The sequence below is a fragment of the Humulus lupulus genome, chromosome 2, assembly GCF_963169125.1.
Source record: "Humulus lupulus chromosome 2, drHumLupu1.1, whole genome shotgun sequence".
In the NCBI taxonomy this organism is placed as follows: domain Eukaryota; kingdom Viridiplantae; phylum Streptophyta; class Magnoliopsida; order Rosales; family Cannabaceae; genus Humulus; species Humulus lupulus.
The window spans coordinates 141,087,531-141,159,619 of NC_084794.1; the positions used below are offsets into that span (position 1 = coordinate 141,087,531).

The 72,089-nt window shown below is 41.2% G+C and overlaps 1 non-coding gene across 1 annotated transcript; it reads left to right on the top strand.

Moving 5' to 3' along the window:
• The first annotated feature begins 22,531 nt into the window (after positions 1–22,531).
• Positions 22,532–22,638, top strand: LOC133820807 (small nucleolar RNA R71). Its single transcript, XR_009887206.1, has one exon. It is a non-coding gene; the product is annotated as a small nucleolar RNA R71 (small nucleolar RNA).
• The last annotated feature ends 49,451 nt before the right edge of the window (positions 22,639–72,089 follow it).

Genomic DNA, 72,089 nt, shown 5'->3' on the forward strand with positions numbered 1-72,089 from the left:
TATCCCGCAGAAACTTAGTCAGCTCCGCCTTCCTCTTGCTACAGAGGTTTTTCTAGAGCTTGACCATACGTGATGGATTTTGCGGATCAATGTTCACTTCCTCGAGCTCCTCAATCGCCTGGAGCTCGGATCTGTCCTCGCCTATTCGGGGGTCAATATCCTCACTTAAGACGACATTTTCCACTTCGGCGCTTTGAGGTTTTTCAATCTCAGGATCAGCTAAGGGTTCCTGAGATTCCTCTTCACCATCTTGAATAGCCATTGCCAGCTGCCCGGGTTTAGATTTTCCCTTCATAGAAATGCTGTAGCATTCCCTGGCAGCGAGCTGATCGCCACGAACAGTGCATATTCCCGTGGAAGTAGGGAATTTCATCGCGAGGTGGCAAATGGAAGTGACGACCTCAAACGCCATGAGCGTAGGTCGTCCCAAGATCACGTTGTATACAGCGGAGCAGTCGATGACCACGAAGTCGAGGAGCTTGGAGACTGTCCGAGATCCTTCCCCTAGGGTGATCACCAGCTCGATCGTCCCTATTGCTGCTGATCCCTCTCCCGAAAAACCATACAACATCATGGAGGTTGCCTTTAGCTCGGCGACGGTCAAACCCATCTTCTCCAACGTGGATCAGAACAGGAGGTTCACCGAGCTCCCATTGTCGATCAGCACCCTCCTCACCCTCCGATTGGCGAGATGAACTGCCACGACCAAAGGGTCATTGTGAGGGAACTGGACATGGCCCGCATCTTCCTCCATAAAAATGATCGGTTGCCTCTCCAATTGCTGCTGCTTTGACTGACGCTACTCCAGGACGAACTCTACTCCGTTATGAGCCTTTAGTTCATTCACGTATCTCTTCTGGGCGCCTCTGCTCGTGCCGGCAATATGCGGACCTCCAGAGATGGTGGATATCTCTCCTCCAACTACGGGAGGAGGGACGTCCTGATCTACCCGAGGCCCGGGCTGATTGGCCGGGACTTCTGGAGCAGGTTGACTTGCTGGAACCCTGTTCCGCACGTACTGAGCCAAGGGGTCGGCTCGAATGAGAGTCTCGATCTCGTTTTTTAAATGCCTACAATCGTCGGTATTGTGGCCAACATCGTTATGAAAACGGCAAAACTTGGAGGTGTCTCTCTTCCCCTTGTGGTGCTTTAATGGCTCCGGCCTCTTCCAGGGGACTCGAGTAGAGTTAGCTAGGAAGATATTCTCCCTAGACTGGGTGAGCTTTGTATAAGCCGCGAAGACGGGCTTGACTTTGTCTACGGACTTATTCTTCTTTTGGCCGTGCTGACTGTTTTCGCCATTTCCCTTTCTTTTGCCTCCACCGGGCTGGTTGTTCTATGTGACGCTTTGGGTCGCTGCCACGACCTCCGTCCCCACTCCAGCGGGCTGTTCGGGGACCTGGCTGGTTCCCGCAGCTGAGGCTTCGACTTCCTCCAAGTTAATCCATTCTTGGGCTCTGTTAAGGAATTCGTTAACCGAGCTGACTCCCTTCCTTTGTATATCCTTCCAGAGATCTCCTCCGATGAGGATTCCAGTTCTCATGGCCATGAGCTTGGAGCTATCATCCGCGTCTCTGGCTCGAGCAGCGACGTTCGCAAATCTGCTCAGGTAGGCCTTCAGAGTCTCACTGGGCTGCTACCTCACGTTAGCCAGGGAGTCGGCCTGAACATGGGCGGCCTGGGAGGCTCGGAATGCCCTTTTGAAGTCTGCCGAGAAAGTCTTCCAGGAGCTGATTGATTGTCTTTTACTTTGCTTGAACCACTGCCTGGCAGGTCCAGTCAGTGTGGAAGGGAAGATTAAACATCTCAGCTCGGGGCCAATATTGTGGGCCATCATTAGGGTGTTGAACATCCCTAGATGGTCCGATGGGTCTCCTTCCCCATTGAACTTTGACAGGTGTGACATACAGAAACCAGATGGGTACGCCGTTGCTGCTATGCTGGGGGCGAAGAGCTCCATCTCGTCCCCTGAATCATATTCATCTTTTTCTTTTTCTGACAGGAGCTTCCTCATCAGCTCCTCCATCTGAGTCAGGCGCTCAAGGGTTTGGTCTTGATGTCCTTGGTTATTCCGAGGTTGTTCAACAGCTCCGGACCCATTGTACATATTTGGTGGGTTATTGCCCTTCCTATCTTGAGATAGGTTATTTGGGACATTCCCTCCATTACGTACTTCGGACAGGGCCCCCCCCTGAGCGAGCGTGGCCATATCCTCCTGCTGGTTCCCCCCTATGAGAGTTAAGGCGATCTCCCAGGTCGCCTCCCTGGGTGGTTTGATGACTTTGTGCCGAACTCAGACGCTGACGCAGGTTTCCCCCAGAGAGATCACTCCGGCGACTGCCGGTCCAGTGGCTCCTGCTAGTAGGCTTGGATTCCGCCTTTGGTGGTGAGGATCTGGGCTTTCCCTTGGCGCCCTGCTACGCCGGGAAGGTCCAGCTGATGGCGGGTTTCTCCTACTACTCCCATAGGCTGGGATATCTCGGACGGGCCGAGGAGGAGACGGATATCTAATTGGAGACGGAGGATGCCTGACTGGGGAGGCGATCCTAGTTCCGTCAGGACGGATCAAGTTTGGTGGGGGCCTTTCGGCCTTGCCAACCTGCTGGTCCCGCGCTTGGCGATTTGGACGAGGCGCAGGATGGTTGTTGGGGACGGGCTGATGCTGCGAGCCCTCCCCGGATCTCCTTCGGGAATTTCCTCGAGCTCCCCTTGGCGCTTTCAAGGATGGCTGGGAGCTAGGAGTTGACGTTCTGACCAAACGGCTGTACTTCTGTTGCCTGGCTTCAGGCATTTCTTCGAAGTTTGCCTCTCGGTGGTGTGATGAAGGAGTGGAGTTGGCTGTCAGAAGTCTATCCGAGTGGCTATGCCTGGACCGGTTACCCCGGCAATACTTAGGAGCCTCGCCTTCCCTCTCTCCGACGTTAGCGTCGGTTGTGAGAGGGGGTAGTCGGGCCAACACATCCTTGATCTGCTGGTTAGCTATTGCTAGCTGGCTCCTCAGCTGAGCGTTCTCCATCTCCACCACCGTGTAATAACACGGGTTTGGATTAGGTGGCCGGGGGGCCGAACTTCCGGTGTCATCTTGACCCACCGGCTGCTTTCCTGGCCGCTGCTGGGCCTCAGGAACTTGTTCACCAGGGGTGGCAGTATGAGGAGCCTCTTGCCCATCATACTGTTCTGTCTCGTTACCGTGCCTGGATCGAGTAGTCACCATAGTTGGGTGTTTGCGACAACACTAATCGAACTTGCTCTCAATGAAAGCACCAAACGGTTGACGCGGTTCTTCGCCAACAAATAATTAAGAAAAGAAGAGAAAGGGATTAGTGCTAATGTTGAACCGAAACAGATATATGATCTTAGAAATGAAAAGGTGACCAAAGATACATTTTTTAAGTGGTTCAAAGGTTAAAATCCTTCTACTCCACTAGTCAGTATTATTGCTATATACTGGGTATTTGATCACAGGGTATTCCTTACAAGAGATAATCCAACCCCTACCAACTCCCAGGGTCTCCATATTTATAGGAGAAGGCACCTGGGAGTTGGTAAGAAGGTCATCCCGTGACCTTCTTACCTATCGTATCAACTCTGTGACATTCATGATTAATTCCTAAACCTGACACATAAGTGTGGTCAAATCAATAGGTAAGGAGATAATGGGCCGCACGGCCCAACCCAGTCGTGGATGTCTGAATACGCACGTTCCTGCTGCGTGTCCGAGAAGTCAGGGGCATATCAGACACGTGATGTCTGGTATATGCACGTTTACCTTGCGTGTGTTGACTTTACAAAGAGTCATAGCCTCCAAATCTAGCTCGTTCCACGAGCTGGATACCTGACTCGACCTTCGGCCTTCAGAGTCCGGACTCAAGTCTTAGGCAATCTTGGCGAACCCTTGGGTTACCTCGAGCTAAGGAGGTACGACCTTTGATGGCAGCTCCGGTTTTGGGGATGTCCATGAGATAATCATGATTAGGCCGCAGCTCAGCTCGCTAATCAGCCCGTGGGAAAATCAGGGCGTACATTTTGACAGAAAGAAAATAGTTTTCTCTATCCTAGAAAACTGCTCAGACCTAATATTATAAGATTTCATCTGTTAAGAATAGCTTATGAATCAGAATTTTTTCCTTCCATTACTCGATGTGCCCACACATGTCTTGAGGTATAGAGATACATCTTGGAAGATCTTGGTCTGAGTATTTTGAAGAATTGCTTTGGATTGGATGTTCTTTTGAGATACGAAAAGATAGCGAGGATTCTTGATAGTTCTTCAACTGGTAAATCCTCTTCTTTTATTTCTCTATGATTAATGTATTGCATGTTAATGGATCCAATTATTTAAAGTTTGTTTAAATATTTTTTTTTTGGAAATCTCTGAGCCCAACACCCCATGCTTTCCACTGCGCACATGGTAAACCAGTTACCAACAGTGGCAAATTAGGCTAAAACATCAACATTTGAATTCTGCTCGCGGGGTACCTGCTCCATGGAGCAGAACTCAAACCCAGACAACTCATCTTTAACATTAGCTAGATAACCCACCATTTTGATACCTCGAGCTTGACACTCCCCCAACATCTGATTAATCACGAGCTAGGAATCACTGTAACATTGAATTACTTGTGCTTGCAGTTCTTTTGCCACTCGCATTCCCGCTAATACAACCTCGTAATCTGCTTCATTTTTGGATGCTTCGAAACCGAACCTCAAGACTGTATGGAGTCGATGTGCCTCAGGAGAGATCAGAATTAGCCCAGCTCCAGATCCATTCTCGTTAGATGATCCATCAATGAAGAGTTTCCACAATTCTTGCACTGGTTCTTTCATTGGCTCATCCTGGAAACCTGTGCCTTCTACCACAAAATCAGCGAGCGGTTGACTCTTGATTTTTTTTCGTGGCTTATATAATATCTCAATCTGACTGAGCTCAATGGCCTACTTAAGCAATCATCATGATGTTTCAGTTTTTTGACAAACATGCCTTAAATGTTGATCGGATAAGATGTGGGCAGTGTGGGACTGGAAATACGACCTGAGTTTTCTCGAGGCCAAGATCAAGCAGGTTGCGAGTTTTTCTATTAAAGGATATCTGAATTCAGCTCCTCAAAAGTCTTTTACTCACGTAGTACACCAGTTTCTGCACTCGATTTTCTTTTTGAACTAATACGACACTGACCGCATTTTCTGTCATAGCTAGGTATAAGAACAATTCTCCAACTACTAGTTTTGATAATATGGGGGGTTCAGCCAAGTGATTTTTTAGATGGTGAAATGTTTGCTCACATTTTTTCAGTCCACTCAAATTTTTTGTTTCCCTTGAGCAAGTTGTAGAACCGAAGACACTTGTTAGTAGATTTTGAAACAAAGTGGTTTAGGACTACCACTTTTCCAGTTAAGCGCTATACTTCTTTACGCGACCTAGGTGAAGGCATTTCAAGTAACGACCTGATCTTCTCTAGGTTCGCCTCTATCCCTCTTATGTTGACTATGAAGCCCAAAAATTTCCCTGAGGAAACCCCAAAGGTGCACTTCTTGGGATTTAACTTCATGTCATATTTCCTTAGCACACCAAAACATTCTTCCAGGTCTGATACATGGTTGCTGGCAGTATTTGATTTAACGAGCATATCATCGACATACACTTCCATGTTTTTCCCGATCTGGTTAACGAAGATTTTGTTGACCAGCCGTTGGTACGTTGCACCAGCATTCTTCAGCCCGAATGGCATAACCTTGTAGCAGTATACGTTTGCTCTGTCATGAAGCTAGTGTGCTCTTGGTGTGCATAGTTCATCATGATATGGTTATATTGAGAATATGCGTCCATAAAAGACACGAGCTCGTGACCGACTGTTGCATCTACAAACTGGTCGATTCAAGGTATTGGAAAACAATCCTTATAATAGACCTTATTGAGGTCGGAGAAGTCAATGCAAGTCCACCACTTTCCATTGGGCTTTGGGACCAAAACAGGGTTAGCAATCCAGGTCATATATTTTGCTTTCCTTATGAATCCACACATAAGTAACCGAGATACTTCTTCTTCTAAAGCTACTGATCATTCCTTCACCAAATGCCTTCATTTCTACACCTTTGCAGGCACATTCCTGTCCAGATTTAGAGTACGAATCATAACATTTGGATTGATTCCCACTATATCTTCATATGACCAAGCGAAGACGTCCGAGTTAATTCTCAAAAACACCACCAGCTTCTTCTTCCTTTCAGTTCAAAGATTCTTTCCAACCTTTACAACCCTTGAAGTTACCTCAGGTTTGATACTAGTTTCCTCGAGCTACTCAAATGCTCGGAGCTCAGACATATCTTCGGCTAATCTCGAATCAATGTCATCCTGTTGGGCGACCTCGTTATTGTTGCGAATTGTTCCTTTAAAGCAATTATAGTTGACAATGGTTTTAATGAAATGAATAAATGAATTGAATTGTTGTGTATATGTAGCTTGTGTACTATATTATTATTAATATTAAGTAAATATCAGAAAATTCTCAAGTTCATCTATGTGGTCTCAATGTCATATTGGTATGAGCGGATCAAGATTAAGATAATGGACCTAAATATTTTGTAGTAAAATAAAGTTGTGAAATCTTTATATTAATTACTGCTAGTAAGGGCCACTAGTATTATGAATACATGTGACCTAGATCGGGGTTACTAGTGTAGTAGGACACTTTAGTGGAGGTACTTTGCATATTGAGGGTATGTAGAACTAGACCAAATGTGATTTGATTATACTTGTTTAAATACTGTTTTGTAGTATTATAAAACACATCAATTGATGATCATATACAAACTGATCTTAATCCTGAAGTTACTATGAACTCCTATATATGTCATTTGATCCTTTGATTCATGCGTTACGATTTGTCAAAATGATCAGGTTAATAACTATTGTTTTGGGGACTCAATGATGTATATGGCTGGGGACATAGCTTAACAGATATGGAATCTATACCTTCTTATAGATTGAATGATGGTTCCCTATTGGGTTGGTTTTTGGAACTGAAAAAGTTATTGACGTCAAATTCATAACCAGATTATGAATTAACCTTCACTAGTAAAGTCAATGGTACACTAGGAATCAAAATATAATTAAAAAGGTAAAACAGTAATTTTATTCCCACTTAATTATGAATCATCAACAGAGGATTAATTTGTATGTAATGATTATATCAATGGACACTTTATGGTTTCAATAAAGTACTTAGTAAATATATGTCTTTAATTCTCAAGACTGCAGTCTCATATTTATAGAGGAGTAATCATGAGATTAATAAATATGATTATTGAATCAAAGAGTTTTGGTTAATAATCTTTTATTTATTGGAACTTGAAATTATTGGTCCATAGGTCCCCGGGGCGGCTCTTTCAACACTATTCAAGGTAAGAGTTGATACAATGGTCAAACTATGAATGAGCTATTTGAGAGAATATTTATTCTTCGGGATAAATATACAATTATGTGATGATTGAAGTTGCACAATTTAATATTACATTAATGCACTTTTCGAAATTGTGTAGAAATAAAAAAAAATTGATTTTAATCGATTATTTTATTGGGATATTAGCGCCAATAATACCCATTTCTTTTTCAAAAGTTGCACTTTAATACCCAAATTTTTTTTTTGGCGGTAATAAGAACTAAATCTATAATTTTGGTGCATTCGTTAGTACTCATCGTTAACTGTCCGTTAAATATCCACGTGGCACATTTTTATTAGTCTAATTGGTGGCGATAATACCAAAATCTTTTCAAAAGTTACACTTTAATACCCAATTTTTTTTTTATTGCGGTAATACATAAACCTACAATTTTGGTGTAACCGTTAGTACTCATCATTAACTGCCTGTTAAGTATCCATGTGGCACATATGAATTTTGGGATGATTTTAGACTAAATTATTTAAATTCTTTAAATATTATAAAAATTATTTTAAATTTTTAAAAAACCTAAAAGATTATTAAAAACTAATTAATTATATGGATTTTGGTATGATTTTGAGTTTCAATTTTAATTTGGGTTGTTTTGAATTTGTAAATTTTAGTTTTATTAATTAGTTTTTAATAATCTTTTAGAGTTTTTAAAATTTAAAATGATTTTGATAGTATTTAAAGAATTTAGGGATATTAGCGGCGAAAATACCCAAATCATTTATAAAGTTACACTTTAATACCTAAATTTACGAGTATAAAAATGTGTCACGTGGTACTTAACGGGCAAGTTAATAGTGAATATTAACGGTTGCACTAGAATTGTAGATTTAAGTATTATTACAGCCAAAAAAAATATTTGGGAATTAAAGTGCAACTTTTGAAATTTTTTTGGGTATTATTGCCGCAAATATCCCTATTTTATTTAAGTGACAAATGATGAATATGGATAGTCAAAATTTGTTTTGAATATTATATTTATTTAATTAATAATAAGCTGATAATGAAAATTCAAATTTTGAATTTTGAAATTCAAGTTGTTATGTTTTCTTTAAAAATATGATACCTTATTTGAATTTCTAATTATTAATTAATTTAAACAAATATGTATGAAAAATTAAGTCCTCCTTTAGGGAAGTGTTACACGAGCTTCCTACACTGCCCTATGCATGTACAACTACTAATAATGATCAGTTATTGGTTTTTTCATTTATTTAATTAATTAATAAAATATTTTGAAAAGGGTTTTAAAATGGACTGTAAGACTTTGTCTTTGATTAGAATTTATTTTATTATTATTAAGATGATCAATTTTATTTGATTATTATTATTAATACTACCTATGATAGAAAATTGGAGAACAAAAGTTTGTTGAAGAAGGGTTAGTAAAAGTGATTATTTTTTTTTCACAAAAGAACAACCTTTCTCTCTAGCCTATAATCAAGAGTCTCATGTGTTGAGAACACTTTTGATTCACAAATGTAATTCTTGTTTTCTATGTGCACACCCACATCTTGAGGTGTAGAGAACGTCTTGGAAGATCTTTTTGTGAGTACGCAAGCGAGGTTAGGAAAATCGAAATATATAAAAAAAGATACAAGGATTCTTGATAGGCTACAAGAGGTAAATCATTTCGTATTATTTTTACATATACATATTTTAGTAGATTAACATATTGCATATTAAATGATCCTCATATAAAGTTGTTTATATGAAATTTTTTGTTGTATACAATACTACCATTACCGCAATTTCCGCTGCGCAATAGGAACAATTCCTAACAATTGGTATCAGAGTCATCTTTAATCCATGCATATGTTAATTAATGTGTGGGTATCATATATATATTATGTGTAATATATGAATGGATGGATGTTTATGCATGAATTGTTTATGTTCTTAAGGGTTGGTTTTCATGGTTTGGGTTAGTAAAAGTTCTTAAATTTTCTAGATATACAAAAAATTGTAAGCCAATATGAGGCATTAGAATTTTGTAATTTATTTTTTTAAAATTTCAAGATAACATTCTCTTATGGCCCGAGCCACGAGCATGAACACCGAGGCCCAAGCCACCGCCCCTACGCCTAAGCCGTGCTCGCCCTTGCGCCTATGCCATGTGCGCCCCTGCGCCCAGGTCGTGCAAGCCCGTGCCAGCCGCCGTCCGTGTGCGCTAGCCACCACCCACGGCCGTGCCCTCCTCCACCATCATCCTCCCTAGCCGCCGCCCACCATGAAACACCCATTAGGGTTCGTATCATGCAAACCCTAATGGATGTGTAATTATCTATTTGGGCCATTTTGAGCCCAATATAATTAAAAGTGTTTTAATTATAATTTTTGAATTAATTATGGTGAGTCAAAATTCCAATTGGGCCTCAATAACTTGTTGGGTATTAAAACCCAAAGTTTGATTATCTTAAAATTATTTAAAATAATTATAATGTTATTTAATTCATAATGGATAATTAAAATGGTAATGGCCCAAAGACAAAAAGAGAAGGTCCAAAGATCAATGGAGTTGCTCTTCATTAGGCCTTAGTTAGTATAATTATTTTTCTGTATTTTTTGCAAGTGTTGTAATTTTCTAGAAATACCCAAAGCATCCAACCCACAGATATCATAGGTACACGGGGTCCATGCACAGTGCCAAAAAATACAAAAGGATCCTCACCTTCAAGCTCAAAGGATACCATTTTCCTTCTGCAATCTATGGTTGCCCCATACTTCCTTAACTAGTCAAAACCCAAAATCATGTCAAAGTCGGTCATAACCAACTCTATCAAATCAACTAACAATTCTCTGCCCTCAACTATCACTGGTAATGATCTAACCCATCTCCTAGATACTACTAACTCCCCAGTCGACAATAAGGTCTCGAACCCCACAACATAATAATCATATGGTCTACACAGTCTATCAATAATTCTACTAGCAACAAAAGAATGTGTAACACCGTAATCAATTAAAACAATATAAGGGGTTCCAACACTAAAAAGTTGACCTGTGACTACTGAGGGACAAGCCTCAGCTTCTACCTGTGTCAATGCGAACACTCGAGAGTTGTCCACCTTTCTTGGTTCTTCCTTTCTTGCCTTCGGGCAATCTTTCTTTAGGTGTCCAACTATCCTGCATAAAAAGTAGGCCTTTGCTCGACACTCTTTTATATGGTGCCTCTTGCATCTGGCGCACTCTGGAAAAGTCCTCCAACCCTTATTGATGCCTTGATGGCCTACCTGAATACCACGTGATCTCCTGTCAGGGATTGGAGCTGGAAAGGCATCAAGAGCTTTCCTTTTCTTATCACTGGGGCCCCCACCCCTACTTGAACTCTAAATGGAGGTCCCACCCTCTTAGTATCTCTCATGGCTGCGTTCTCGTTCCAGATCTTATTTTTTGCGCTTTCAGTTGTGAGCCCCTTCTCAACAACCTGTGCATATGTATTCACCCGTGGCACAGTGGTAATGCGAACATCCCTGGCTATCATAGGTTGTTACCCTTGGAAAAAACTCTCCCTTCTGGTCCCATCAGTGGGCACCAGTTCCCCAACAAACTTTGCTTATCTATCACACTTCATGGCATATTCAGTCACTGATGTGTTGCCTTGAAGTAACCTGCTGAACTCTTCAGCTTTTCCAGCCCTGATGGTATCATTATAACACTTTTCATTAAACAGAGTTCGAAACTCTTCCTAATCCAGGGCATTATCATTTCTAGTATGGGATATCACTTCCCACCAAATTCGAGCATCCTCTCGAAACATATATGTGGCACATGCCACCCTCTCATTACCAACCACCCTCATAAAGTACAAAATGGTGGTTACCATGCTCATCAACTGTTCGACCTTAGCCGGATCTACAGTACCCAAAAAAACTGGAGGGTGTTGTTTCACAAACCTTCCATAAAGAGGTTCCCATTTATTCTTAGCCTCTGGCAGCTGCTCAACTGTTGGCACCATCATAGGTGGTGCATCATAACCATATAACAATGTTCATAAACATTTCTTGACATACATGTATCTATGACAGTGCTAATGAGCGTGTCCTAACCTACATGTCCATATAACAATGCTAATAAGCATTTCTTTTGCATTCACAAACAATATCAGTGCTAATAAGCACCTCATTTTATATCATACAGCAGTCAAGGGCCAGGCCCTATGAGAATATCTCATGCTACCTAATAAGGAAGGGATATACGACATTTGTATCCTATTTAAGCAGTTAAACACATAACCATATAAATAGTTGCCAAACCCTAAGTCGAGCTTGTCTTTAGCGGCGAGTGTACATGCCTAGCCTGTCTTCAGGAACCCTTAACCTTGGCACGCTCTGATACCAAGTTGTAACGCCCTGGTTAGCCAAGACCATTACACTATGTATTTTAAATATTGCTTAACTCGCTAAACAAGTCATTAGGCCATAAACGTGCATCTAAATGTGATTAACGGTCCATGATTAAAAATTTTGGTAAAAAGGAATGGATATTTCATTAAAACGTTAAGTTGTACATGGGATCGCATAATAAATGTTTACAAAGTTGTTTACAGTTCTAAAAGGTAATTATAACATCAAAAGTTACAACCTACCGACCTAAGTGGAAAAAATAGGGTTTAACCCTAGTTCCTCTGAGAAACCTTGGCCGTGGTGGTCAAGCGACCGCATATGTACACATCGCCACCTGAGCTCTCCAACTCATGGCTGGTCCAACTTTCCTTTTCCCTTACCTGCACCACATAGCACCCGTGAGCCAAGACCCAACAAGAAAACTTAAACATGCTCATAAGCAGTTAATAATACATTACGAAATCATAATAAGCATGCCTAGTAGTAATAACCCTACTCGTGCATGAATACCATTCAAATAAATGACTACTACATCATATGGGGCCAATCGCCCTAAATAAATGATTAACTGAATCATATCGAGGCCCATTGTCCAAGTACATGATTAATAAATCACACTGGCGCTCAACGCCCTAGGATTTGGGACTAATAAGTCACCCCGAGGCCCATTGCCCTATCCTCTGTATAACCAGCCTTGGAACTGGCCCAACGTACCTCGCGCTTTAGTTTTCCATGACCATTGGGCCAGACAAGTGTATAATGTACTCCTGGTTAGATCTAACCATATCGACCAACACTCTATGCGCTATTGTCGTCCTTGACTGATAAGTCAATGCTTTTCGACCAGCGGTCAGCGCTATTGTCGTCCTTGACTGATAAGTTAATGCTTTTCGATCATCGCTCAGTGCTATTGCTATCCTTGACTCATAAGTCAAGCCTTTCTCAATTTTATAATGCTAACATGCATTTATCATATAACAAGTATCCATATATATAGAGCACTCAACATGCTTAATCAATAATCACATGCATAATCATAATCATGCACATTTACAAGGGTATAAGCCCTAATCAAATCTATATTCAACATTTGGGCCAAGCCCTAATCATGTACATCATATATTGGGTGCAGTTTTCTTACCTTTGGTCCAAGCATAAGTTATATATAAATGACCCGTTAGCATGATCCTATCTCGAGCCCTAGCGATAACCTAGTCACAACCATAAATAATAATCTCATAAGATTCAATCCTTAAAAACAAACTCCGAGACCACTCCCGTGCTCTCGGGACTTCCAATCCACCCAACGGGGTGATGGAACCATCCCCTAAGCCCCCAAGTCCTCCAAAGCCCTAAAAATGGGCTTTGCTGAAACTGGACAAGCGCTGGAGCACCAAGGACAGTGCTGGGGCGCCATCCAAGTCAGAGAACCACCAGTTGGCTTCCCTTGCCTAGCGCTAGGGCACCAGCCCTATAGCCCAGAATTCTTTGGTTTTCCCCTGAGTTCAAGTCATCAAAACCTCATCTAAACACCATCCAAACTCACAATTTAACCTCATAACCTCATCAATACACCAACCTCAACTAAACCCAAGTTAACACTTGATCAAAAACCCATCAACACACAAAAATCCATACTTGAGCTTTGAAGCTCAAGAACAACCTAAGAACACCCTCAAACTCAAAAAAAAAAGAAAAAAAAGAATCAAAGCAGGGTTAAAGCTTACCTTAGTGATGGATAACTTCCTCCTACTTTAATTCCTAGCTTGAATCTTATATTCCCTAGCCTTTTCCTCAAAAATCAAGATCAACCTCCAAGACTTTGAGAGAGAGAAGAGAGCTGATTTGTTGATAAACTCTGTTTTATGAGGTTTCCTTCACCCAAGGGAAAGTGTGACCAAGTCTCTACTTTTGACACCAAAAGACCTAATTTTCCCTAGGCTAAATCAATCTCTCAAAGCCCTACAAGGGAAAAAATTTCATTAGCCACATACCCCGTCAATCCTAATTAATGCCTTATAATTCCCATTGCTTCAAATATCCTCAAATAATTACCAAATAATTTCCCCATTACCCGATCTCGGTAATGTACTAAATTACCAAATTACCCCTAGGTTCGCCCCGAGTAAGGTATTTGACCTTGTTAAGACTAAATCGTTACTTTGCTCGCTAGGATCGTCTCGTGCCGAATAATCCAGATATATCCACATAATAATGTGGTCTCAATCCATATACACACAAATATACAAATATAGCTTAAACGACCAAAATTACAAAAATGTCATTCTAATAAGAAACAGGCCCACATGCATGCAAATACAACCATATAATAATAAAACTCACATAATCATGCATATTATTACATAATATTGCAATCAACCAATTATTGTCCTTCTGGCCCTTTAATCAAGACCCTAAGTCATATTAGGGAATTTGAGACGTTATAATATTCTACTCATTGGGAATGACATAGAAACATTATCAAAAGTAAAGAAATGGTTAGCTAAGCAATTCCAAATGAAGGATTTGGGAGAAGCCAAATATGTTTTAGGAATTCAGATCTGTAGAGATTGAAAGAACAAAATTTTGGCACTGTCTCAAGCAACTTATATTGATAAAGTGCTAGAACTCTTTGGCATGCAAAACTCCAAGAAAGGCACTATACCTACCTAGTCAGGAGTTAAATTGTCTAAAGAACAATGTCCACAAACATCTCAGGAAGAGGAGGACATGAGAAAATATCCCTATGCCTCTGTGGTAGGCACTCTAATGCATGCAATGTTGTGCACTAGACCTGACATCTTTTATGCAGTAGGGATAGTTAGTCGTTATCAATCCAATCCTCGGTTGAGTCATTGGACAACAGTAAAGAATATTCTCAAGTATCTCAGACATACTAGAGATTACATGCTTATGTATTTAGGTGGAGACCTGAACCCCACTGGATATACTGATTCTGATTTTCAATCATACAAAGATAGTCGAAAGTCGACATCCGGATCAATTTTCACATTTGGAGGAGGTGTTGTAGTTTGGAGAAGTATTAAAAAATCAAGTATTGTAGACTCCACCATGGAAGTCGAATACATAGCAGCTTGTGAAGCATCTAAAGAGGTTGTGTGGCTCAGGAAGTTCTATATTGATTTGGAAGTCGTTTCAGGCATGGATAAGTGTAATGAACCAAATTTCCTAATAAGGTTTATGACCTTGATTAGGAGACCAGGAAGGCCATAATTAATTTATTATGTCATTAAATGATTATATGCATGATTATGTGAATTATATTATTGTATGATGATAAATGCATGCATACGGATCCACTTTTCATTATAAGGGCATTTTGGTAATTTGGCTCGTTGAGGGCATATTTGTATATTTTCATGCATGTTGGTGAATTATGAATAAGACCACATTATAATGTGAATTTGTTCGAGCTATTCGGCATGAGAGGATCTTTGAATGCAAGTTATCAGTTTGGTCATAACGGGGTTAATTTCGGGGCTCGGGGTGAGTCTCGGAGTAATTTGATGATTAGTACATTATCGGGAATTAAAGGGTAATGGGATGTGATTTATTAGTATTTGAGAATATTGGGAATAACGAATATTGGAGGGCGTTAATTATGATTAACGGGATTAGAGGAGAAAGGACGGTTTTACCTTTGATAGCCTTAAGAGGACTTTAAATGACCTAGGGGCATTTTGGTCTTTTGACCTAAGGTTATATATCACTAGAAAGCTGTAGAAAGCTTAAGGAAACAGAGCATCTCCTTCTTTTTCTCCCGTTCATCTTTTCTTCCTCTTTTTCCATTGAATTTTTGAAGCTCCTTTTGAGGATTCAAGCTAAGGGCCCAAGCCTTGAGGGTTTAGGTTTGTGTTCAGCCATTGAAGAGGGTGTAATTCTAAGCTTGAGGTAAGTTTTTAACCATGGAAAAACTCTGGTTTTACTTTGTTTTATTATTGAGTTTCAGTTGGAATTTTGAAGTTGAAAGTTGAGAATTGATGGAAGTTTTTGGCAAAGGTTGATTGGGTTATGGTGCCTAGGACTTGTATGTTGGGTATTTGGGTTCATTTGTAAGTTTGGTTGAGGTTTGGAATCAGTTTGTGAAGCTTGGAAATGGAGAATTCGAAGGAGGAAAAACCAGGTTGAATCAGCCTGGCTCTAGCGCTACGACGCCCAAGGGAGGGTGCTACAGCGCTGTCCAGGGCCATTCATCCCTGTTTTTAGCGCTATGGCGCTAGGGGGGCAGCACTACCCTATTTTTCTAGGGTCCTATATTGGGCACTTTTCAGGGTTTTTGGCCTGGGGTTTCAATTCCTAAGGCTCGGGATCGAATCTACTAACCGTTTGAGTACGATTCGAGGTCCCTGGAGTGAGGTTTAGGTCAAGAACCTTTTATTGTTGATTTCATTAATTGGATTCCATATTTGGTTATGACTAGGTGACTGCTAAGGGATCAAAGGATTGATTGTTCTCAAGGGTTGTTCATTTGTTATTTCTCGCTCGAACCAGAGGTAAGAAAACTGCACCCTATATGTGACATGCATGGTTATTAATGAGGCATGCTGAGTGTTTAAATGTGGACTTTGATTGCATATTAAATGCTTAGAAATCTTGCTTATTTGTGAATGGCACTGACCTATGAGTCAGGAATCGGCAATGGTGTCAATATTGACTGTGAAGCTGTGACTTATTAGTCAAGTTCGACAGTAGTACTGAGCACTGGTCGTATGGTATTTGGTTATGAGTCAAGAATGGTAGTAGCGTGTTTAATGCAAGCCAAAAAGATTAGATCTAATCAACATAAGCATTGAATGAATCATCATGAACATTAATGCTTGACCGACCTTAAGTTCGATGAAATCAAAAGCCCTTGTCTAGTCTAAAGGCTAGTTACTTAGAGCCAGGGCCAGAAGGCCCAGGTGACTGCATCGTCACATGGCTAAGAGTGCGGAGCCCAAGTTCGTGACTTACTCATAAGTCACCCATCTGATTAGGGTGTAAAACCCAAGTTTGTGACTCCATAGTCACTCATCTGATTAGGGTGTGAAACCCAAGTTTGTAACACCATAGTCACTCATCTGATTAGGGTGTAAACCCCAAGTTTGTGACCCCATAGTGACTCATCTGAGTAGGGCGGAAACCCTAAGTTTGTGAATCCATAGTCACTCATCTGATTAGGGTATAAATCCCAAGTTTGTGACTCCATAGTCACTCATCTGATTAAGGTGCAAAGCCCAAGTTTGTGACTCCATAGTCACTCATCTGATTAGGGTGCGGAGCCCAAAGTGTGACTCACTCATCTGATTTGGGCTATAAGCCCCAGTATGATTACCAAAATCATAAAGCGATATTCACTCATCTGATTAGGGTACGGACGCTCGGTGCGTGATTTAATTGTCACTTATTTTAGATGGACATATTGGCCATCTATTTTCATTATGACTTGATAGTCATCAATACAAAAGGGCACGGCCCATAAACCATCTATACAAAGGGCAGGGCCCATAAGTCATTTATACAAAGGGTAGGGCCCATAACCATTATTTGGACTTAATTGCATGCATGAATAGGGCTATTATTGTTAGGCATGCCAATTATGACTTAGTAACATGTTATTAATGTTCATGAGCATATTGACTTTTCTTGCTGAGCTTCGGCTCGCGGGTGCTATGTGGTGCAGGTAAAGGCAAAAGAAAGCTGGACCATCCTTGAGTTGGAGAGCTTAGGTGACGATGTGTACATATGCGGCTGCTCGACTGCCACAGCTGAGGGTTTAAAGCAGAACTAGGGATAAACCCTATTTTTCCGCTTAGGTTAGTTGGTTGTAAATCTTTTGTTGTAATTAACCTTTAAATTATATTTTTTGGATCCCAGTGTATACAGTAAACGTTTTAGTGAAACGTTGTGTCTTAACCAAATTTTTTTATCCTAAATCGTTAAACATACTTAGTTACACAATTATGGCCAAATGACTCAATTAGTGAGTTTAGCACTCGATTATTATATTTATTTAATTAATAATAAGATGATAATAATAATTCAAATTTTGAATTTTGAATTTTGAAATTCAAGTTGTTATCTTTTCCTTAAAAAGATGATACCTTATTTGAATTTCTAATTATTAATTAATTAAAATAAATATGTATGAAAAATAAAATCCCCCTATTTTAGGGAAGTGTTACACGGATAGGGCTTCCTGGACTGCCCTATGTGTGTACCACTACTGATAATGATCAGTTATTGGTTTTTTCAATTATCTAATTAATTAATAAAACAATTTTAAAATGGTTTTAATATGGAATGTAAGACTATGTCTTTGATTATCATTTATTTTATTATTATTAAGATGATCAATTTTATTTGATTATTATTATTATTATTAATACCTATATATTCTATATGATAGAAAATAGGAGAACATAAGTTTTTTGAAGAAGGATTAGTAAAAGTGATTATTTTTTTCTCACAAAAGAAAAATCGGTCTCTTCAGCCTATAATCAAGAGTCTCATGTGTTGAGGACACTTTTGATTCAAAAATTTGATTCTTGCTCTCTATGTGCCTCTTTATGTGCCCACCCACATCTTGAAGTGTAGAGAACGTCTTGGAAGATCTTGGTGTGAGTACTCTAGCGAGGATAGGAAGATCGAAATATATACGAAAAGATTCAAGGATTCTTGATAGGCTACAAGAGGTAAATCATTTCATATTATTTTTACATATACATATTTTAGTTCATTAACATATTACATATAAAAGGATCCTCATATAAAGTTGTTTCTATGAAATTTTTTGTTGTATACAATACTACCATTACAATAATTTTTGTTGCGCACTAAGAACAGTTCCTAACAATTGGTATCGTAGCCATCTTTAATCCATGCATATGTTAATTACTGTATGGGTATCATACGCATTTTTTATATTATGTGTAATATATGAACGGATGGATGTTTATGTATGAATTCTTTATGTTTTTAAGGGTTTGTTTTCATGGTGCTTTTGGGTTAGTAAAAGTTCTTAAATTTTCTAGATATACAAAAACATTTAAGTCATTATGGGGCATAAGAATTTTGTAATTTTTTTTTAAAATTTCAAGATAACATTCTATTATGTCCCGAGCCACGAGCAGGAACCCCGAGGCCCAAGCCGCCGCCCCTACGCCCAAGTCGTGCTCGCCCCTACGCCTATGCCGTGCACGCCACTGAGCCCAGGCCGTGCGAGCCCCTGCCAGCCACAGTCTGTGTGCGTCGACCATCACCTACGGCTGTGCCCTCCTCCACTGTCGGCCTCCCTAGCCGCCGCCCACCATGACACTCCCATCAGGGTTTGTATCATGCAAACCCTAATGAATGTGTAATTATCTATTTGGGCCATTTTGAGCCCAATATAATTAAAAGAGTTTTAATTATAATTTTTGAATTAATTATGGTGAGTCCAAATTCTGATTGGGCCTCAATAACTTGTTGGGTATTAAAACCTAAAGTTTGATTATTTTAAATTTTTTTAAAATAGTTAAAAGGTTATTTAATTCATAATAGATAATTAAAGTGGTAATGACCCAAAGACTAAAAGAGAAGGTCCAAAGATTAAAGGAGTTACTCTTCATTAGTCCTTAATTAGTTTAATTATTTTTGTTTATTTTTTGCAAGTGTTGTAATTTTCTAGAAATACCCAAAGCAACCAACCCACATTTATTTATTTGCTTGAACATGATTAAATTGATTAATACTTTATCATGAATTATAACATGCCATACATATTACCCACACAATACATATATTACCCACACAATACATATTAAGCATGTATTTTTTTTAGAATCATGCTTATGATTGATTATATATTTTTATTTGATAATTCATATAATTAATTTATTCTTATTTAGTTAAGATGGCAAAAATAATTTAAAAGTTATTTATTTTCTTATTTAATAATTTTTTTATTAAATTAAATGGTATTCTACTTAAGAAGTAAAATAAAATCAATCTAGGGCACGATTATTTATTTTGCATAATCGGATTGGTATTTATTAGAATATCATTTGGTAAAAATTAATTTAATTATTTTTACAACCGAATTGAAAAATAATGATTTTGAGAAAAACACATTCTTTTAAAATAGTGAGTTGGAGAGGGAATTATGACAATAAGTCTCAAGGTCTCCATTATTGGTTGAACACCGAGAGACATAGGAAGGGCCTTGTGTCCCCTTCGTTTGCGACCTCCTTAAGGAAATGCCAAAGGGACAAGTGAAAGTGGTCTTATCTTGATCCTCTAATGCAATCTCAATTTAATAATAGCCAGAATAGCCATCAAGAAAGCAATAGAATGGATGGCCAGCTACACGTTCAAGGATTTGATCAATGAATGGGAGTGGAAAATGATCTTTACAGGAGGCGACATTTAATTTTCTATAATCAATGCACACGCGCCACCCTGTAACAATTTTTGTGGGGACAAGGACCCCTTTTTCATTTTGGATCACAATGACACCAGGTTTCTTGGGCACGACTTGAGTTGGACTGACTCATTTGCTATCAGCTATTGGGTAAATAATACTAGTGTCTAGCAATTTTAAAACTTCATTTTTTTACAACTTCTTTCATTGTGGGGTTCAGTCGCCTGTGAGGGTCTCTTCGAGGGATAGCCTCGTCCTCCAGATTGATTTGATGAGAGCAAATTAAAGGGCTAATACCTTTGATATCGGTAAGCGTCCAACCTATCACAGATTTATGCGTTCGCAGTAGCTTGAGTAACTGCAATTCTTGAGAATTTTGAAGGTTGGACGAGATGATAACTGGAAAGGTTTCATCGTCTCCAAAGAAGCATGTTTCAAACCCTCAGGAAGTTGGGTCAATTGAACAATTGGAACCTCTTCGGCTGAAGTTTTTGGCTGTGCCCTCTCACGAGGTAGCTCTTCAAAGCGAGGTTGCGAAAACTGAGGCGTTCTATTGTGTGAGTCTATGTGATCTGATATTGCAAGAGTAGACTGAATAGAACTGGGACTTTCGTTGTCACACAGACGGAGGAGTTCATCAAGATTATCAAAGTTGCTTCGCAATTGAACCTCCTTGGAAATTAAAGAGTCACTCATGAATGTTTGATAGCATTCATCATCTTTTTAGGGTTGTTTCCCAATGTGGAAGATATTGAATTCAAGAGTCATGTTTCCAAACGATATCTTCATTAGATCATTTCGACAATTGATCAAAGCATTTGCAGTAGCAAGGAATGGTCTTCCGAGGATAATAGGAATTTTAGACTCCATGTTTACCACAAGATTGGGTATCAAGAGTAAGAAAATCCACGGGGTAATAGAATTTTTCAATTTGAACAAAAACATCCTCAACAATACCCCTAGGTTTTTTGGTGGAGCAGTCAGCAAGTTGTAGCACAACAGATGTTGGCTTCATTTCTCCAAGACTTAGTTGCGAGTATACAGAGTAAGGCATGAGATTTACACTCACGCCAAGATCAAGTAAGGCTTGGCTGACTTCATGGGTCCCAATTTGGCAAGAAATGGTGGGACAACCAGGATCATTGTATTTCAGCGGTGTCTTTTGTTCAATCACCGCACTCTCTTGCTCAGTCAAGAAAGCAGTCTTCTTGACATGGTGCTTCCTTTTTGCAGTGCATTAGTTCCTTGATGATTTTGGCATAAGCGGGCACTTGTTTTATGATGTGAAGCAAAGGAAGATTAATCTTCTCTTGTGTCAAGTGCTCAAGGATTTCAGCTCGGTTATCAGGATGTTTCCCAATGGGTTTCAAAGCCTAGGGAAATGGTACTTTTGGAGAGGCATTGAGTGGTGGATTTTCATAAATGACTTTTGGAGTACTAGGAGAGTTGAATTTTATGGGTGGGTCTTGCAAAGTTTTACTGCTTCCAGTCGTGATGGCATTTAATTCCTTAACATTTTAATCATTAGAGTTTGAAGATTGGGCCATGTGTTGGCCTTGCACATTGAATTTTGGTTGGGAAGGTAGTTTTCCTTTTTCCGGAGTGGCCAAAGATTCAGTAAATTTTGAGAATTGAAATTTCATTTCCTTGATTTCTTCCATCATTTGGCGATTTAGTTTGGATTGTTTCTCTATGAATGCATGAAGAGTATTCTCGAGAGAATTTCATTGTGGATGAGCATTGTATTGAGGTGTAGAATATGCCTTTGATGGTTGAACTTGTTGCTCATTTCTCCATTGGCCTCCAGACGATTGAGCTTGGTTGGAATCTCTCCAACTGAAATTTGGGTGGTTTCTCCAACCAGGGTTGTACGTATGGGAGAATGGCTTGTTATATGCCCATAAGGCATTGCATTGCTCCTCATAAACCTCCCCCCCCCCCCCCCATTTCATTAAAAGTTAAGCAGTCCTTAGCTAAATGCTCCATCCTTCCACAAACAAAGCAAGGTTCTTGCGATTCTGCTTGAGCAATCATGTGCGGTTTCTTGCCATTTTTCGTCATTAAGATATCAAACTGCTTTTTCAAAGCTTCGAGTTGGGCCTTAACACTATCCTCTTCTCGAAGTTGATAGATCCCAGATGGTTTGTGCTGGTTGGTGCTATCAGTAGCACTTGGACCAGTCCAGGTGTGAGATTTTTTTGCGATTTCTTCGAGATATTCAATAGCATCGTCTGGCTATTTTTCATGGAATTCACCATTGCATAGCATTTCCACAGACTGGAGCTCACGACTCGTGAGGCCTTCATAGAAGTAACTGACCAAATGCCAATTCTCATAGCCATGGTGTGGGCACTGATTCAACAGATCTTTGAGTCTTTCCCAGACTTGATAGAACGTTTCATTGTCCTTTTGGGAAAATGTGGAAATCTTTCATTTTAGACTGTTGGTCTTATGGTTGGGGAAGTGTTTCAGAAAGAAGGATTTGGTCATTTCCTCCCATGTTCCAATAGACCAAGGTCTCAAAGAGTATAACCATCTTTTGGCTTTGTCCTTGAAGAAGAAAGGGAAGAATTTTAGTCGCACAGAATCAGCATTTGTAGCTCGGTTACAGAACGTGGCTACTTCTTCCTCGAATTCCCTAATATGCCCGTATGGGATTTCATTTTCCATTCCATGAAATGTGGGCAAGAGTTGAATCATGCCAGGTTTAAAGTCTAATGTCGGCATATTAGGAGAGAAGATAATGCATGAAGGCGTGGAGGTGCGAGTAGGATGGAGATAGTAATTGAGAGTTCTTGGTTGGATTTCATCATTGTGAGCCATTGCGAATGGATTATTATCAGCTAAAGTTTGTGGAGAAGCGGGATCGGTGGAAGGAGTTCCAAAAGGAGTGACAGATGAATTGGAAGAAGTGTCACTGGAAGTTTCGTGATAATTCATCCACTCTCGGAAATCAGAATTAGATTTATTTTATGTTTTTATTTATTTATTTATTTTTATTTTTTATTGTTTTTTTATTTTTTTTGTTAAACTTGTTCTCAGGTAGATTTGGAGGTTTTGGGGTGATCTCCAACGCCTTACTAGAACTCCTCGAGGTTACTGAGTAAGTATGGTGGATCACAAGTTAAACCTTTTCGACCAAGCAACCTTTAAGCAGAGTGAAATTGCTTATTTTGACAGAACAAGCTTGGTTTTCTTATAGTAATATGTTCAACAATGTAATAGTGCAAATTTATATGCTCAAAATGTTCCTAGGCTGATTGGGAATGTTGCGAAGGTACCGCTTTAGACCCACACTTGCCCAGAGAGAACTCCATGAGGTTCCCAAGTCAATTTGGAGGGTATTACTATCACAAACCTTATTTAACAACCAATCTTTCTAGACAAAACAATATCAGTTTCTACCATTTGTAATATTACACAATTGTTCCCAATACTAAGCGTTTTATGATTGAAATTTTATAAATAATTTTATGCAATTTTATGTTTTTTTTTTTGGAAAACCTAAATTCTAAGGAAAACTAAGGCAAAGAAAAAGAAAAGCCTAAACTAAGGAACCTAAAGCAATAAAATAATCAACACAAAAATAAAATAAAGAAAAGAGAATTGAAGTGAAGATAAAATAGCAAGCTTAATTCTATTTTTTTTTAAATATTTATTAAACAAAAAAATAAAAATAAAATTAAGAAAGATAAATGGAACAAAAATTAACTAAAAAGAAAAAAAATTATATATATTTATATGATTTTTTTTGTAACCAAAAGAAAGGAAAAGAAAAAATAAATAAATATTGTTGACCCTTGATTTGGCCGACGACACGGAGTCAAATATATGACAGAAAATGAGACGACAATTAAGAGTTTAATCTAATGGTAAAGAAGAAAATACCAACGATTTATAGTGGTTCGGCCCCAAAGAATGGTAATGACCTACGTCCACTTAGTGCTATTATTAATATTGAATCTCAAAGCCGTGATCAAAGAACTAGGGTTCTTGAGTTTCACAAACCTTGGGAGAATTACAATAAAACGATGGATAATCACACTATAGCTCTCTCTAAAAATATTCAGGAAAAAGATTAGAGATCAAAAAGTCCCTTCCTTGAGCTATTTCATGCATATTTATAGGCTCAAGGGGGGTACATGGGCCATTGGGCCTTAACCTTCCTTAATAACCACGTATCAAGGTAATAAAGAGGAAATATTCAATGTAATTATTATAGGATTACAATCTTATAAGGAAATAAACAGAATCATACGACCAGCCTGGTCGTACCTAAAAGTCAGCCTTGATGAAGCAATGTGCAGTTGGTCGATAACAGAACGGTACCGCCTCATTTCAATTCTGCCACGTGTCATCCATGTGTGAAAAAATACCTGCCACGTCATAAGTAACCGTTTTTTGGTAGACAAATATATATTTTTTTGTTTTTATGATTTTTTTGTTTTAATAATAATCAAATTAACTAAAAATTAGTAAATAAACATTAAAAAAAAACTATACTAACACAATATTCCTACCAACAAAAATACAAATAAAGTTACTAACATTTTGGTAAAAATTTCACTAAACATTTGAAAACTACCTCCTTGGCAACGACGCCAAAATTTGTTTAACGCCCAAAATGTGACTACCACTAAGTTATAGTTGTAGTAAAATCGGGTGGTCGATCCACAAGGAGGTAACCTAAAACCAAAAGATTAGTAGAAAATAACACAAAAAGTTAGTAACATGAAATAAATAAAAATGGAAATGAAAAGAGATTTGAGATTTTGGCGTTGTCTTTTTGATGAAATGATAAAATAAGATAAGTAAAATAAAAGTAAGGTGTAACCAAGAGTTTGAGAAATAGAAAGGTTTTAAGAATCGTCCATATACTTGTTTGGTTACTTAGTTACTTGATTTACAAAAATACACAAGTAAATAGTTCACATCCCAACATTTACTTGGAAAATCTAACATTAAAGTCCATATTCTTTTCTAACAAAAGTTCATTTGAGTTATAAAGTTCTTTACTTTAGGAGCACAATGTTAATCTTATGAAAAATCAAAAAATGAAAAAATACCTAAGGGCAATAATGCAAGAGAAGATGGGACATAAAATTATGTATCAATAGTACTTTTACTAATTAAAAGCACATAGAAAGAGCATGACTAATCCTATATACTATTAGTGCAAGTAAATAAAGATAACAAAATAGAGATGAGGATGAAAGAACATAAATAACTCAAATACATTATATTAAGAACATAGTAAATTAAAGTAGCAAAATAACATCACTAGCATATGGAATCATCACTAACCTTCCTAGGAAGATTAGGCCATTATGCTCATGATTCTCACAAAATTCTAAGAAGAATATATGAGAAGAAAGTGAGTAAAAATTTTGCTATATTTTCTTTACTCTAAAAATTACATACCATGTGAAAGAAAGAGTCCCTATATATAGATGGAGAAAATGACTAGAAAGAAATTAAACAACAAATGAGGGTTACACAATAAATCTGAAATATTAATAATAAAATATGATTTTGAAAAATCAAATCTTATTATTAATATTAACCTAGCTATTTTGGTGAATGTTCAATTTGCCTTTTTCTAAAACACCAAAAAAAATTGAGCTTTGAAGCTCAAAATAGAAATGTGCAAGACCTAACACCCACAAAATATGGGCTGAAGGTGGCTGGTGACAGAGGTGGGTTTGACCCAATCTGCAGCCAATGAAGAGGCGCCACGTGGGCGTTGGCTGGGAGAGGAGAAACTTGGTTGACCGGGTCAGGCAGGCGGATCGGGTTGGGGCTACATGCCGGTCACGCAGGTCAAGGCAGCTGCTGGAGAAGGCTGGGCGTGGGAAGCTCGCGGGTCGCCAGCGTGTCAAGGGGCTGGGTCGCACGCGAGTCAGAGGCAGCTGCAGCTGGGCTTGGGCGCCGCGTGGCGCACTACGATGGCGCGACCTGGCCCTGAGAGGGCTGGTGGCAGTGGTAATTGTTGGGCTTGGGCCAAATGGGCTGAGCTTCATTATTTTAGAAAAATATCATTTTCTTCACTTCTTTTTTTTTTTTCAGATTTAATTGTTTTATTTTCTCTTCATTTCGAAGTGCCAAAATACAACTTTAATTCCTACAAAATAACAATAAATTAAATCACAATAAAATATTTTCATTTATAAAATATATCATATTAATTCCATGAAAATATTAATTAAAACTTAATTTATTTTGACTATTAAAATCAATAAATGTGTATTTTTCACCACTAATCAAGGAGTAATTGGTGACAAGGCAAGTCATAAGGTTCTCGGAGTGTGACCTCTTTCAGGAAACCCAAACCGGGCAAGCCGTGTGTGTCTCCAAAAGAGGCCACGCCTCGAGGTGAGGATGTCTTCGTGTGAGGCCACGTCCCAAGCATGTCCCGATCCAATCTCTAGTTCTTGGATGTCTCTGAGCCAGGCCACGCCTCGATGTCTGTCCTCGAGGCAAGGATTTCTCCGGGTGAGGCCATGTCCCGAGCCAATCTCCGGGACATGGTTGTCTCCAAGTGAGGCCACGTCTCGAGGTCTGTTCTCGAGGCAAGGATGTCTCCGTAAGAGGCCACATTCCGAGAGGCTCTCCTCAATCGCCCATCTCCCAGGTCTAGGATTCTGGTCCTTGGACCTGGAGTGGCTGCTAGGTGTCAATCACTACGGGCATGGCCACCAGAAGATCAATTGACAACTTTTAGTGAGCCTCGATTAGTGGTGTCGAGTTCGTACACTCAACAATCAACATTTCCCACAACACCGCCTGACATGGGCAAACCTGTGCCGCACCCTGATAGTCAGAGATATGTTTCCCATAAAGGTTGTGTGCGACTTTCTACAATGGGCCCCGTGCGATCCGTCTGGGTCGTAGTCTATGTTTAGTGTAGCCCTTTTTGTATTAATTCAACATTAACACCCCAGAATGAGGGGATTGGTATTAATGACAGATGATTAAAATGAATGACCCCAACCTCTATAAATAGGGCTGGGATATCTCTTTGTGGAGGGTTGGGATTTTTAGAGAGAGAAACTCTACAACTCAATACAATATATATGCTGCCTGAGAACCACCATTGAAGCTTGCTCAAACGAGCTTCAAGCTCACTAAATATCACAGACTCGTGGACTAGGGCTCTTATATAGCCCGAACCACATAAATCCCATGTGCTATTTTATAGCTTGAACCACGTAAAACCACCCTGATGACTAGCCCTTGGCCCTTTGCTATCTGGGGGATTGACCTTATCGGGTCATTGCCCATAGGTATAGGGGGAGTGAAGTATGCAATAATGGCAGTCGACTACGTCAAGAAGTGGGTCGAGGGTGAGCCACTCGCTACAATCACTTCTAAGAAGGCCCTGGATTTTGTCATCAAGAACATCGTTTGCCGCTTCGGGCTCCCGAGAAAAATAGTCTCCGACAACGACTTGCAGTTTGACAGAGAGGTATTTACATAATTCTGTCAGTGGCACAGGGTTGTGAAGAGCTTTTCCTCTATGGCCCACCTGCAAGCAAACAGTCAGGTGGAAGCAGTCAACAAGACACTCAAAGCTTTGAAGAAAAGTCTTGAATAGGAAAAAAATGCTTGCCCCAAGGAGCTGCCTAGGGCATTGTTGAGTTACCGCACTATTGCCAGGACCTCCATTGGCACTTGCCTTTCTCTATGGCCTATGGGTATGGGGCCATGCTCCCAGTTAACAGCAATCTCCACGCATCGATGGGATACGTATGATCCGACCAAAAATCACACTTTACTTTGAGAGTCCCTAGACCTTGTGGAGGATCTCTGTGAAGCTTCTCAACTTTGAGCAGCGTCCTACTAGGAGGAAGTGGCCTGGCATTTCAACTCTAAAGTGAAGGATATAAAGTTTGGGGTTGGAGATCTGGTGTTGTGAAGAGTCTTTTTAGCCACTCGAGACCCCAGTTCGGGGAGTGCTGGGACCCAACTGGGAAGGCCCATACCGATTCGAGAGCTTTGTATGTCTGAGGTCATACAACTTAGCCCAACTGAATGAGGAATTAATACTCCACGCCTGGAATGCCAAACATCTACGCTGGCATTTCTAGTGATATGGGCAGTAAATTTATTAATTTTTGTAATCTCCTTGTAGCCTCCAGGCACAATTAATGGAAACCATGTAGACAAATATGGTAAATTTTTTCGAGAGATTCTGCTTATATTTGTTAGTTTCCTTTATTCTGTATGTACTGCTCATAGACCACCCGCTCACTGGCCTGGACAAGTGAACATAGACTAGTCTCTTATCACTTGGGGGGCATGGAGTTAGGGCGGCCTCGTAGAGTACCACGCCTCACAGAGGATGACCTAGGAAACTAAGTTTGTCAAAAGCGGAGTAAGCCTAGTGTCAATATCCCGAGAATAGAAAAACCTAGGAAACTAAAATGTCTTGAGTCCGCGGAGTAGGCTTAGCATCTAGGGACTGAAGACTAAGAATCCTAGTAGCGCGAGAATGGACTTGAGTCACCTTCCGTGGACATTGCGCCTGAGGATCACTGACCAAGTCCTTTGATCTCGAGATGCGAATGGAAGATCGAGTCATCTGTACTCGGTCCTGAGGCATGGACTTAGGTTACCTCCCATGGAAACTGAACCCGAGGAGCACTCACCAAGTGGCCGGTAGGCCGTAAGCAAATATAAAATCAGGAAGCCGATGACTTGGGAAGCTAATAAGCTAGTTGAAGAGTGAAGCGTCCCTAATGTCATGAGACCCCATAGCTAACTGGGCTGGGAGATACCCAGTGCCAAAGAGACCCAAGTAATGCGAGATTGGATCTATCATATTCTCCCGAGGATAGTACATGCCCAAGGAGTAATAACCAAATACCAATCCTCGAGATGTAACTGGAAGCCCTAGTCATCCGTACTCAGGCACGATCCTAAGTCGCTTAAGACTTAAGCAAAATACTCTACATAACCTTGCACTAATTGCCCCCAAAATAGCGCGAGAACAGACTTAGGGTTACCTCCCATGGATTCCGTGTCAGAGAAGTAATAACCAAGTCCCTCAATCTCGAGATGCGAGTTGAGGTCCGAGTCACTAGCACTCGGAGTCAGAAATCGACCAAGAGTGAAAAACCCAAGTAGCGCGAGAACAAACTTAGGTCACCTCCCGTGGACATTCTGCCTGGGGAGCAATGACCTAGTCCTATGATCTCGAAATGCGAATGGTAGCCTGAGTCATTGGAACTTGGAGTTAGACCTCGAGTGCTAAAACTTGAGTGTCACGAAAAACCTAGTCTTAGGTCTCGAGTTGTGTACTCAGGGAGATAATCAAAAGGCCCAAGTTGACCCACGAGTGACTATGTACTAGAGGGGCAGGTAGCTAAGTGTGAATGACCTCTTAGGGACCCGAGTCATTGGGAATTGGTAACATAGGAAGACATTAAAGTTACTTTCAAGGACATCGAGCTTGGAAGACGACACTAAATGTCCTAAGCGTTGGGCATTAAGGCAAAACCCTACAGTGCAAACAGACCTCCTCAAAGCTCGAGTTGTTGAAACTTGAAGAAGTAGGATAGTCAAGTGCCCTCACTTTACCCCTCATCAAAGTTACTCTTAGGACCGCGAGCCTAAGAAGAAACACTGAATGCATAAGCGTCTAGACACTAGCAGGAAGGTCATATAGCTCTAAGTACCGCATGGTGACTCCGTCTTGAGTCGTTGGAACTCGGGGATAGAGAGCCATGTCAAGTGTCACTTGACTTTGAGTTAAAGTTACTCTGAAAGACTATGAGCCTACAAAGGAACACTAACAAGCTAAAACTTGTCTAGGTACTAAGAGAAGTCGATAGAGACTCGAGTCTTCGGGACTCGAGCACAAGACCTAAGTCGACGACTTGGAACTCTCATGCGTTATGTTACAACGAGTTGAATAAAGAGAGTCCATGTTGGTGGCTTAGTGAGCTTCAATTCGATAATAATAGTATAATCATGGTAATAAAGTAGTGCAAGTTGCATATGTTTGAATGAAAAATTATTTACAGCAAGAGCTCCGGGGTTCGAGCGTTAATTGTCTATACCCTAATAAACTATGGCATGCATGCCTAAATTAGAGAGTCACACCAGGTGGCCTTCAAGGACCTCCTCCCCCAGGTCAATGTTTAGGTCAGCTTCCAAAGCCTCTTCAGCCTCGTGAGCCATAGTCTGAGCCATCTCCGTAGTTTAGTTTCACGTAGACGTTCCTCGAAGAGAAGTTTATACTTCTCGAGTTCTCCTGTGAAGTCTCTTGATTATGAAACCATGCCACGTAAAAGGCGTCCTTGTCAATTGTCTCAACTTCTTGCTTGAGCTTGTCCACCTAATGCTGAGAGGACCTGCTCATATCCATGGCTTAGATGGCCTTTCTCTCGCCAAGCTCAACTCTGTCGTTGGTTTCCTTGAGCTACTCCTGAAGTTGGGAAATCTCCAGGACTCCCCAAGCAACCTCCGCCATTGCCTTCTTTGCATCCTCCTTGGCCTTTTGCAACTCTTCGACGGTCATGAGGGCACCTTCCTCGAGCTCCCAAGAGTGTTTTTGCTTGGCTTCCAATGCGGTCTGAAGGCGAGTTAGTTCTTCTGGAGGGGCTCAGTTTTTTTCCTTGAGAACTGCTATCTTTTCATGGGCTCGTTGGAGTTCATATTGTTGGGAATTATGTCCTTAAAGAAATTGTAGTTGACAATGGTTTTAATTAAATGAATTGAATTATTGTATATATGTAGCTTATGTACTATATTATTATTAATAATATTAAGTAAATATCATAAAATTCCCAAGTTCATCTATGTGGTCTCAATCTCTTATTGGTATGAGAGGATCGAGATTGAGATAATGGACTTAAATAGTTTGTTGTAAAATAAAATTGTGGAATCTATAGATTAATTACTGCTAGTACGGTCCACTAGTATTATGAATACATGTGACCTAGATCCAGGTTACTAGTGTAGTAGGACACTTTAGTGGATGTACTTTGCCTACTAAGAGTATTGAGAATTGGACTAGATGTGATTTGATAATACTTGTTTAAATACTGTTTCATAGTGTTATCCCCGTTTCTTCCAAAATGTACAGACCCGCACTCTTAGTCCATGGGCCGCCTTCCTGGGAGTTAAGGCCCAGATCGGGCCCATTTCTTAAATCATTTCTTTTAAGCTCTCTAATCTTTTATAATTCTAGTTTCCGAAAAACTCGGTAAACATTTTGGTGCTTTCATTGAGAGCCTGAGAAAGTTTGAGTTGATCTTGAACATCTGCAACAATGGTGAACACAAGACACACCACTTTCGACCCTACTAACCAAGAACAAGGCAATGGAGAGCCACTGCCTAGCCAACCTCTTCCTCAGAGCCAACCTGAGGACACACCTCATCAGATATCCCAGCCTGACGAGTCGCAGAACTATGAAGGTGGAGCAGAGTATGAGGAAGATTACTATGAGGAAGAGGAGGGAAATGAGGGGGAATACCACGATCTTGAGGCTGAGGATCCAACAATCCCTGAAGAAGTAGACCCCAACCAAGAGGACCTGTAGGTGACCAAACTAGGACAACAAGTCCTGGACCAAGAGGCCAGGATTGCCGAACAAAAGGAAGCTACTCGACGGATGCAAGAGTCTCTCCAAGCCCTGCAAGCTTTCATAGCCACCCAAGGTTTGGCGGCTAGTCCTCCAGTTGTTCCGTCTCCAGGAACACATCTACCCCCTCCCCCGGATAGGAATAGCGCACCAGAAAATGCAAGGTCGATTCCTGCCCCGGGACAAGCTCCTGGACAGGGCCTGGTCAACCTAGCCCAAGAGAAAGGGAAGGCCAAAGCGGCCAACCCAGAGGGAAAAGCAAACCCTCAGAGGGAAGTCCCTCCCATCCAGAAAATTGGGACCTACCCCCGGCCGCTCCCTAGGAAAGAGAGGGTGCGTCCCGTCCCAAGACAGGGCCACCCAATCAATCTGCGAAGGATGCGTCCGCAGGGTACCAGGCCCCGGCCTGCCCCAGGGAAGACTGGACGGGAACGGTCTTTCCACCCAAGTGCTTCTGTGAATAAGGACCACCAGGGGTGCCAACATGATGACGAGCCAAACGCCTTTAGCTCCGGGGATGATATATCTTGGGTAGACCTGCGTGACGGGCTGAACGATCGAAAGGAACGGGCCCACAAGGAAAAGATCCTCCCCTGGGGAGGTGATTTGAGAAATAATCTCAATGACAGAAGGAATGAGAGAGTTCCCCTGGAAGATGGTACGGCCAGACAGTTCATGGAATAGCTGGCCGCCTTAAAAAAAGTCATAGACTGCCTGGTCCGCAAGCAGGAGGGTGAAGACTCTGATTTCGACGAGGAAGAAAATGAGCCCTGCGCCAAGCACATCCTGGATGTAGTGCTCCCCAAATGGTTCAAGATGCCGAATCTGCCCGCCTACACTGGGAACACCGACCCTAGAGATCATCTGTCGCGCTACAATCGGTTAATGACTGTAGCCCACGTCTGCGACAACAGCAAGTGCCTCTGCTTTTTGATTACTCTAGGCGGACCTGCAGAGGAATGGTGGAAGGGGCTCAAGCTAGGATCCATCCAATCCTGGTCTGGACTGCAGTCGGCTATCCGCAAACAGTTCGTGGCCGCCATGAGGATGGACATGCAGATCAGTGCCCTCGCCAGCATCAAGCAACTCCCCACGGAGACGTTCAGGGCCTACATCCAGCGTTTCACAGAGGAAGCCTCCAAAACCAAGGTGAACAATGGACAGTGTCTAGTGGCCCTACAATCCGGAATCCGGGCTGGGTCTCCCCTCTGGGACGACATGCAGCGCAGCAAGGCGGCCACCCTCAAGGAATTCATAAGGAGGGCCCAAGGCTTTATCAACTGGGAGGAGGCCCAAATCCAAGAATTTTAATGGAATCTGGAACCTCAGCCAAATGCCCAAACCTTTCCAGGATACTGGGTGCAGTATCCGGCCCAATAGTACCTGACTCCCCCAATAGCGCCGGGATCGGCAGCCGCGCCTGGAATAGCCTTTTTCGCGCCTACGATCTATGGCCCTGCATCTTCAGGATACACCCCGGCCAAGACTACCCCTTTGCCTGGATACGGAATCACGCCAGTCGGGTACAGTGCAGCTCCTGGCGGGGCCCAGCCGTCCCAGATGGGGGGAACTGAAGCAAGTGTGAATCCCTCCTGGGGAAAGAGATCCGGGAAGGGACAAAATTGGTCTGAACCATCTAAGAAGAGCAAGATGGGCTGCAAGCACCAGTATTCGGAGTACACCCACCTAGCGGATACTAGGGAAAACATCTACCTGGCCACAGAAAGGACGGTTCATTACCAGAAACTAGCTCCCATGTTCAAAGGAGGAAAGATCCCAAGGGATACCAGCAAAAGGTGCGCGTACCATAAGGAGGTGGGCATCACAATCGAAGAATGTCGGTAGCTAAAGGACGAGATCGAAAACTTGATTAAGATGGGACATCTCCACCAGTAGATCAGGTTGCCCGTGGAGTTTCGGGACTATTAGCAGTCCCTGGACATTCCATGATCCCGAGCACACCTGGAGCGTACCCACCTCCCCAGGGAAGATACACAAAGGGCCTGGGATCATAGGCCCCTCAGAGGGGCCTTGCTGTGCAGGCACCCGAGCCTAGAATGCCTTACCCGACCGGGGCCGCGTCCTCGCAAGTAGATGGTCAATTAGCCACCATCTCGGGGGGGCCCCATCTGGGAGGACCGTCCCATAATGATCAAAAGCGTTACCTCAGTGAACTTGATCATGACCATGAGGTATGCACCCTGGTCCAAGCACCGACTCAACGCCTGAAGTTGATGAACCTCCCCATCACCTTCACGGAAGACGATGCCCGCAACGTCCATTTCCCACATCATGACCCTCTGGTCATTGATGCCCAAATCACAAACAAGATGGTGTCTAGAGTGTTGGGGGATGATGGAAGCTTCGTCAACATCTTGTTCAAACCTGCCTTCATCACAATAGGCTTGACTGAGGCGGATCTGGCCTCGTGCCCAACCCAGATCTATGGCTTCAATGGGGATTCAATACTCCCGATGGGAAAAATCCAGTTGCTTACAACATCATTTACGGTCGACCTGCATTGGTCGACTTCGGGGCTATCACCTCTATCCGCCACCTATGCATGAAATTCCCCTGGGATAACGGAGGAGTGGGAACAGTCCGGGGAGATCAGAAGAGCGCACGGAAATGTTACCACATGTCCGCCCGACCCGTTTACATGGTCCGCGAAGATCCTCTTGAGGAAATCACCGATCCAATCCCGCCTCCTCCCCCGGCAAGACGGATTGTCCGGGAAGAGGATGAACTGGACCCGCGGATAGGGGAGGACCGCGATGGAGGAGATTGAAGAGGTGTGCATGAGTGACACTGACCCGACCAAGGTAATCCAAGTTGGGAAGAACCTGAAAGCAGAGGTTCGGGCCGCCATCATCGCCCGGGTGAAGGAGAACTAGGATATCCTAGCCTAGTCTCATTCAGATATGACCGGGATCGACCGCAATATCATCTGCCATGCCTTGAATATCGACAAGGATGTGACCCTGGTCCGACAGAAACTAGGCCCCTAGGGGCAGAAAGGGCGGAAGCCCTCAAGCTGGAAGTTGAAAAGTTATACTCGATCAACTTCATCTGAGAAGCTTTATATCCCATGTGGCTTGCCAACCCAGTGCTGGTGCCTAAGCTGAACGGGACCTGGAGAACATGCATCGACTTCATGGATCTCAACAAAGCTTGCCCTAAAGATTTCTTCCCGCTCCCTCGGATCGATCAGATGGTGGACGCTGTTAGGAGTGTGTCCTAAAAGCATGTAAAGACATTTGTTTTTTCTATGAATAAATAAATACAATGGTTTATTATTATTGTCATATTTAGATTGTTAAATTATTGTTTGAATAATTTTGTAAATATCAGAAAAATTCCATATTCATTATTGAGGATGTGATCTTGTATTAGTACGAGAGAATTAAGGTCACATGAATGAATAAAAATAGTCAACAACAACAAGTTAATGTTATGGAATTCTTTAATTGGAGTTGTAAGTACGGTTTACTGAGTATCATAATGATACAAATAATCTAGATTCGGATTATTGATGTGGAAAGACATCTCGGTAAAGGTGCTTTATATAATACAATTATATATGACATGGACCGCTATGAATTAGAGTCTTTATCGAAAAACCATTTAATAATAAAGACTTGTAATTCATATCATAACTGATGATCATTTATAGATCAACCTAAATCCTGAGTGTTCATGAACTCCTGTTCATGTTTATTAAATCTTTTGATTCATTCGTTAAGGTCTCTTCAAAGAATGAGGCTAATGACTTTTGTTTTGGAGATTTAATATCATGGATGGCTGGGAACATGTATCAACAATACAGAATCTAATCTTTCCTAACGGGTCGTATATTAGTTCCCTTAAGGGTTAATTCTGGAACTGAATGATTTTGAGTTCAAATCTATAATTAGATTATAGATTAATTATTCACTAGTGAATTAGTGGTACTTAAGGAATAAGAAGTAAATTAGAAAGGTTAAATGGTAATTCTCCCATTCTAATTTATGAACTAATTAATTAGAGGGTTGAACTATTGTAAGATGGTTATATCAATGGACGACTTAAGAAAAAGATTTCTGTAAAAGTATATCTATAACATAAAGAGTGCAATTCTGAATTTATAGTGGAATAATATCAGAATTAATAAATTAACTATTATAATTAAAGAGTTTAATTATTTAGTTTCAATTTATTGGAGCTTAATGTTATAGGTCCATGGTCCCCAAAATGGCTCAAACAATCACTGTCAAAGGCAAATACAAAAAATGGGCAAAAAGGACTTATGTGATAAGTAAAAATATTTTTCTATGTATCAAACATAATTATTGTTTAATTATGTGTAATTAATTAATTATTTGATTTATCAAAAATATAATTAATTTTGAATTAATTTATTTTTGGGATTTCTGGTATTTAAATAATAATAAAAATTGGGAAAAATCACATGCCTGCACAGGCATGTGGTACACGTGTGGCACAGTGCACAGGCACTGTGCCACACACATAAGAGATGGACTTAGTCTCTTGATTCCACAATTTTAGTTATTTAAATATTAAATAAATAATGATATATTTTAGTATGATTAAAATATTATTATTTAAACAAAAATCTGATTACTGATCAGCTATTTTGAATTTGTTTAAAATAACAAATATTTTAATATATTGGATATTATTAAATATTGGATATCAGTTTTCCCAGAAAAATATCTAGGATTCTCTCAGAGAAAAGAGAACAGTGACAAAAACAAAGGTTATTGTTCTTCCCAAAACCTAGGTCCAAACTTTATCAGATCTCATGTGTTGAGAACATCTGATAAATAGTTATTGCCTATTATTTGTATAGCGAGCCCACACTCGTTCTTTGTGTGCCTGAGAACATTTTGGAAGATCTTGGTGTGAGATCTCAAGGATTCAGCCATACGAAAAGATAGCAATAAGGAAGGACCTGAGGTAATTTTTCTATTCTTGTCCTTGATTCAATATATATATGAGTGTGAAGAAGTAGATCTAGAAATCTTATGGGATTAATTTTACAATTTGATTGTTGTTCCGCTGCGCATAATCTCTGATTTTATCAATAAAAACCAACAGACGCAACATCCGGATACGAGATCTTGAGTTTCATGGATGCCTACTCAGGCTACAATCAGATCTCTATGCATGTAGCGGACCAGGAACATACCAGCTTCCAGACCGACAAGGGGGTGTACTGCTACATCGTCATGCCCTTCGGACTCAAAAACGCCGGAGCCACCTATCAGCAGCTAGTCAACAGAATGTTCCGGGCCTAGCTGGGACGGAACATGGAGGTCTACATCGACAACATGATGGTTAAATCCAAGACCTCCAGCGAACATTCTGACGATCTGGCCGAAGCCTTCACGATCATTCGAAGGTATGGGATGAAGTTGAATCCCAAAAAATGCACCTTCGGCATAGCGTCCAAGAAGTTCCTGGGGTCATAGTAAGCTACCGGGGAATAGAGGCCAATCGGACAAAATCAAGGCACTGATTGAGATGCCCTCACCACGGAAGCACAAAGATGTTCAGAGCTTGACTGGGCGGATAGCTGCTTTGAGCCGTTTTGTCTCGAAGGTCAAGAACAAATGCATCCTTTCTTCAACATCCTTTGGGGAAGCCAAAGGTTTGAATGGTCGGCTGAATGCGAAGAGGCTTTCCAAAAGCTAAAAGAACATCTGGCCCAATCACCAATATTGGCGAAACTGGTGAAGGGAGAACCATTGTACCTCTATTTGGCCATGACTGAACACGCCGTCAACGCCGCGCTAGTATGGGAAGATGGGAAGGCCCAGCTCCCGGTCTATTTCGTGAGAAAAATGTTATTAGGTGCAGAATCACGATATCCACTTATTGAAAAGTTGACATTTTGCCTGCTAATCGCGTCTCGGAAGCTTAAGCCTTATTTCTAGGCCCATGCCATAAGAGTTCTAACCAACCATCCTTTGCAACAAGTGTTGCAAAAACCTGAGTCATCGGGAAGACTCTTGTAGTGGGCCATGGAACTGAGCCAGTTCGACATTGTGTACATCCCTAGAATATCAATCAAGGGGCAGGCCCTAGCCGACTTCATTGTGGAATGCTTCGGGATCACTGAAGAGGACGGTCACGTGGTTCCCGCAGCGCCCTTGTGGAAGGTTTTAGTAGACGGAGCCTCGAATTAAAATGGAGCAGGGGCCGGAATCATCCTAGTGTCGCCATAGGGACACCAACTACAAAACGCCCTGTGTTTCTAGTTCAAGGCTTTGAACAACGAGGCCGAGCACGAGGCCATGTTGGCCGGGTTGCGCCTAGCCTAGGAGGTAGGGGCCGCAATCCTGGAGATCTATAGCGATTTCCAGTTGGTTGTCAAAAATATCTCGGGAGAATACCAAACAAAAGGGGAAAAGATGGCAGCTTACGTGACTCAGACGTGAGAGATGCTTCAAACTTTTAAGAAGTACTTGATCCGCCAGATCCCTAGGGAGCAAAATGTGTTGGTGGACATGTTGGCAAAACTGGCCACGGATGCTGAGGCAGAGCTTTTCGGGCTAGTCCCGATCAACCATCTCCCCGTACCAAGCATTCAAACCCCTACGATCAATGCTATAGTCTACTCCACTTCCTGGACGGGACCCATCATCAAATACCTAACAATCGGGGGGGTTGCCCACGGACAGGGCAGCAGCCAGGAAGCTTCAGTAGCAGCTCCATAGATACGTCATGATGGAGGGAAAGCTCTATCGTAGAGGGTTATCCATGTCGTACCCTCGATGTGTGTCTGGGACTGAAATGAGCGTAATCATGCACGAGGTGCACGAAGGCTTCTACGGAGATCACACAGCTGGACTCAGCTTGTCCAAGAAAATCCTGCGCCAAGGATATTTCTGGCCAACCATGAAAAAATACTGTGTTGATTACGTCTGCAAATGCGAACAGTGCCAAAGGTACGCAAAGATCCCGCAAGCCCCTCCAACGGAAATAATCCAAATGACAAGTCCCTAGCCCTTCGCGGTATGGGGAATCGACCTAGTAGGATCGCTCCCGACCGGGAAAGGTGGTGTGAAGTATGCTATCATGGTCGTTGACTACTATACCAAGTGGGTCGAAGCAGAGCCTATGAACACCATCACCTTAAAGAAGGCCTTGGACTTCGTCATCAACAACATCGTGTGCCGGTACAGGCTCCCCTACAAGACTGTGTCCGACAACGGGAAGCATTTTGACAGCATCCACTTCACGAACTTCTATGAAAGACATGGTATCATCAAGAGCTTCTCTGCGATCGCCAGAGCTCAAGCGAACGGGAAAACAGAGGCCGTCAACAAAATCTTGAAGGGGACATTAAAGAAAAAGCTTTAAGCCTGCAAGAGAAAATGGCCAGAAGAGTTGCCCCGCGTACTATGGGCGTACCGGACCACCGAACGAACATCTAATGAACACACTCCTTACTCCATGGTGTATGGGTGCGAAGCCGTCATCCCAGTAGAAATAGTTGTCCCATCCCACAGGGGGGACACGTATGATCCCGCCTAGAACCACGCCTTACTCCAGGAATCCTTGGATCTTATCGAAGAGATCTGGGAAGAATTGCAAGTTTAGTTGAAGATGTATCAAGGCAACATCGCTCGACATTTTCACTCGAAAGTAAAAAGCCAAAGGTTTGGAACCGACGACCTAGTCCTAAGGAGAGTCTTCCCCGCAACCCAAGATCCAGGAGTGGGGGTTCTGGGCCTGAACTGGGAAGGGCCATACGAAATTAAACATGAAGTATGTCCGGGAATGTACCGCTTAAAGTGACTCGACGGAACTGAAGTCCCAAGGGCCTGGAACGCGAAACATCTTCGTAAGTACTATCAGTAGTCAGGAGAGCATTTTTTGGCTTTAAAGTTTCTTTATAAACAATGTATGCCCCAGGGCGATTTCTTGAATAATAAAAATGACGTGTACAAAACATCATAAAGAAATATTGTGAAACAATGAAAGTTCTCGTTCGCCTCCATAAGCGAGTGACCCAAGACCAGTCTTGGCTCACTAGAGGGGGGGGGGGGTGTATCTATTCACATGAGCAAGTCCGAGAACAAAAGCAAAACAGGACGCTAAATGCTCTTGGTTTGAACCAACTGATAGAAATGGAAGCCTAACTCCTAACGAAAGGGCACAAGGTTAACGCCTAATCCCAACCTGGAGATATGTGGTCCGGGGCTACAAACTATAGGACTTAAGGCTCAGGCCTAATCTAGGTCCGGACATACATAGTCCGGGAGGTGAAATATCCAGTAAGACATGTGGGCCAGCGCTAGTCCTAACTCGGACATGCGTGACTCGGGGATATAAAATACCTAAAAATTGGTTGACCAAGCGTGGTCCCAAATAACCAAATACCCGTCCACATCATCTCTGCAATAGCACAGGACTATTGGAGCGCGAGTCCCAGGTATAAGTTGTCTAAAATTAGTTTTATAAATGGCCCAAGCTGTGAGAACCTAACCCAGGTTTCAAAATAAGCTAATCAACTAATCTATGATGGTCTAGACCGTCAAAACTTGAACACTAGAATCGGGACTAATAGATTTAGTGATAATTATCAACTCCCTAATGGCCTAAGCCGTTTGAACATGAGCAACAGGATTAAATCGAGTTGATAAGTTAAAATCTAGAAAGATCTCGGGCAGTCCGGGCTATTGGAGCTCGTATTATAAAACCGGAATAATCTAGTCCAGGCCGTCAAGACCCAAAGACGGGTCACCAGAAGAGACATTTTCTGCAACTTTTCCCCAACGGTCCCAGCTGTTGGAACCGGGACCGAACATTCGACTGATTTACACAAGGTGGTAAAAACACTTAGTGAAAGTTTAATGAATGGAAACAGGAAAGCCTTATGCAAGAAATGAAGTAAATACGAATATAAAAATTTTCTTAGACGCATCCGCATCCATGAAAGTGTTAAAAAATTAGAAAAAAGAGAGAAAAACAAATAGAAGTCCCAGACCTAGGCTTCGCCGTGCCTTGATGCCTCCAGGTTGGCTCCATCTGCCTCTTCCTCATCTAAGGGTTCTGCGTCAGCTTTCTCCTTGGCCTCAAATTCGGCTCCTTTCGCGGTGGGGTCGGGGTAAAGCAGGAGGTTCATGTTCTTGTCCTGGAGCCAGGCCATGTAGATGGCCTCGTCAAAGGTGGCCTCCAGCAAGGCATCCGCCTGTTCCTTCTCACGACGGGTCTCATCGTGCACCTTCACCTCTTGTCGAAACAGGTCGTCCAATTCATGGACCCGAGACTCAAGACCGGTGGCCCTCTCCTGGTCCTGGATAGACTGGGCTTCGGCCGCCTCTTGCAAGGCCTTTACTCGAAGAAGCTTCACCTCCAGACTGGCCACCAGCTTGCTATTCTCGGCTTCTCTCTGGGACATGGTCTCTTCAAGTTAAAACTTAGTTCAGGCAGCCTCTTCGCGGTCTGCTTTGGCCTAAGCCACCTCCTTGGCCAGGGCTTCCTTAGCAGCTTCCTGCTATTCACGGCCGCCTCCAGCTCCAGTTGGCTCGTCTCCATTTTCATTGCAATCTCAGCCGCTAAGTCGGCATTCTGGTGAGCCAGTAGAGCATCTTGGAATGAATTTAAGTTAGAAAAATCTAAAGAACTAAAAATGCAAGAAGAAAAATAAGATGTAAATGGATAACTTACAGTAGTGGCCTGATGGTGGAGGCCCTGGGAGATGAATAGCAAGTTTTGGTTGTCTATTGTGGCGTACCGCTTCAACTGGAGGTTGGACATAGTAGCCCCCATCTGATCCAGCAATTCCGCAGCAAGCGGAGCCGTGTCTTGCCCCAGTTTGGGACGGAACCCCATCTTAGTAGCAATCTGGTCCACGATCGGCTGGGAAGCACTAAAAGCTGTTGGATGCTCTGAGAACTAGGCCTGACGACGAATCATCAAGGCCCGGTAAACCTCCTCCCTCTTCTCCCGACCATTCTCCCACGTCCGGTACACCAGTTTGGATCGTTCCTCCCACAAAACCGCCTCTCCCTCTTCGGGCAAAGCCGGATGGACGGGAAGCATTGCTGCTTCAGGAAGTTCCTGGGCGGCGAGTTGACTCTCCCTGGAGGATTCTTCTGCCAAGCCAGCGTCTTTGGTCTTGGACCTCTTCCTCCCTTTCACGGCCTCACCCGCACCCAAGTCCGCGTTTCTCTTCCCGGAACTCCGACTCACAAGCAGCTCCTGCTCCAGGTCGATTACCGAAGGATGGGCAGGGAAAGCTGGGACAGTTTCAGGGTGAACTGTTGTGATCGGGGCCGCGACTGAGGCCTCCCCAATGGAGTTAGGCTCCGACACCGAGCTCCCAAGGATCGCGTCTAGAGCTTTAGGCTTGGGCGCACCTTTGGTGGCTTTTTTGGCCGAAGCCTTAGCCTTGGCAGCCCGGACCTCAATGGCTTGCTTCATTTTATCTACGGGGTTGGACATGTCGGAGACTTCTGAAATGGATAAACAAAAAGGGAATTAGCAAAATAAACAAGTCAGGATGAGTCAGTAAAAAGAAAAATAAAGCTAAAAGAGCTCCGAGACGAACCCCTGCTTAAAACTCAGATCCGACTTAATTCTCCTAAGGTGAAGGAATGGACTCGATCTCCCATGTCATCTAGGCCAAGAAGTTCCCATATTGAAGAAACCCAGATGGGTATATGAGAGTTTCCTAATCTACAGTGATGGGAGACGAAGGTCTCTTCTCTCCAACAGCCCCGAACAAGGGGCCTCGATAAACTAGTCTATCCCTAACTAAGTCCCCAACTCGGGGAGCATAAGTCAAAAGCAAAGGTGAATTACCTCGCCCTGATACACTAGCACCGGGGGTCCTTGTGTTTTTCTGGGCCTCGTCGAAAAGGGCTTCCAGCTCCTCGGAGGTGGCACTCTCCCTATGTCGAGCCTGGTCCCTCTTCCTTTTTGCCGCATCCGCCAGAGCCGCGACTTCCACAGCCTTGATGTGCTCGAGGTCCTGCTCCTCCCTCAAGGCCGGATCTTTCTCACATTGTATCCCCCTGAGACTAGGGGCCCTGATCATTTGGTTGGCCGCCAACATCCTTACCACTCGGAGGTTTTCGGTGTTGACGTAGCCCCCTACGTCCAAATCTTCCGCGCTTAGCGTGGAGTAGGACTTCTTCCAGGCCATGATAAACTGGGTGAGGGGGGGTCTGGGCATAGGGCCCTATCATCCAAGGCAATATATTGAGAATGAGGAATAAAAAGTGAAAACATGAAAGAAACTAGGGAACGGGAAACCACTTACCCACTCGCTGGAAGTCCAACATAAGTGTGGGGTTCTTATCCAAAAGGAACCTGGATTTCATGAACCAGTAGTGTCTAACATTCGGGGGGAGCTTCCAAGAGCTGGTGGAGGCCGCATAGTTGCCATGAGGCTTTAGTCTGTAGAAGTCGTCCAGGCTCTTGTCCTTAGCATTAAGTTGCGGCTCCAACTTGTAGAAGTACAGCATCTCTGCAGGAATCGGGTCAGGGATTTGCTTCACTATGCAAAAGATGCGCCATCCCGCAAGCAATCGGTATGCTTGGGGCAAGAGATGGAATGGCACAATCCCCATGAACTTGAGGAATTGTGTGAAGTAATCATGAAGCGGGAGAGTGGCTCCTGCACTGATATGACCCGCGCTCCAGGCCCCAAATTTTCCCACGGCGGTGTGGGATTTTTCTTCCTTCCTGACCAGGCGGTTGTAAAATAGTCCGGGAGTCGACTCCACGCCCAAATGCTTCTCCAGGGTGTACAGCTTCCGATAATTTCAGAACAGGTTCTGCACCCCGTCCATCTCCCATCTGTTGCCACTGGAAGCCTTGTGTCCTAATAGAGTGAAAAGGGATGCTTGAACATGTTCTTCTGAATGGAGGGTAACGCCGGAAGTCATGGCTGATGATCTGGAAGCAAAACAGAACAAAACAAACAACCAAGCAGTCAACACCGAAACCCAAGAAGGTTGGTTAAGGCACAGGGGCTCTCCTACGAACTGCTTGGAAGAGTCCCCTCTGGATCAGGTTCGGGATCACCAAGGAACCGCGGAACCCTGATCGGGAACGAATAAGAAGGGATCTAGCTGAAGTTCTCCTAAGCCGGCATATTACTGCTTGTCCGGAAACCGCCCGAACCTGAGGAGATCTGGGACAGTCCGGACTTTTTTTTTCCTAACCCATTCTAATGCACCCAGAGCCAGCCTAAACATAGGCGAGCTCTAACAACCTAAACAGACAATTTTGACGATATGGAAAACTCAAGAAAATAAAAGCGAAAGTCAGGAAAACTTACTGGAAAAGGCTGGTCGTGAAACATGGTGTGTTTCCGACGACAGTGACGGTAAAATCGCGGCCTTGAACAGATGAAGGTGGCTCAAAATCTTGTCTATTGGACAGGGTGATGTCGTCTGCTCAGGCGAAGGTACGGAGATCAGGCGCGTCGGGAATAAGTGACGGCGAAGACAAAGTAGATGATGGAGAATGTCGTCGGCAAGCTCGGACATAAAAGGTCCTTTAAGCGTTTTTTTTCTTCTGAGAGTGTAAAGATGTCAAATGAGAATATGAGGTAATTTATAAGAACCAGAAAACTGTTTTGATCCAATGATTCGGCGCGATCCCCCCCCCCCCCCCATCGGATGGTCCTGGGTCGTGTAGGGACATTAATGGACCTACTCGAGTACTGGATCATGGTTCCTCAGAGGCATGATCTGCACCGCCCCGATCCAACAGCCCAGAAGAAGAGCGCCTCAAAGGTCGTCCCATCCAACGGTCCTCTTTGTCTCAGAGATAATGAGGACATTCATGCAGATGGGACGCTTTGTAAATTGGGATGAAATCTAACTCCCAACACAGTAACCAACAAAATGTTTGCTGACCTTTCAAAATCGAGTGCCATCAATGCGCCAGTCGCAAAGGGACACGTACGCCCTTCATGATGAAGCAGGGCAAACGAGAGGCCTCCAGACAGCCCTGAAGTAAATGAAACGGGGCTCTAGTAAACGAACCAGGTCCTGGTAAACGGACCATGCTTTTTGGATTCGGTCAGGACATTGAAATAGGCTTTCACTCCATGATCGTTCAGCAAACAGTGTTCCCCATCCACGGACCTGTCGCCTTAGAAACGAACCGGGAAGTGCTGAGATGGTCCGGGAGGGAGACAAGCCTCCACCGTGCAAGCCCAGATGAAGGCTTGGGGGGGGTAATTGTTATCCCCATTTCTTCCAAAATGTAAGGATCTGCACTCTAAGTCCATGGGCCACCTTCCTGGGAGTTAAGGCTCAGATCGGGCCCATTAGACAAAGGGAAAACGGATATTGGCAGCCTAGATCTCGGCAAGGCCCAAAGGGCATGCGGGAGTGTAAGTCGAGACCATCACCGGGGCAGGCTATATAAACCCAGGATTGCGTACTGGGATGTCCCCTGAGATACGGTAAAGGAGGTCGCGGCTCCCAAATTTGAGATTGGGCTGGGATCGCTATGGATAAACCCGGGTCCGGGTAAACGGACCAGGACCCTGGTAAATGGAGGAGGATGTTGGTAAACAGACCTGGGTAGGTTGGTCGAGTTTGGCGTGATAAAGTATCCCCGATACTGACACCGTCCCAAGAAGCGTGGAGTGTTGTCCCCGTAAGTGACCTGCAGAGGAGGCTACCTCGGGATTGTACGCCGTTGGTTCAGAACTGCACTGCCACTACTCTGACCGATCTTGTCCCCTAAATCTTCCTCGTAGCCCATAACACCCAGAGTGAAACACCAGTTTGTCGCATGTCTTATAGTAAGATCTTGTTTGGGCTGGCCCAATGGGCTTTGATTAATGTGTGTTTCATATTTCAATCCTTTGTATTGGGCTCCCATTAGAGAAGACAATGGTACTTACACCTTTATTGGGCCCGGACTAGCCTGGCCCAAGCCCAGTGTACTCGCGTGCCTATAAATACGAATAGTGGTGCATTGGGGAGGGGAACCTCGATTTCCTATTGTAAGTAATTACTCTACTCAAATTTGCAGGAAACTCCATTGTCAAAAGCTCTCTAAGCTCTAATACAATCGACTCGTGGATTAAGGCTCATTAACGCCCCAACCACGTAAAAACCTTGTTTACATTTCTTAAATCCTTTCTTTTAAGCTCTCTAATCTTTTATAATTCTAGTTTACGAAAAACTCGGTAAACACATTGTATTATAAAACACTTCAACTAATGATCATATACAAACAAATCTTAATCCTGAAGTTACTATGAACTCCTATATATGTCATTTGATCATTTGATTCATGCGTTACAATTTGTCAGAATGATCATGCTAAGAACTATTATTTTGGGGACTCAATGATGTATACAGCTGGGGACATAGCTTAAAAGATATGGAATCTATACCTTCTTATAGATTGAATGATGGTTCCCTATTGGGTTTGCTTTGGGAACTATAAAGGTTATTGACGTCAAATTCATAATCAGATTATGAATTAACCTTCACTAGTAAAGTCAATGGTACACTAAGAATCAAGATATAGTTAAAAGGGTAAAACGGTAATTTTATTCCCACTTAATTATGAATCATCAATAGATGATTAATTTGTATGTAATGATTATATCAATAGACACTTTATGGTTACAATAAAGTACTCAATAAATATATGTCTTTAATTCTTAAGAGTGCAGTCTCACATTTATAGTGGACTAATCATGAGATTAATAAATATGATTATTGAACCAAAGAGTTTTGGTTAATAATCTTTTATTTATTGGAGCTTTGAATTATTGATCCATAGGTTCCCGGGGCGGCTCTATCAACACTGTTCAAGGTAAGAGTTGATACAAGGGTCAAACTTTGAATGTACTATTTGAGAGAATATTTATTCTTCAGGATAAATATACAATTATGTGATAATTGAAGATGCACAATTTATTATTGCATTAATGCAATTTTCGAAATTGTATGGAAATAAAAGAAATTGATTTTAACCAATTATTTTATTTAAGTGAGAAATGATAAATATGGATAGTCAAAATTAGTTTTGATTATTATAATGGTTTAATTAATAATAAGATGATAATGAAAATTCAAATTTAAAATTTTGAAATTTGAAATTTAAGTTGTTATCTTTTCTTTAAAAAGATGATACCTTATTTGAATTTCTAATTATTAATTAATTAATTAAAATAAAAATGCATGAAAAATCAAATCCCCTTATATTACGGAGGTGTTACACGCATATGGCTTCCTACACTGTCCTATGCGCGTACTACTTCTGATAGTAATCAGTTATTGGTTTTTTATTTTATTTAATTAATTAATAAAATATTTTGAAAAGAGTTTTAAAATTGAATGTAAGACTTTGTCTTTAATTATCATTTATTTTATTATTATTAAGATGATCAATTTTATTTGATTATTATTATTATTATGATAATAATACATATATATTTTTTATAATATAAAATAGGAGAACATAAGTTTTTTCAAGAAGCATCAGAAAAACTGATAAACTTTCCTCACAAAAAGATAAACCTTTCTCTCTAGCCTATATTCAATAGTCTCATGTGTTGAGAATAATTTTGATTCACAAATTTTATTCTTGTTCTCTAAGTGCCCACACACATCTTGAGGTGTAGAGAATGTCTTGGAAGATCTTCGTGTGAGTACTCTAGCGAGGATAGGAAGATCGAAATACATTCGAAAAGATTCAAGGATTTTTTATAGGCTACAAGAGGTGAATCATTTCGTATTATTTTTTACATATACATATTTTTGTTGATTAGCATATTGCATATTGAAGGATCCTCATATAAAGTTGTTTATATGAAATTTTTTGTTGTATACCATTATCGCAATTTCCGCTGCGCACTAGGAACAGTTCCTATTACATATGACTTCTCCATCATGATATTTCCTAAGCATTGACAAGCCAAGGCGGACTGCATAAAATGAAAATTTTGTTCAAGAAGTGTGGTGGGTAAGCAAAATAAGTTCCTGAGAAGAGGTGACTTACTTGGACAGTGGCATACCGTCATGAAGCAACAAGAGAGGCCTTGTTGCTGTCACCCAACTGGGCAAATCTGTGGGTGGTCAGCTCACACATGGTGGAGCTTACCCCCTGGAGGAGCTCAGTCGTGAGAGGGGCAACAATTTACCTAGCTTGGCGGAGAAAAGAGTCTCCAGCTCAGCATGACCTATCGGAGGCACGATAGGTCGCTCTCTCGGAGGCTTCAGCTAGCGTAAGGCCTCCTCAGATTCATGAAGGAATCTGTTACCATCCTCCATCCTTGCGTTAAAATCTTGGAGCATTTCCTGGTACTGCAGCAGTAGGTCCTCGTCATACCACTTGAGGTATACTAGGAGTTGGGGGCGAGAATTCGACTCCTGTTGGTCCAAGCTTTGGACCACTTCACCAGCCTCTTGGGGAAAGTTTGCCGTGGGAACATCCCTGGGGGAGAGGAAACCCTCTGCCTCTTAGCTGATATTGGAGAGTTGGGATCCTCCCGAGAATGTGATGGTTCTCCGACGGCCGAAGAGGCTGGGGGCGCTCCCAGCCTTAGGGTTGATCGGGCAATATCAACTAGCCCCATGTGATCTGGAAAAACAAAGGAATTGTTAGCACAAATTCCAAAACGAAGACATAAAACAGTACTATAGGCTTCTCAGAAGCCCAGTTAGGTCTTGGTGCAAGCATTGGAGGTGTCTAGTTTTATCTCCCATCTCACAACTCAAGTTAGTGCCATATTGGCAGAACTAGTTGGAGTTAAAGGATGTCACACGGTCTATAGGTATAAATCCCCGAGGAGGTAACTGTCTCCTCAGGCAGTGAAGACAGACGTCTATCAGATATAAGTAATACTGATAATCTTCCCTAGTCCAATGTCGATTTGCAATCTGGCCACAATGGAGAAGGGCGAGAGAAGCCAGACATGCTCGGGACTTACCTTGTCCCCTACATGTGTGGCATGGTATAGAGTAAAGGCAGATTTACCTGAGGCAAGATGAGAAACCTCCATCTCTGCCTGAAGGTTCTCCTCAAGCTCCTAGTCTTCTTGGGCTTCTTGAGCTGCCTATATTCTCTAGTCGCTACTCCTGCAGCTGCTGGTTCAGCATCTCCAGGGCGCGCCCATCAATATAATTGATGTGACAGGATGCCAACTCCCGAGACTTCTTGGATTTGTGGTACTTGGTCAGCTCAAGATTGCTGATTTTTTGCCCCACGCTAAGAAGTCCCGACCAAATGAGGTTTTCCTCCATCACCAAAAACCTGAGCTCCAGGTCTTGCTCAGGGAGGGATTTCATCTCCTAAAGACCGTCCTAAAAGATTTGGACATATGGAGTCCGTCGAAAGGGACTTATTCAACAGTGACTAAGTAACGAACACGAAGTGATCAAAGAAAAAGAAAAAAGTTGATAGGGTGTAGATGGATCTCTTGATATGATTCTATTTCTATGATTAAATGCAAAATTTAATTTACTCCAGTATTGCTCTTCTGTTCTACATTGAATCATTGTTGCTATAATTGTGATTTAGATATTGTTACAATATATTATTATAATTAAGGCTATATTTAGATTGTGAAAATTATTACTCGAGAGGAAAATATTTAAACAATCCGGTAGTGGGTAGAACAACTTAGATTATGTGAGATTGAGAGATAAGCAAGGATATAGGTAGCCAAAATAGTTCTAGAATGTGAAATCGAGAGGTGAAATATTTAGAATTGTTTCTAGAGTGGAACTTAATGAAGGTAGGGATAAATTGCGTATAGAGACATAGACTAGTTGTCACTTACATATTCTTTATGTGGCACTCGAGAGAGGGTATAAAGATAAAATAACACTCTAGGTTCTTGAGAGTATTGGACTAAGTTAGGCACATTAATGATTAGAATTAGAATTGTTCGAGAGTGAAGTTGAAACCTTAACAATTGTTCTTATCTTGATTTTTTCCGTTTAATTATTCGTTTTCTGAAATTCATATTTTATTTATTTTATCATTATCTTTTGAAATTTATTGTTTAGATAAAGTTAGGATTTGGTATTCGCTATAGTTAATTAATTTAATTAATTTCAATCATTGCGGGACGATCTCAGTCTTTTGACTACTTTACTACTTGTTCGATTTGTGCACTTACAAGCATAATATTTATTTTTCGACATCGATGTATACTCGACCATGGCTAGTCGGATCCTGCGAAAAGAATGCTCAGAGTTAGTTAATGTAGAGATATTTATTAGATATTTCTTATTTTAGAAGTAAAATATATTACTTACGTGTTATTTATTATAGCTTGTTGTGCAAGTCATGTAAGGCCCACAACCCAATTATGTAAATTCCTAAGCCTATAAATAATTTGCTTAGCAAATCATTATTTTCTAAGCTATAATTCTCTAAGCTCTAGACAAAATGTTGGAAGCTATCATTTTCATTCTTTTATACATAGAGCATTGTGTCCTCTCAAGCTTACAAAATTTAGTTGATTCTAGCTCATCTGATCGTAGGTTTGAGATTTTCTACAGTAATAAAAGTCTCTATGTAGATGTAGGTCATTATCAACCTGGGTCGAACCACTATAAATTATTGGTGTCATTTATTATTTTATTCCAATTCTCATAATTTATATCATTATATTGGCTCAATGTTGTTGACCAAATCGATGGTCAACATAGGGTATTAATAAACTAGGTGTAACTTTTTATTAATTACCTTAGGTTAAATTCAGATTAAACTACTTGATGTGATAGATTTTATGGTGGGAAAATACCAATTGCCCACCCTCACTCTCACTCTCATTATCCCATTTGGTTCAACTTACTCGTTTCATTTTTTCTCTCTAAGAAAAACCAAAAAGAAAGAAAACCAAAAAAATGTTGAAGCTTTGAAACAAGGTTTCTTCTTCTTTCTTTCTTCTCTTGGCCGAACCACTAAAATCTTTTCTCTCCATTGTTATGAGTTTTAAGCTCACTTGTCTCCACTAAAATAAAAGTTTAGAGGTCCAAGGAGTTGCATGCAAGCTTGTTCAAAGGCTTCCAAGGGCGTGCATGTGATATAGAACACTCAAAGAGGTAAGCTAGCTTGAGTTTTTTTTTATTAGCTTCCTTTCCATATTTTATTGAGTCTATGAGTAATCTAACCTCTGTAATATTTGGGGGAGTGGTTTGAAGGAAATTGAGAAGCTAATAGGAGGTCCAATAAGTTAGAGAAAACCGAAATCCTAAAGCCAGAACACAAAAGGTAAAATTTTGTGATTTTGTACTTAGAAGAATGTATTACGTGTAATCTGAGTTTTTGTAATATTTTTGGTAGTTTAATCTCTTCCACATGATGTAATATTGATCATATTGGATCTGGTTGTTGCGAGCATGTTAGATAGTTTGTTGTGGTTAAGGAATTCAAAGTTCCTCTAGGGTTTGAGTGATATGCTTGCTGCCAAAGTTTTAGTCTTGACTTCCAAAGGGTCAAGAAATCCTTGAATGTGTTGTTCTCTGGAATTTGTTGTTACTATTGTATTATTTAGGAAGAGTAGATAATTTTAGACTATTAAAATGTTCAAAAAGCCTTTGTATTCAAAAAGTTATGGTCAATTTAAAAATATGGTGCAATTTAGAATTTTTTGTATTCACGATTTTAAGTCCAATTTTTGGACAGTAAGTTCACTAAGCAAAACAACTCCTTTTGACCTGAAATTTTGGAAGTACGTTCATGATATACCAAAGATTAAATTTGGAAATTTTTACAAAAATAAATAATAAAAGGTTAGAGATTTATAGCATGCCAAAGATTTTAAGAAATCTGGAGTTCAAAATTTGGTCAGTTTGACCTCTATTTTTAGAGACATTTTCACCAAGAAAAAAAAATGTTCTTTTTGACCTAAAATTTTGTGAGAACATTATTGATACATCAAAGTGGTAACCTAGAAACTTTGGTAAATAATTAACAAGTACATTTTAAAATATGAATTACCAAAATTTGGGATATAGACTAAAAATTGACGTTTTCACACTTACTAAAGATAAGATTTTTTTTGGACACTTAAGTAAGAAGTTAGACTATGTTTAGTATTAAAACTTTTTAACACTTAAAAATTAAATATTGTTATGATTAATTTGGAAATTGAAGAATTATTTTTAACTAGTGGGTTTATTTTTTTAATATTAAATAGGGTCCAAGTCCTAAAATTAAAAAAAAAAACAATTCAATCAAATTTTATTATTTTTAAACCTAATTTTTTATTTCTAGAATCAATTAACTTATAAGGATCATCTTTTTAATTATTTTCCCTATTTAAATAAAATTAACTTATTTTCTAAAAATGTTAAAATTCAAGTAATATTTTAGAATTATGAACTTAATAAACTTTTATTTTTCCACAAAAGAAAACTTATAAGATTAATTAATTTTTCTAATTTAAACAAACATTTTATAGGATAATTAATTAAATTGTTGAATTACTAATTTGTAAATAATCTCTAATTACTTAACCAAATTCCGTGCATAATCAGCTTTATTTAATCCAGTCAAAAATCCAAATATGTGAATTAAATGTACCTTGATGATCAATTTGTCATTCACCGTTAAATATGAATTATTTATGATTTTAACATTATGATGCAGTGAATTCCACTCACAACAAAACATCAAATAGTTTTCATGCAATTTTTTCCAACAACACATTACATAAATCAGTGATGGTATCGTGAATGGAAACGTTTTTAAAATACATATATATATATATATATATCACTCATTCGCTAGTTGGTCAAATTAAATTGATTCCTAAAAGCTATTGTCTTTAGCTCAGGATTTTTATATGTTTTCATTATCCAACTGTTTCGACAGTTGCTTAACAGATATCGATGACATCTGAGTTTGATGATCGACCACCCTTCAACTCACCTTTTTTTGTGAAAACTACTTTTGGCTTCTAGTTCCTTAGCAGGCGAAAAGGTTGTAACAAATTATTAATTTAACCAATAGAGTAGAGCAATCTGTTATTCTTTTCCCTCACGTTCATATATTTTCAATAGTATAAATAATGTCCCCACCTCATCTTAATTTTTAGGGATATTTACCATGAAAGTAGCTAAAGTTTTTATTGGCAGAAAATATATTTTTGTCCATGTTTCGGTATAATTTAGTATAGTTCTCTGCTTCCACTGTTAAATTCATTTGGGACATAGTGAAAATACCCAATAAAAAAATATTTGCGGTGAAAATACATAATTAAAAAGATATTTGAGGCAAAAATATTAAATTAAAGGAATATTTACAACGAAAGTATCCAAGTTATAAGTAGATTTGATGTCATATAGGTAGACTTAATGATGGAACATACGACTACACCAAAATATGGACGAAAAATACTTTCGCCATTAAAAAAATAACTTGAATACTTAAATGCTACAAACGTAATAATTTAAGTACTTTCAATGTAAATATCTATAATTTCTATTTCTTTAGTTTTTCTTCTTGACTTTTTTTTGTGAATTTTTCTTAATTAATTGGTTTTAGTTTTTATATGCGATCAATTTATTATTTTGTTGCTCAAATGTAATATAGAAATAAAATTAATATTCACTTTGTTGACTGTATTTTTCGCTATCAACTTAATAACATAACTTAAAGAAAATAAATAAGATAAACACCAAGAGTTTACGTGGTTCAGGTTATAAAAGAACCCTAGTCCACGAGTTTTTAGTATTAGTGTTCTTAAAGTATGAGATAGCAAGTGTATATATTGCTCTGAGTACAAAAGTTGTGAACTGATAACTCTAGGAATTCGAGTTATTTTTATGTTTTTAAACTTATAATTTTATCAAGAAAGAGTGGTTTATGGTGTTTTGTAGTGTCTTTATTTTAGTTTTATCAAATATTAAATATTAGTATAATAATGTTGGGAAAATCTCTAAAAAATGTTGGTTCATTATCTTGATAGGTGGTTTTTGAGTTTTGAGCAATTTGAGAAAGATTTGAAGTGTGAAGTGGAATAAGAATTTGAGGAATACTGTGGCAATGATCGCATCCTGGCAAATGCTCTACTTTGAGGGTCCACGTGTGAAGTTTTAAATTTATGGTATTTAACTTATTTTTGTTGTAATTATCTTGATTGGGCTGAAAGTAATTGATCAAAGAATATTTAGGCTTTTATTGTACCTGGTCCATTTGTGGTAAAGAAGACAAAAAAAAATAAAAAATTAAAAGATATAAAAAAAAAAGAGGCCCACATGACCCAAGGGAGGGGGAATGACCTATAGAAAGCAAGAGTCTTCTTTTTCCAAAAAGAGGATATAAAACTGGCAGAGAAGGAAATACCCAGCCGCCTGGTGCAATCAATAGACCCATTTTTGGCAGCCATTAATGTGAAGGAAAGAAGAGAGAGGAAGGAGAAAAGAAGGAAAAGCAAGAAGACAAACCACTTGAGACATCACTTGGGCTTGAATTTCTTACCATTATTTCTATTTTCTTTCAGTTTATTCTCTAAAATTTCAGATTATGGATTGTATTTATTTGTGTATTTTTGAGATTATGAGTACGAGCTAAACTCTAAATAGCAAGGATAATTAGAACCCTAATATGTGATTGTATTGACACTTTTATATTGATGTCTATGCAACTTCATGTTTATTCATTCAAATATTTATCATGTTTAATGCTTGCTATTGATTAATCACATCTAGTAGGTAATTGGGTTAATTTTTAATTCTGAAAAGGTTGAAATTAATGGACACACAATTTGAATGGTGCATGCTTGAACTCTTTGAATTCAAGATTGTAGTGATATAGACATATATTATTACCATGCATAGTCTTATGGAATTGATGCTTAAATTAAATCTTTGAAATTGAATTAGCATAAACATATGTGATTTAATTAAAAGATTAGAATCATAGTGCTTTGACGAAGCCTATGAAAGTTAACTAAAATTCTGGGCTAATAGACTTCCAGTTGCTGCAGCATCAGTCCAGCATCAATGTCAGAGTTGCATATTAGGGGGATAATTATTCTAGTTGCCATCATACCTTTTGTTACTCCTTGAATCAATTTTCCTGAGTTGTTTATTTTATTTTTCTGCATTTAATTAGTATTTAATTACTTAGTTCTTAGGCCAAAATCTTTTTAATTAATCTTAGTGCCTTTAAATCATTTTGTTAAAACTTAGTTTCACAATTAAAAACTTAAAGAAACAGTCCTTGTGGATACGATATCTGGTACTTGTTGTTGACAGTGTACACTTGCACTTAGCTTATTTTACGCAACATGAACCCTTTTACAATGGTTCTCTAGCCCTATTTATATAGGCTGAGGGTCATTAATATCATTTATTACAAATATTTCCCAATTATTTGGGCAGTTAATTTCTATTCAATCCCTCTGAATGTTCTAATTAAGACTGTGGGCCCATGCGTATCACACGGGGCTCAATTTGTAGGTTGCAACCCACCAACTTTACAAGAGACACGCCGTTAACACTGTCAGAATGCGGCTGCATGTTTTCCTGTGTCAGACGACGTTGTGGGAAGTCCAATTGTCGAGTGTACGAAATCGACGCCACTACTAGAGGCACTCATTAAGTTGTCAGACGATCTTGTGGTGGCCCAATGCTACAGTAATTGACACCTGGCGCTCCTTCCAGGCCCGATGACAAACCTCCTAGACCTGAAGGACTATCAAATCAAGAAGACGGGAGGATTGTTGGAGTGGTCCTCGGGACGTGGCCTCACTTGGAGACATCCACGCCTAAAAAGAGAAACACAGCTTGCTTGGATGATACTACACTCCGGAAGCTCTCGGTGAGCTCTACAAAACTTTATTATCTCTCGAGGAGCTCAGTTACTTCTTTAATTAAAGTCACGTGTCCAATGATGAAATCACAGACAAAATTTTCCCCCCAAGTCTTCACTTGTCCTCGGACAGTGGAGAATTTGTCTGAGAGGAGTAATCTCAAGGGTCTTCGAGAGGTGACTCTTGGGCTCTTCATGACGTCATACTAGAAAAATGTGAAACCACGTGTTGACTCCCCATTGTCGAGGCCATCATTCGGTGCAATTAATGAGGAGCTCGTTCCACACGCAAGACGTCCAATCCGTACACGAAGCATCCTTTCACCCTATATCTAAGGCTTACTTTTCCTATGCTAATGATCATGATTCGTGCCTTGATAATCGTTACCGTTGGGTCACGCTTAAGTGCCTAGCCTATAGGTGATCAATGATCGGGGTGGAGTTGCTTCCACCCCAAGCTCTTCGAGTATAAAATTCGAGAACCGCCGCTCACATACTTTCTTTGGCCATTTGAAATTTGAAAATACCAGAAACTTCAAACTCTCCCAAATATTCATCAATCCCAGACCCCAAAAACCTCATCGGTTCCTGCATTTTCGGCGACCTGCACGGCTAGAGGGAATCATCATTCTTCTAGTTGAACAACAAGAAATACTTTCGAGTCTGTACACAGCACAACACCTACAGGCACTTCATATCGAGTAAGTATTTCCGACCCGCTCTTGTTATAGGTTTTTTTTGTTGAGTGTTCAGTTGCATGCTAAGGGTTTGGATGTTTCTGGCATCTGGAGGCCTTTTTGGCCTATTTTTATTTATTTTGAGCCTATTCTAATGTTTAAAAAGGTCAAAATGGCCTATTCCACGCTTTATGCGTTTCTCCGCGTCTCTAGACATTCGACCGAAATCTAGAAGATTTATAGATTCCGGCGAAATTCATGAGCTTTGGTGGTGTTTCTCGGCACTAATCCGTTGGTTCTGAGGACACCTCAGTCCCTTAGCATCCTTCCTCCTCCACTCCCCGAGCAGTAGTCTTAGGGTTTCTCGTTTTGACCTATCTTCCTTCTGTTCAAGGCGCTAACTGCTTGGTTTTGTTTCAGATGTACGAAGAGCTACACCACCTCCACCAACAAGGATTCTATTACTCCGACCATGAGATATTGGAGATGGCTTGAGTCGCAGGATGACTTCTCGAAAAGAAGAAGCAAGTGGCTGCGGAGCAGATCAGGGACCTCATGGTGAGGGAAGATAACACTCCGGCAATGAAGAGGCCTATTCGAGTTGGTATCTCGGAGAAGGAAGCCAGTAAATATTATATTTTAATATAATGTTTGATTGATTAAATAAGTGTTACAAAAAATGATTATTTAATCTAGTGGGGGAATGTTATATTATTTCATATAATATAATATTAGATTAAATAATGTGACAAAATGTGATTTGTCACACCTTGTAACATATTATTGAGAGTCACAAAATTGGACACATGTGTGTGTCCAAATGTGACATATTTTGGAGTTACAAAATCAGTTACAAATTTGTAACTCCTAAATATTACCCAATAATGTGTATATTATATGTTACACATTTGAGATTGGATTTCGTAAAGCCATATGAGAAATGGCTAATAGAGATGTGATTTTAACTCCCATATTGTGTATGGAAGTTACAAAATCAAGTGGGAATAAATTGGAACGTTTTTTAAAAAACTGAAAAAAATTGTTGCTGAACTTGACTGAGGGCCGCGGCGCCTGGAACAAGCGCCGCGGCCCTAGTGGCTAACAACTTCTTTGAATTTCGGTTTTTATCCAATTTTGAACGTTTCCAGCAGCCAAGTAACTCCCAAATCTCTATTTTAATTCCATAAAACATCCAATTAAACATTGGTAACAGCCATGGGGGTTGGTGGAATTTGAAATTCAAGGGGGTATCTCAAACTCTATAAATAGGAGCCTAATGCTCACTTGTATGACACACCATTTTTCATCCACAAAGCACTTGGCTGAAAAATACACCAACAGGCTTGATAATTCCAGAGAGCTATTTCCTAGAGAGATCACATAGTGCTTAGAGAATAGGGGGAAATAAGCTTTTGGACAAAGGTCTTGAACCTTGTTCAAGTTGGTGATCCCCACTACTTTACACTTTGGTTGTGTGAGAGTTTGTTTGTGTTTTCATTCTTTTGTTCCTCTTGTTCTTCTTATATACTTTTATTATTATAGTATTGAGTTTGTAATCTTCTTCTTCTACATCTTTCTAGTTACTTGTATTTTGAGCAATTGAGTTGTAATATTTTAATTACCTTGTCTATTGTATTTTTGCATAGAGTTGTATATTGGTTTTTCCATATTTCCATTGAGCAATAATATATATTCTCTAACAATCAAAAGCTTATTTTTCCTTTTCAATGGAAGGAGAAACCATAGAGTTGTTGTGAGGATCCAAAGATGGTAAGATAAGGTAATGTTTTTCTTTGGTTTTCTTAGAAGATCTAATGGTTTTCTTATAGTGATAGAAATGAGAAGAAGAAAAGTTTATAAATGAGATTCATTGTTTTCTAATCTCCTTTGTTTTTTAATGGTTAGATTAGAAGATAATATAATATCTTGAGTTTTTGTTATATGTGATTAACATGTAAATAATCTAGTAGATTATTGGGTAGTATGCTAGCATGTCATAGAACTTATTTTGTGTTAATGGGAAATTATTAGAATGACAACTATGAGTTTTATATGACATGTATTAAATATATTGATTTTGTGAATCAATAGAAATGTGAAATCATGTGTGTATGATATTTGTAATTCATGTTTTCATATTAATAAAGAGTCATATTAGTATGATATTAGTCATGTATGTTGACAACTATGTGAAATCATAATCATGCAAACATCTGTGAGATGTTAATAGGTTTTATCCTATATTATTTTTAGTATGTAATTTGTGAATAAAAATAATAATATGAGAAATTAAATTCTCAATTAAAGTGTTGAGCATCTCAATTATGAGAAAAGAAAAGATGAACCTAAGGGGGTTTCATCTTTTGATAAGTGTCTTGCCATTGCAAGAAAAATGAATCAAAGTGGATTAAAAAATTGTGGGATGACATATTGACTCAATAGACTTATAGTCTAGAGTGTGGTCAAATAAAATATATTTGATAATTATTTAGTGACAATAATTCTTAAATATTCAATGAGGAGACATTTTCAAAATTGGAGAAGCAATTTTGAATCTTTACATCAATGATGAATAAAAGATAACTTTATTCATTTTGGTTAAAGATAATGATATGTTTAAATTAATCTTGATGAGGAGATAATTTTAAACAAAACATAAGAAATCAAAGTGTTTAAATAAATCAATGAGAGTTTATTTTCTTTGATTTAAAGTGTTTAAAAAATTGACATTTTGATTTTGATTTTGATGAGAAAATCAATGGATGTCAAATTGATGTTTTCAAAAGAATCTCAAAGAGACTCTTAGAAAATACACAAAAGTTGTTTAAGTGATTTTGAGATTATTTAGACAACTAAAAGTAAAAGTTGCTTTGAAAGAAGTGTGTCTTGTTTTAGCAAGTAAATAAATCAAGATAAACATTGAGGTTTTATCTTGAGAGTTTATCATGTGGCGTAGAGGACTCATGATGAACTTTGAGAATCATAGGTCTAGATTTATCTTGGAGGATAAATGACTTAATAGAAATGAAGAGATTTCTATTTTAAAGTGATATTTTATTATCACTATGTGACAAATGTGGGGGTGATGCTCCAAAGTTAATCAATTTATTTTGTTGTTAATCAATTGATTAATTTGGTCATCCTATCAAATATGTGATTTGGAATTCCACATTCTAAATCACATTGGCTATATGTGTATAGAATGAACAAATCTAGACATGTTTGGTGTCTAAAGTCATTGTTTGTAATATTTTGATTCAAGAAGGAATCAATTTAAACATAAAGGAGAATTTTAGAAACAAAGAGGTTTCTAGAATTAATATTCAAGGAAAATGTTTATCTTGGATATAAAACTATAAAATAGTGGGGGTGTTGACTATGGTCAAAATCACTATTTTAAAGGGGTAACTATTTTAATCAAATTATGGCTAGCAACAAAGTTTGAATAAAATAATAAGAGTGTCTAAGTATGCATACATGAGAAAAGAAATGATTCAAAAGGAATCATTTCTATATCTCAAGGGGTGGGACTTAGACTCCCTAAAGAGATTCACGGTTGATGGTAACCTATCTTAATACTAGTCACCAAACTAGTATTAGGTTCAATAGGTAATAACAAGTCAATCAAGTGAATAGATAGTAGTACTCAAATTTTGTCCCATCTGAGATATGAGCACTAGTGTGTTACCAAATTGAGGGTTAAAACCGAAAGGTTTTTTAATAGAACTCAGTCTTGAAAAGACAAGTATTTTAGGGTAACAAAATACTGTAAAGAGTTCTACCTATATAGGCCTAGGGGTGGTGCCGCCCCTCATGAGAATTGGGAGTCATTCTCAAGAAAAGTCTATGAATGGAATGTGAACATGGCCTTTAACGGTGCAAAAGCGAGACATTGAGGTCTCAAGTGAACATAGCAAATGTGTGTGTGCTATCACCGGTTTGTTATCAAGGGATAGTGGTTCAATGCTTCGGCAACCAAAATTTCAACAAACTTTGTGATAATTACACTAAGGTAAAATTCAAGTCGAAAGACATTTTACTTTATGCACCAATGCAAAGGTTTCTATAGAGAGTGATTATTTAATCAAGTGGGGGAATATTATATTTTAATATAATGTTTGATTGATTAAATAAGTGTTAAAAAAAGTGATTATTTAGTCTAGTGGGGGAATGTTATATTATTTCATATAATATAATATTAGATTAAATAATGTGACAAAATGTGATTTGTCACACCTTGTAACATATTATTGAGAGTCACAAAATTGGACACATGTGTGTGTCCAAATGTGACATATTTTGGAGTTACAAAATCAGTTACAAATTTGTAACTCCTAAATAGTACCCAATAATGTGTATATTATATGTTACACATTTGATATTGGATTTCATAAAACCATATGAGAAATGGCTGATAGAGATGTGATTTTAACTCTCATATTGTGTATGGAAGTTACAAAATCAAGTGGGAATAAATTGGAACGTTTTTGAAAAAACTGAAAAAATTTGTTGCTGAACTTGACTGAGGTCGCGGCGCCTGGAACATGCGCCGCAGCCCTAGTGGCTGACAACTTCTTTGAATTTTGGTTTTTATCCAATTTTGAACGTTTCCAACAACCAAGTAACTCCAAAATCTCTATTTTAATTCCATAAAACATCCAATTAAACATTGGTAACAACCATAGGGGTTGGTGGAATTTGAAATTCAAAGGGGTATCTCAAACTCTATAAATAGGAGCCTAATGCTCACTTGTATGACACACCATTTTTCATCCACAAAGCACTTAGCTGAAAAATACACCAAAAGGCTTGATAATTCCAGAGAGCTATTTCCTAGAGGGATCCCTTAGTGCTTAGAGAATAGGGGGAAATAAGCTTTTGGACAAAGGTCTTGAACCTTGTTCAAGTTGGTGATCCCCACTACTCTACACTTTGGTTGTGTGAGAGTTTGTTTGTGTTTTCATTCTTTTGTTCCTCTTGTTCTTCTTATTTACTTGTATTATTATAGTATTAAGTTTGTAATCTTCTTCTTCTACATCTTTCTAGTTACTTGTATTTTGAGCAATTGAGTTGTAATATTTTAATTACCTTGTTTATTGTATTTTTGCATAGAGTTGTATATTGGTTTTTCCATATTTCCATTGAGCAATAATATATATTCTCTAACAGTATGGGTCCCCTGCCAGGGGACAACACCTATACAACCAACGACTTCAAGATAGAAGAGATCCTAAGCAAGTTGAGACATCGGGGAGCTCTTAACAAGATCCTCTCCCACTACGGAGCGGACGCATGGGACATGCTGATGCACTTTTCCAGAGAGAATGAAAGGTTGAACGAGAGCGTACATGGCCTTGGAGTGTGTAGCGCTTCCCACCTCCAGGGGGAGTCGCGCTACCACTCCACCAATACTATGCCGAAAACCTAAAGTTTGTCGGCATTGTCCCCTTCTAGCTATCCACGAATGGATATCGGGTACTAGCAGAGATCTTTGTTCTGTATAGGAGACAAAAATGGCCCGCCCCTTCTCCAGCATAGATCCTTTACGTGTATAGCTTTCAAGCTTGCCTGAAGAAGGAGAATCACGACGGGTACTACACTTTGTTGAAGTATACGTATCCAGGCATATCCTATAAGGCTCTAAGCAGCAGCAAGAGCCACACACAGGACTACAAAGACCACTTCTTCTAGACAAGTGGCTTTCCCAAGTGGACCAATCCGACACTACTCCTGCACTTTACCGGGGTTGGTAAGTTTCTCCTCGATCTGCTTTCTATAAGTTGTCCTCCCTTTGTGGTTGCCTATGAGGAGTTGAGTCTTTTACACATCCCTTCTGTCGCACTCCTCATGTGATGCCTACCATGAGAGGTTCCAAAAAATGCAAACCCTCCCAGACGAGGAGATGAGCCTTGCCTTCCTCGTCACAGAGGCTCATCAACGCCAGTACTGTCTTCTTCATGAGGGTCATCACGTAAGCTCTGTGAGACTGTCCAGCTTCCGCAACTCGAAGAAATCATTGGTGGATGCCCAGATTCACTCGGAGTATGTGGTGGCGCAGTGCTCTTCCTGTACAACCAGAGGATGTGTGAGGAGCACGTGGAGACAGTGCTCGCTGTCCAGGCCACTACCAAGGCCCAAGAGGACAAGAAGCTCGAGGCGGGGATAAGGTATTTTTCTTTGCCTCAAGGTAAATCCCCATAATCCTTTATCATCCTAAGCATGTAGGGGAGGGAGTTAGTTCCAACCACATAGAGGTTTCACCATCGTTCCATGCCTCAAGGTAAATCCCCATAATCCTTGTTATTTTCTTGCATGCAGGTCATTTTCCTTTTTTTTCTTTTCTATATTGCCTTCCCTTCAAGTACTAACCGACTCCTTTTATTTTGCAGACAACATGGTCATGTCCTAGTTTATTTAGGAAAAACATCATAGGGTTTCAGAGCCCTTTCAAATTGAAGTTCCGACGGCACCAAGGGTGGAGCCTCCACCCCCGACAGTTGTTCCCCCACCCCGACGACCCCTGTAGCCACAATAGCCCCTGTGGCTGCCCCACTTATCCCTCCCTTAGGACCAGAGGTATCTGGAGAGGTCAATGACCAAGAGGGGTCCCCTTTACATGATGAGGAACCTTCTCGGAAGGGAAAGGAAATCCCTTCCTCCAAGGCGCTTGGCAGTCCTCCAGCAAGAGACCTTGCCTCGTCATCTTCCGTGAGCACTATGAAGGGGAGGAGTTGTAGAGGCATAAGTGAGTGGTTGAGTACTTCAATGCTTGCATTGACAAGGGAAATGAGGACTTCAAAGTCCTCATGGAGTTTTTGCGCGAAGACAGACCACAGATCCCGATGTCGCCTCCTAGTCGTGAGGAGTTGAAGCTTCTCCTTGCGGGGAGAGTGGGTGACTGAACAACACCACTAGCAGCGGAGCTTCTCCAAGGACTAGTGGGGTCCCTCTGCGACATGTAATCTTGCAGCTACACCTGTTGTGGTAGTGATAACGATATTACTCCTCGTTGTCTGCCACTACACCACTCTGTGAATAAGTACACTTGAATCTCTCAAAGTTTCTTTTTAGCCAAGTCCTTTCTTTGAGCTAACTATTTTTGTTGTGTAGGCAATGGCATTTTGTAAGAGGCTTGGGGATGTCATCACTACATGAAATTTTGAGCTCAAGGAGCTCAGGGAGATCTTAGTTCCACTAGAGGAGCATTCGCGGCTCCAGAAGGCCATGGAGGATTAGAAGACTCATGCCTCCGATCTGGAGACCCAATGGGCGATGGAGCGGTCCCAACTGTAAACTATTGAGGATACATCCTTGAAGTAGCTGGAGGATACAGCAGGATGCACCCATGCCATGGAGGAAGCCACCCGAAAGTGTCCAAGGAGGTTGCGATTGCTTGGGTTGAACTTCCCATCACCCGCGAGGAGTCATCCAAGCATTTTGCGGAGACCACCAAGCCCCGAGAGGAGGTTGCGCAGGCTGCTTCGTGAGCTGAGGCAGCCGCTATGGAGATCGAGGGCTTGAAGCTTCAAACTGAGGATCTGAAGCATCAAAATGAGGAGCTGACAAAGGTACTCGACATCATGGCCAAGGACACCTTCTACTTTGCATAGCAAAGCAATAGGGAGATGGAACAAGCCTTCATGGGGAGCCCAACATAAGGATGCTACTCGAGGAGCATCTTCGGGCAGATGAGGCCAGGGAGTCCAAGGTGCGAGAGGTCGCGGCAGCAGGCAGGACTCCTGAAGTCAATCCTGTGATTGAACTCGTTACATAGGTTCCCCCGAGTGAGTATGCCCTTGTAATTTTTTTTTTTTACTTTTGATAGGCCTACGTGCCATTAACTTTTGGGGTATATACAAGTTTATCGGCCAAGCCCCCGAGCACTGTTGTAAATACTTTGTCCTTATTTCTTTGTGAATGGTTATTTGTTGCACTATTCCTTTTCCTTCATTGCTTTATCACTCGACACATTTTTAGTGTTTTGTAATTGTGCAATTGGGTCTTACAAATTTGACAAGGTTTTAACGTCTAACTCAATGTCTTAACGCCGTGAGAATTTAACACCTTAATCTGTCCACTACTCATGGGCCTTAGTCTTCAAGACTTAGGACTTTATTTCCCTAGTTGGTTCAACTAGGGACTTGTGCTCAAGTTCTGGTGATTTGAGTCTCATCGACTGACCTAGTATTATGACGCTTTTAAGTAGTTAGTGTTGCTTCCTCGGATCGCGGTTATTGGGAGTAACTTTAGTGCGCTATCAAATGGGAGCACTCGACGTGTCCTTACACCCATGACTTCCAACAACTCGAGACTTAGGAGGTCAATTTTACTTAGGATTGAAGACAGAGTGTTACTCCTTAGGTGCATAGTCCTCGGGAGGGTACACTGGGTCATTTTTAAGCCTTCACCCCAAGTACAGATTACTCAGGTTTTGGAAATCAGCAATCCAATGCTAGTCCCTGGACATGGGGCCAGTTTTGCACCCTTCCAGGCCAGGCCTTGTGATCAAGTTTTCAGCAACTTGATGCCTACGCCTGAGTACGAGGGACTCGGGGCTTGAGAGCTGGTTACTACTCCTCAGGCATGCAGTCCTCGAGACATAACTCAAGTTCACCCATTAAGTGGGTTTTTTAGGTTTTACCAATGCTAGGTTTTACTAGGTCTCTCTGTTCTCGCAAGTCTTGACACTAGGCTTACTCTGGTCAAGTTTTTGGTAACTTGAAGCTTACGCCCGAGTACTGCTACCTCGGGCTTCCGCTCACTTTTTGAAATTTAGGAACTGGTTAGTGCTCCTCAGGCTCATGGTCCTAGACAGATAACTTTAAGTTCACTCTCGTGTTACTTGGATTTTTTCAATGCTAGGGTTTGTTCCCCTAGTTTTTTTATTTTTGGGATCTTGTGACACTTTGCTTACTCCGCTTATAACAAGCTTAGTTTCCTAGGTCATGGATCTTCCGATACTAGAGTTAACTCCCTAGGTTGTGACACTAGGCTTGCTCCGCTCATGATGAGCTTAACCTCCTAGGCTACTTTAAGCGTTACTCTTCGGACATGTGGTCCTTGAGAGGTTACACTGAATAGAGTTGCCCCTGGGTACTTTGCCTATTGGAAGTCGGAAACCTATAGCTAGTCCTCGGGACATGACTTAAGTTCTTTGCCCATAGGTTACTTGATTTTTTAGCCTGCTTATGCCATCCTTGACACTAGGCTTGCTTCGCTCATGATAAGCTTAGCTTCCTAGGTCATGCTCCGAGAGCCTGCTATCCTGTGAGGAGACCCAGCTATGCCACCCAAGTGATTGGAGACTTGTCTGTGCTCACTTGTCTAGGCCAGCGAGCGGGTACACATCGGGAAGCAAAATTACTAAACTAAACTTTAAAATACAAGTAGTTTCTCTAAATTTTATCTATCGTGTTATGCACACACGATTTTCATTAATTGTGACTGAAGGCTACAAAATGAATACAAAACTTAGAAAATACATTGCTTATGTTACTGGTAATACCGACGAAGGTGCTTGGCATTCCAAACATTGGGCAGTAACACCCCACCTAGTCAGGCCAGTTTGTATGTCCCTGGACACACGATGCTCTTGATTTAATACAAGCCCTCCAATTTAGGGCCCAATACTCTAGCACCAGGATCTGGAGTGGCTAAGAAGACTATTCGCAATACCAAATCTCTGACCCCAAAATTCCTACCCTTCACTTTAGAGTTGAAATATCTGGCCATGTTTTTCTAGTAGGACGCTACTCGAAGCTGTGAAGCTTCACGGAGCCCATCCACAAGGTCTAGAGATTCTCAGAGTAAAGTGTGGTTCGTGGTCGGATCGTACGTATCTCATCAGTGTGTGGATATTTCCACCTTGATTGGGAGCATGCCTCGTATCCGTAGGCTATTGAGAACAGAGAGTAACTAGTAGAGGTCCTAGCAGTGGTTCAGTAGCTCCACAATTCTTTAGGCAACTCCTCAGGCAAAGCATGTAACATCCCAAATTTGCTAATCAGGCTTAGTGCCTTGATTAGTGTGTCAGAAGGGCATAAAGTCAAATTGTGTGTATTTCTAGAATTATATGCATGATCTTATGAATTATGTGAGTTATATTATGATATGTGTTATCCAATAAATTAGCATTAGTGACATGGCAAGTAATCTTTGGACACGTGGCTGACACCTGGAAGCGTCTGCTAGAGTATCGATCAGAAAGCGCAGTAGAAGCAGGGTAAACCCGTGTTACCCGCGACCAGTCTGGTCGATGGTTCCGTGTACAAGGCAACATTTATGGGAAGATCTTTATGAGTCCCGAATTTATCTCATACAATCTTCTGAGTATCAAATGATTCAGGAGAGAATATCTGTAACAATCTTTTGTAATCCTCCTTGAGCCTATAAATAGCAAGAGATAGCTCAAGGGAAAGGACTTTTGGTCTTTTTTTGGCTTTTGAATCATTCGAAACTATAGTAATTCTCCAAGTAAACTTGTATTGTTCTTCAGAGGTTAGTGAAACTCATCGAACCCTAGTTCTTTGATCACTCTTCTGGTTTTATATCAATATCATTCTAAGTGGACGTAGGTCATTACCAGATCTTGGGGCCGAACCACTATAAATTACTGTGTTTTCTTTACTTTTGTCATTACGTTCTTCTCTATACATTCGTTTATATCAATCACGTTTTGACTCCGTGTCAATTGGCCAAATCTTGGATCAATATTCTGGTGCTTTCATTGAGAGATTGATTTATTGCTGTTGAGAAAACTAATGGCGAAAGCTGGAAGGAAAAACGGACAGGCGGCCGCCGCTGCACCGTCAAACCCGCCACCTCCTCCTCCTGGATTTTGAAGAGGAGGAAATGGACGATGCAACGCTGAAAAGTACTCTGGGCGCGTTGCAAGAAGAGCTGGCTAATCTGAGGGCCAGTCAGGAGACTGCCGCTGAAGTTATGGTGCGGCAATAGCAGGAGAAAGAAAGGCAGCGCGCGGAATTGAGCGAAAGGAAAGCAGAAGTGGATCGCCGCCGGAACGAAGCCATGGCAGCCCTGGAGGAAGCCTTGTTGTTGGCTAGAAATCAAGCTACACCTACTTCGCAGCCTGACCAACCGATGAATGGGCCACCCCAGAGGGGTCCTAATCCGAGCCCACCGATTCAGCCTTCAAGTCCGTAAAGGCCAAAGCAGCCTCAGATGCCTCATGAAGATGTCCCACAGGATCCTGAGGCGCAGCCACCATCCCATGCTGCTCGGGGAAATCCCCCGCAACAAAGGTAGAATAAGGTCGAGCATCAGCCTCGCAGCCCTAGACGCCATGGGGATGATGGGCCGAACATACCGAACAGAGGTCGGAACCCTCCTGGCAACAGGAGAGACTCAGAGTTAGGCTCTGCGGTCCGGGGCCCCCCAAGGCACGATGGTGCACGGGGACACCACGACCAGCGCAGACCACCCTCTAACGCTCGGGATGGTTCAGCCAGGAACGGGCATCGGGGGAACAGTCGATCTCACCATAGCTAGTCAAGGTTCAGAGATGGCCACGGATACAATGAGGTTGATTCAGGCAAGGGAAATGCTGGTGGGAGGAATGGAGAAAGAGGTAAAAGCAGGAGCCAAGTACCTCAAGATGACCAACCAAATAGACAGGATGCTGGGGGGCAACCCAGACAAAATAATGTCTTCAACCGGCTCGGTGGTAGCGAGCAGCGAAGAAGAGAAGAGGACCTGAGAGATGTACTCAATGATCGTCGCAAGAGGCATGGCGAGAACGTCCCCCCAGCAACAGAGGCCACCGCGATTCCTACCGCAGTGCAAGCCCAGATAGACGCACTCAATCAGGCTGTGCAGCAGCTGGTCGGAGGAAGGACTTCTTACATCGACCACGATAGGAGGAAAGGCACTCCTTTCGTCCAAAGGATAGCTAACGCCGAAACTCCTAGCAAGTTCAAGATGCCTACGCTCCCAAACTTTGATGGATATGGGGACCCAGTCTCGCATGTGAATAAGTTTGAGATTCAGATGGACATTCAGAAAGTGTCTGAAGACGCTCGGTGCAGGATCTTCCCTGCAACACTTTCTGAAGCAGTGCAGGAGTGGTTCTTTAAGTTCCCTCCTGCAAGCATAGTTTCCTAGGAAATGTTCGTAAGGGAGTTCTACGGGCAGTTCTATGCGGGCCGTGTGCACCCGACCGAAGCTAACCAGTAGGACGGAGAGTCAGTGAAGGATTACGTCTAGCGCTTTATGCGAGCGGCAGCTGGAGCAAAAACAGTAGGAGACGAAGGCAAGATGATGGCCATTACCGCAGGGGTTAAACGTTGCTCTCCCCTCTGGAAAAGTCTCCGAAAGGAAGGAGTTAAAACAACCCAGGAGTTCCTGGATCGAGCTGATCGTTACATCAAGCTCGAAGAGGCCATTGCTGATGATGGAAGACCGTCGAACAAGGGTAAGAAGGCCGCCGAGCCCGCCAATGGTTCCAAACCTAATGGCAACAGAAAAGGCAACGGAAACAGCAACGGTAATGGCAAGAATGGTGGAAAACGACCGTATAACGAGCCTTCCACCTCCGACAACAAACGAGCCAAGGGTAATCGTTATGAACCTAGGTTCACTAACTACACTGCCCTCGTTGAGTCTCGGGGAGAGGTTTACCAGGCCACAAGCTCTAGTGTGCCCTACAAAAAACCTGGACCCATTCGAAAGGATATTTCGAAAAGAGACACTACCAAGTTCTGTTGTTACCATAACGACTACGGACATGACACTAACGAATGAAACCAGTTAAAAGACGAAATCGAGTTCCTTATTAGACAAGGACACTTGAGAAGATACGTACGGGCCTCGGGAAATTCCCAACGAGAAGCTCCAGGTGGCAACGAGCAGGCGTCCACACGCCAACGCTCGCCACCACTACAGCCTGCCCCCGTGGCTGGAACACTCTTAACCATCTGTGGAGGCCTGCACCTCGCCGGAAATAGCGGAAAGGCCAGAGAACGATATGCTCGGACTCTGCGCCATGACCAGGACATCGAGATGATGATTGTGGAGGACCGTACATCGAAAAAGGCTCAGTCAGAGGAAGGATAGATAACCTTCTCTGATGACGATGCCCGACACGTCCGGTTCCCACATTCCGATCCGCTGGTCGTGGACATCCAGATGGCCAATATGATGGTGAAGAGGGTACTGGTCGATACAGGAAGTTCAGTGAACATCCTGTATAAGTTAACACTGGAACGCATGAAGTTGTCTGTAAAGGACTTGGAGCCCTGCAATCAGACGATATATGGCTTCTCTGGAGAAGGACTTGCCCCAGCCGGAATGATCAAACTCCCAGTAACGACGGGTACAGCGCCTGCAACAAGGACGTTACTCGCCACTTTTGTAGTGTTCGATTGTCCTTCGACGTACAACGCCGTTATTGGAAGGCCCATACTGGTTGGTCTGTGGGCCGTCATCTCTATGTGGCACCTAGCCATGAAGTTCCCAACAAACGCGGGAGCAAGACGCGTTTTAGGAAACCAAAGGGAAGCCAGGGAGTGCTATAACGCCTCAATCACAAAGGCAAAAAGTGGAACGTCGAGGAGCACTACCCCAGATCGATTGCAGATGGCAGTTGATACGCAAGCCCAATCAGGTGGTGAAGTCACCAAATAGGGTGTTGCCCAAAGTGAGGATGGAGATTTGGATCCTCACTTTGGGGATTTTGAAGAGAATATTGGACCCGTCGAGGACCTAGAGGAGGTCCAACTCGACGAAAAAGACCCAACCAGAGTCGTGAAGGTTGGAAAAAATTTAGAGCCTACCACAAAGCACGCACTGGTGGAATTCTTGCGAAGGAACCAGAAAGTTTTCGCCTGGTCGCATAAAGACATGGTGGGGATAGATCCTGCGGTAATCAGCCATGTCTTGGACATAGACAAAAAATTTCCACCCGTGCAACAAAAAAGAAGGCTGCTCGATAAAGATAGATCAAGAGCCTTGAAGGAAGAAGTCGAAAGACTTAAGGAGAATGGGTTTATCAGGGTGGCGTTCTATCCATCGTGGGTCTCGAATCCGGTGCTGGTCCCTAAGCCAAACAGCAAGTGGCGGACCTGTGTAGATTTTACAGACCTCAATAAAGCCTGCCCAAAAGACTGCTTCCCACTCCCAAGGATCGACCATCTGGTCGATGCGACTGCAGGACATGAGATCCTTTCGTTCATGGATGCATATTCAGGCTACAACCAGATTAGCATGCATCCCCCTGACGAAGATCACACCAGCTTTCGGACCGATACGGGCTTATACTGTTACAAAGTCATGCCCTTCGGACTGAAAAACGCAGGTGCGACTTACCAACGGCTAGTCAACCACATGTTTAAGGAGCTAGTCGGTGCAAACATGGAGGTATATGTGGATGACATGCTGGTAAAATCTAAGAACGCAGAAGTACATGTGAGGGATCTACAAGAGTGCTTTGATGTGTTGAACAAGAACCAAATGAAGTTGAATCCCCTCAAATGTTCCTTTGGAGTCGGATCAGGGAAGTTTTTGGGGTTTATAGTAAATTCAAGAGGAATCGAAGCCAACCCTGACAAGATAAAAGCCCTGATCGACATGAAATCATCGGAGAAGATCAAGGATGTACAAAGTTTGACCGGAAGGATCGCTACCCTAAGTAGATTCATCTCCAAATCAACTGACAAATGTGTCCCTTTCTTCAATCTACTCAGGGGGAATAAGAAGTTTGAATGGACGGGAGACTGCGAGCAGGCATTCCAGGCTTTGAAAGCTCATATGGCGCAACCTCCCATCTTGTCAAAACCGATCGAAGGAGAAACTTTGTTTATTTATCTGGCGATTACTGAAGTTGCTGCTAGTGCGGTGCTTGTACGGGAAGAAGAAGGCGTACAGAAAGCAGTCTACTATGTCAGCAAAAGGCTAATCGGTGCAGAATTAAGATATCCGCCAATCGAAAGGTTAGCATATTGCTTAATTCTAGCCTCCAGGAAGTTGCGTCCTTACTTCCAAGCCCATCCTATCACAGTTCTAACCAACCAGCCCCTTCGGCAAGTCCTCCAAAAACCTGAGGCGGCAGGGCGATTGTTAAAATGGGCAGTCGAACTAGGGCAGTTCGATATAATTTATTCACCACGAGCAACAATAAAGGGACAAGTCCTGGCCGATCTTGTTGCGGAATTCACCGAACTCCCAGACAATGAGCAGTGTGAACAGCCTGAAGCGCCCATGCCTCAAGACAAAACTCCTTCGTGGAAGCTATTCACGGATGGTTCATCCAACGAATCCCACGCTGGAGCGGGAGTGATATTGATAACGCCGGAAGGGCATCGATTTCACTGCGCAATCAGGTTCAACATCACTGCGTCGAATAATGAAGCAGAATACGAAGCACTCCTCGCTGGATTAAGAATGGCCAAAGATATGAGCATAAAAAAGCTCGATATCTATAGTGACTCACAGCTAGTCGTGAATCAAGTCCTGGGAGAATATCAAGCACGAGGCTTAAAGATGATGGCCTACCTGAATAAAACGAAGGATTTGCTGGCCCAGTTTACAAAATACACCCTCCAGCAAATTCCGCGAGACCAGAATTCGAATGCAGACGCCTTGGCTAAACTCGCGAGCGCGAAGGATGCGGACACCTTGAACATAGTTCCAGTAGAAAGACTGAATCAGCCGAGCATAGAAGTGGTCGAGGCCAGTATGGAGATACGTCTGGAAGATACATGGATGGCGCCTTATTTGGAGTATCTGACGAATGGTATACTGCCACTAGATAGAAACAAAGCCAGAACTCTGCAAAGGCGGGCCGCTAGGTACATACTGGTCGATGGTGTTATGTACCGAAGAGGATATTCGATGCCACTACT